At 46.0% G+C, this 71,430-nt stretch overlaps 3 protein-coding genes across 4 annotated transcripts; 2 read left to right on the top strand and 1 right to left on the bottom strand.

Moving 5' to 3' along the window:
- Nucleotides 1–20,898: 20,898 nt before the first annotated feature.
- On the top strand, nt 20,899–24,152 carry LOC123088154 (protein sister of odd and bowel). The gene is made up of 3 exons (XM_044510327.1): nt 20,899–21,067; nt 21,203–21,323; nt 21,504–24,152. The coding sequence occupies exons 1-3, from the start codon at nt 20,930–20,932 to the stop codon at nt 23,813–23,815; spliced, it is 2,571 nt and encodes an 856-aa protein (XP_044366262.1). The 5' UTR covers nt 20,899–20,929; the 3' UTR covers nt 23,816–24,152.
- A 16,908-nt stretch (nt 24,153–41,060) lies between these two features.
- On the top strand, nt 41,061–47,158 carry LOC123088153 (zinc finger matrin-type protein 2). Its single transcript, XM_044510326.1, has 11 exons — nt 41,061–41,344; nt 41,896–41,938; nt 42,039–42,125; nt 42,245–42,266; nt 42,361–42,443; nt 45,366–45,398; nt 45,910–45,988; nt 46,080–46,132; nt 46,335–46,395; nt 46,515–46,597; nt 46,750–47,158. The coding sequence occupies exons 2-11, from the start codon at nt 41,927–41,929 to the stop codon at nt 46,843–46,845; spliced, it is 609 nt and encodes a 202-aa protein (XP_044366261.1). The 5' UTR covers nt 41,061–41,344; nt 41,896–41,926; the 3' UTR covers nt 46,846–47,158.
- A 5,728-nt stretch (nt 47,159–52,886) lies between these two features.
- Nucleotides 52,887–56,648, bottom strand: LOC123088152 (calmodulin-binding receptor-like cytoplasmic kinase 2). 2 transcript variants are annotated; one of them, XM_044510325.1, is made up of 7 exons: nt 56,262–56,549; nt 55,939–56,066; nt 55,126–55,388; nt 54,864–55,032; nt 54,677–54,766; nt 53,785–54,077; nt 52,887–53,554 (listed from the first exon to the last, which is right to left on the bottom strand). In XM_044510325.1, the coding sequence occupies exons 2-7, from the start codon at nt 55,967–55,969 to the stop codon at nt 53,336–53,338; spliced, it is 1,065 nt and encodes a 354-aa protein (XP_044366260.1). In that variant the 5' UTR covers nt 55,970–56,066; nt 56,262–56,549; the 3' UTR covers nt 52,887–53,335. The 2 variants fall into 2 exon arrangements, with proteins under 2 accessions (XP_044366260.1, XP_044366259.1); XM_044510324.1 differs by lacking the exon at nt 55,939–56,066 and having other exon boundaries at nt 52,888–53,554; nt 56,262–56,648.
- Nucleotides 56,649–71,430: the final 14,782 nt, after the last annotated feature.

Here is a 71,430-nt window from a genome sequence, read left to right as displayed (position 1 = left end):
TTTGCATGCTTCTAGTGAACCTATTGCTGAAACACCTGAGAATCCAAATGATATTTCTATTTCCGATGTTGAAACACAATCTGGTAATGAACCTGAAACTAGTGATAATGTTAATGATAATGTCCATGTTGATGCCCAACCTAGCAATGATAATGATATAGAAATTGAACCTGTTGTTGATCTTGGTAACCCACAGTCAAAGAATCAACGTTATGATAAGAGAGACTTTGTTGCTAGGAAACATGGTAAAGAAAGAGAACCGTGGGTTCAGAAACCCATGCCTTTTCCTCCCAAACCATCCAATAAAAAGGATGATGAGGATTTTGAGCGCTTCACTAAAATGATTAGACCTATCTTTTTGCGTATGTGATTAACTGATATGCTCAAAATGAATCCCTATGCTAAGTATATGAAAGATATCATTACTAATAAAAGAAAGATACCGGAAGCTGAAATTTCCACCATGCTTGCTAATTATACTTTTAAGGGTGGAATACCAAAGAAACTTGGAATCTAGGAGTACCCACTATACCATGCTCCATTAAAAGAAACTATGTTAAAACTGCTTTATGTGATCTTGGAGCCGGTGTTAGTGTTATGCCTCTCTCTTTATATCATAGACTTGATTTGAATAAGTTGACACCTACTAAAATATCTTTGCAAATGGCTGATAAATCAACTACTATACCTGTCGGTGTTTGTGAGGATGTGCCTGTTGTGGTTGCAAAATTTACTATTTTAATGGACTTTGTTACTCTTGATATTCCCGAGGACGATAGTATGTATATTATTCTTGAAAGACCCTTTTTGAATACTGCAGGGGCTGTTATTGATTACAACAAAGGCAATGTCACTTTTCATGTTAATGGTAATGAGCATACGGTACACTTTCCGAGGAAACAACCTCAAGTTCATAGTATCAATTCTATTGGAAAATTTTCATCGATTATTTTTGGAGGTTTTGAATTTCCTCTTCCTACTGTCAAGAAGAAATATGATATTCTTATTGTTGGGGATGTGCATATCCCCGTTGAGGTAACCAAGTGCTATTCGAAAATTCTCCGGTCCATGTTACTCGGAATGAGTTTGTTAACAAGACTTGACCAACCTTGTTAATGGATTCCTTTTGATGATCATGAGATGGATGAAGTTAGAAAGCACAACCCCCTGTACCCTCCTTTTACTTTCTGTTATCTATATTAAATAAATTAGAAATAGTATTTTATGTCTGTTATCTGAATTATCCATGCAATATAAAAATACCACGAAAATAGAAGTTCTCCAAATGCCCTGAAATTTAAATATGATTTTTTCTGGAATATTTGAGAATATTTGGCACTAAGAACACGGCAGGGGGGCATCCACCTGGCCACGAGGGTGGAGGGTGCGCCCTACCCCCCTAGGCGCGCCCCCCTGCCTCGTGGGCCCATGGTGGCCCTCCTCCACTTATTCCTGCACCCACACACTCCTTCTTCCTCTCACAAACACCATTATCCAGCTCAAGCACGAGTTCTAGCTCATTTTGCTGCGATTTTCGATCTCCTTGCTCAAAGCACCTCTCACAAAACTGCTTTGGGGGATTGTTTCTTGCTATGTGACTCCTCCATTGGTCCAATTAGTTTTTGTTCTAGTGCTTTATTCATTGCAAATTTGTGCTGCCTAGGTGACCATGTTCTTGAGCTTACATGTCAAATTTATATGGTCAAAAGTAGTTTTGGTGCATGATAATGCCTCTAGGCACTTGTAGGAGTAGTTGCTATCAATTTTGTTGAGCTTGGTTCACTTTTATTTGAAGTTACTAAAAAATTCAGAATTTTTTAGAAAATAATGAAGAGATTTTTGAGGGGCTCATCGAGCCGAAGCTCGAAGGAAAAGCAAAATGAAGAAGCAAAGAAGCCCAAATATAATCTGCCTCGCATCGCGGAGGTTCGGCCGTGTGAATGTCCTTGTGATGATTTCTTGAGAGCAGCCGGGATTTATAATGATTTCTATGAATTGGCTGAGAATGCAGGCCTCACCACCTTCCTCCACGACCAGCGCGAACAGTATCTCTTACTCACCAATATCTTAGTGCAAAACTTTCATTTCCATGCTAGGAGCTCACCACCTACGGTGGAGTTTTATTTATACGATGAGCATAAGGAGATGTCACTTCATGATTTTTGTCGGGTTTGTTTGATCCCTTTTGAGGGCATCATAGAGGAACCACATCGCAGCGATGTGGATGGGTTTATTGATACCATCACTGTAGGGGAAACGAGCAAGGTTTCCGATGCACGAACTACTAGCATACACTTTCCTGTTCTATGTTACTGTGCTATATTTGCTAGTAGATGCTTAATTGGGCGCGGAAACTGTGGAAACCTGAGTGCCCCTAATATTGTTATTTTGTGCCACGCCTTATTTCGTGATGATACATTCAGCATGGATGCTATTATTGCAAAGCGGTTAAATCTTAACCATACTAGGGGCCCAGTCTTTGGAGGCATCTTCGCCTCGTGCCTAGCTGCACATTTTAACATACCTATTAGGCATTATGAGAAGGAAGAAAAATTGTTGCCTCCTGTTTATTTAGATTATAAGAGTATGGTAGCACATGATTTTATTGTTAAGAATAGGGGAAATGAGCTCAAATACAAATTGTTCTTTGATAAACATTGTCCTGAGACTATTACCCTGCCTACTCCTTCCTTGTTTGATTTATCTGCAGGCAGGTACCTGGTTCCGTTGGAGGCTATTCACGCCTACCGGAACCCTACATCAGCCATAGAGCCAGAGTCAGAACCACAAGTTGATCCTCCACGACAGTCTAATTACCAATGGGATCCGGAGATGATTGCCAACCAGTGGCAATCAGAGTCTTCTTCTTCGCAGTACGACCCCAACTATTACTATGGATATCCGCCAGGCCAACCGTGGCCATAGACCAACTTAGGCCAAAATCCTAAGCTTGGGGGAGTACGTATTTCCCATCGACATTACATTTATGTTCACACACTCGTTGCTAGATGTCGGTGCTCATACTTTTTCATTGTATCGTCCATGCTGGTTTATTTTCTCTTTTTATGCTTTCTTCTTATGTGCTTAATAAACCTTAAGAAAAACCAAAAAAATTAGTTGTAGCTTTTAGCTAGTTTTAATTCCCATGCTTGTAGTAGTAATTAAAAAGAAAACCCAAAAAGATTTCCTGTTCTTCTTTTTCTTGTTGGGAGCTTTCCCTTGTAAATAGTTTTATTCCTTTTATTTTCTTTGGGGGTCGATAGGAGAAGATCATGATTAAATTGTTGAAGTGGCTCTTATATGCATTATTGTTGATCTGACAAAAGAGCCCATATTGCCTTGTCTTCTCTCTTGAATTTAATGTTTGCAAATTCCAGCTTAGTCCAATGCACGTGCACTATTATTATTATCCACACTATTCGGTCGTGCAAGTGAAAGGCAATAATGATGACTATATGGTGAACTTATTGAGATGAGAAAAGCTGGTATGAACTCGACCTCTCTTGTTTTTGTAAATATGATTAGTTCATCATTCCTAATTCATCCTATTATGAATAAACATGTTTGCGATGACAATTAGAGATCATAGTTTCTTATGCCATGCTTAATTAGCTAGGAGCTTATAATGGTTTACCTTGCGTGTCAACATGCTATTAAAATGGTTGTGATGTGGTATGATAGGGTGGTATCCTCTTTTGAACGATTTGAATGGCTTGACTTTGCACAAGTGCACGCATGTAGTTGAAACAAAATCAACATAGCCTCTACGATATTTATGTTCATGGTGCATTATATCCTATTCATGCTTGCATTCGGTGTTGATTAATTTTAATGCATGTTCATGACTATTATCGCTCTCTAGCTGGTCGCTTCCCAGTCTTTTTCTAGCCTTCACCTGTACTAAGCGGGAATACTGCTTGTGCATCCAACTCCATAAACCCCAAAGTTATTCCATATGAGTCCATTATACCTTCCTATATGCGGTAGCTACCTACCGTTCCAAGTAAATTTGTATGTGCCAAACTCTAAACCTTCAAATAAATATCCTGTTTTGTATGCTCAAATAGCTCATGTATCAACTAGGGCTGTCCGTATCTTCCATGTTAGGCAGGTTATTCTCAAGAGGAGTGGACTCCGCTCCTCACTCACGAGAAAATGGCTGGTCACCGGGATGCCCAGTCCCATGCTTTATGCAAATCAAATCAAAATAATTGCAAACAAAACTCCCCCTGGGACTCTTGTTAGTTGGAGGCACTCGTTGTTTCGAGCAAGCCATGGATTGATGCTTGTTGGTGGAGGGGGAGTATAAACTTTACCATTCTGTTTGGGAACCGCCTATAATGTGTGTAGCATGGAAGATATCACCATCTCTTGGTTGTTATGTTGACAATGAAAGTATACCGCTCAAAATATTATTCATCTCTATTTTAAAATCGAGCTCTGGCGCCTCTACAAATCCATGCTTCCTCTGCGAAGGGCCTATCTATTTACTTTTATGCTGAGTCATCATCCTCTTATTAAAGAGCACCGATTGGAGAGCACCACTGTCATTTGCATTCATTACTGTTAGTTTACATTGAGTATGACTTGACTGGATCTCTTTTACCATGAATGACAATGTCTAGTCAGTCCTTGATCTTTAAAGGTGCTCTGCATTTATGTTTTGCGGTCTCAGAAAGGGCTAGCGAGATACCATCTTGTTATATCATATTATGATTGTTTTGAGAAAGTGTTGTCATCCGAGATTTATTATTATTGCTCGCTAGTTGATTATGCCATTGATATGAATAAACATGAGACCTATGCATTATTGTGAATATGGTTAGTCTATAATCTTTGCTGAAAACATGAATGTTGGCTTTACATATTTACAAGAGCAAACAGAGTTTGTAAAAGTTTTTCTTTATCACTTTCAGTTTGTCAACTAAATTGCTTGAGGACAAGCAAAGGTTTAAGCTTGGGGGAGTTGATACATCTCCGTCGTATCTACTTTTCCAAACACTTTTACCCTTGTTTTGGACTCTAACTTGCATGATTTGAATGGAACTAACCCGGACTGATGCTGTTTTCAGTAGAATTGCCATGGTGTTATTTATGTGCAAAAACAAAAGTTCTCGGAATGACCTGAAACTCCATGGAGCGTATTTTTGGAAATAATAAAAAATACTGGCAAAAGATCAAGGCCAGGGGGCCCACACCCTAGCCACGAGGGTGGGGGCGCGCCTGCCCCCTGGGCGTGCCCCCTACCTCGTGGGTCCCCTGGAGCTCCTCCGACCTCAACTCCAACTCTATATATTCACTTTCGGGGAGAAAAAATAAGGGAGAATGTCGGTGTCAAAATCGGCGGATCTCGGGTAGGGGGTCCCGAACTGTGCGTCTAAGGCGGATGATAACAGGAGGCAGGGGACACGATGTTTACCCAGGTTCGGGCCCTCTCGATGGAGGTAATACCCTACGTCCTGCTTGATTGTTCTTGATGATGTGAGTATTACAAGAGTTGATCTACCACAAGATCGTAGAGGCTAAACCCTAGAAGCTAGCCTATGGTATGATTGTATGTTATCCTACGGACTAAACCCTCCGGTTTATATAGACACCGGAGGGGGCTAGGGTTACACAGAGTCGGTTACAAGGGAGGAGATCTACATATCCGTATTGCCTAGCTCGCCTTCCACGCCAAGGAGAGTCCCATCCGGACACGGGACGAAGTCTTCAATCTTATATCTTCATAGTCCAACAGTCTGGCCAAAGGATATAGTTCGGCTGTCCGGATACCCCCTAATCCAGGACTCCCTTAGTAGCCCCTGAACTAGGCTTTAATGACGATGAGTCCGGCGCGCAGTATTGTCTTCGGCATTGCAAGGCGGGTTCTTCTCCAAATCCTGAATATCTGCTAAGTAGTGTTCGGCTCCCATAAATGTTGGACTTCTTGGCTTCTGCGCCCAAGCCAAGGAGTTTTTAAATTCGCCCCCCTAGCTAGGTAAATAAATCATCTATTAAAGGGATGGGGATTCTTAAATCCAATCCATGCCATCCTCCCATGGCGAGAATCCATTGGAGCGCGCTCGAAAAAATCCATTCCATCATGGCCGGCCACCGCAGCTCCTCCTCTTGCTCCCGTAGCCCTAAGCCCGGTGATTGGGAGAAGTGTTCCATCCCGTACAGCCGATTAGTAGAGTTACAGACCCAAGGATTTCTCCCTCTAGCGTATATGGTCCCCGTCCGAGCCGGGCTCGCCACTTATAATGGCGGGGAGCAAGCGGAGAGCTTCCCCAATCCCTCTAAGGGGGAGCGGGTATGCCTCGTCCCTTACTTACTAAGGGGACTCGGATTTCCAATTCATCCGTTCCTCCGTGGGCTCCTGGAGTTTTACGGCCTCCAGTAGCATAATTTCACCCCCGCTTCCATATTACACATCGTCGGTTATGTTGCCCTTTGTGAGCTGTTTCTGGGCTGTGAGGCTCATTTCGAGCTGTGGAAAAGGCTATTCTGCCTTGTGCCCCACACACAGAAGGGGTCACTTTATCAAGTGGGCGGAGCCGAAATATGGCGCATCACCAAGACCGGATACCTGTCCGATACTCTGAAGAAGACGTCCGAAGACTGGCCTTCAGAGTGGTTTTACATGGAGGACGTCCCCCTTCCAGACCCTGTTCGGTGGGGTCTTCCTGAGTTCAACAATGCTCCTTTGAAGAAACGCCGAAGTTGGCACCCACAGAGCCCCCAGGAGGAAGACAACGGAGAAGTCCTTTACCTGATGAACCGGATTAAAGCGCTGGCTCAATCAGGATTGACAATAATCAAGGTTATGTCAATATGCATAATGCGGGGGTGCAGCCACTTCAATATCGAGGGCACCCCCTATGGTGTTTTAACAGGGAAGATGATGCCACCCGTTGCAGGCGCAAGGGACCGGACTCCGCTGCTGCTTTAGCAAAAATTCTGTCAGAGTTGTTCAAGGGAGAGGAAGAGGAGTTCATCCGTATTAAACCACGGGATGGATTCTCCATGTACAACCCTCCAAGCTGGGTGAGTTGTACCTCTTTACTCCCAACCTTCCCGCATTCTTCGTCGCAGGTACTCACCTTGCCATTACACGGAAGGAACTGCGAAAAGCTGTAAGGGAGGTTAACAACCCACCTCCACAACCGGAGGACCCTGGTCGGGCCCTCGATCCCGGACTCGAAGAGGATCCGGACATATTCGTGGAGCTGATAGACAGGCAATTCTATCAATTGAGCTGCGACGACGCCATGATGGCCATAATGGCCGACTATCCTGGACTACTCCCTGCGTCGCACGTAAGAAAAACCAAGGTCCCAACTCCTAAAAAGGATCCCCTTTTATGCACTTCACCTATCGTACACATACGGTGTTTTACAGGGAAGGCCTTCAGGACGCCATGCCGAACCCGTAGCAACTCGCCAACAAGAGGCACCAAAGTCGGGTAGGCCAAAACGGAAGGCGGTCAGGACGGAGACGCCGGCGCAGAGGTATGACACAAAACCTCACTCCGTGGTTGTCGTCTTTCTTAAAATATAATGACGTCCGTGTTTCCTAGCAGAAAAAACGCTCGCTGGACTATATCCGGAGAGGTTTTCGATCACGCCTCCACCAGTCGGGCTCCAGGGCCAGACATAGAGGCAGAAGCTAATGTGGGGTAGACGCCGGATGTTCCTCCTATAGAGGATGCGGACAGACTATCCGCTGCAAATTCCTAAGTGGAGAACGCCATGAATCATAGGCGTCGCCGGGCCGTACTCCGTGACGCTTGTTTCTCACCAGAGGCATTTGATGCCTTCAATTCTAGAGACACATACATACGTGCTGCTCAAAAAGGTCTAGCCAGAGCCACGGACCAGTATGTAAGGGATATACGGTAAGCAAATCTGACGATTATATGTATCAGTAGCCCCTGAGACTTGAAACAGTTGACGCAACTGATTTCAGGATCATTATTTGTGTAGGTTCTTACAAAGAAGAATTCCCAATTGTCTCAAGAGCTGGAAGAGTGCAAGGCCCAGCTAGGGGTCGCTGTTGCCGCGTTGAAGGAGTCCGAGAAGGATCCCTCTAGTAACACTTGTTTCCATTGCAAAGAATACGGGTACCAAGTAGTATGCGGCATGTATGCAAATCTAAAAATAGATGTTGCAGGTGGCCCCGGAGTGAATCCAGAGGCCGTGGCGGTGAATGCGGCACGTGATGATCGACAGCAAAATGCTGGCGAGCGCGTGCTTACGCGAGTCAGGCAGGAGAAAAATAATCTCCAAGACGCCAATATCCGGCTGGGCGTGGAACTGAAAGATGTCTGAGCCCAGCTTGCGGACTCTGTGAAGGAGAATAAGCGGCTTCGGTGCGGCATTTTTAGTAAGTGCTTGAACGAACTTTTAAAGGAGTTCGGCGAAGAAGCCGGCTAACAGAGTTATCTCTGCAGGTATGCTGACGGGTCGTCCCGCGAAAGAGATGCCCGGGTCTTCGGGTGATCTTCTACCAGAGCTCTCACAACTGCATGAGCAAGTTCGGCGGGTGATGCAGGGTATTGCCCAAGCCTTGTGGCCATCCACGTCCCTGCCAAGAGGCATGGGGGAGCTTATAGAGAAGATCAAGGGAGCGCGGCGACGCTTCCGATTATGGAAAATATCAGCCTACCGACAAGGTGCAAGGGAAGCCTGGGCGATGGTGAAGACGAGATATACCAAAGTGGACCCAAACCACATGGCTGAGGTCGGACCTGTGGGGCCCGATGGGAGAGAGATCCCCGTCAGTTTAGTGTATGATCAAGTAGAATTAGCCGCGAAGTATTCCCAACAGGATTGTAGGCTAGACAGCCTGTTGGATGGTATAGAAGAAGAATTTAATCAGTCTTACTGATTGTGTACTTCAAGTGACATATGTAATGTCCCTAGCAGGATTGTAAATCATTTGTCATGGCGGACCTTTTCGCTTCGACCTTTGGAGCCGATAGTCCGGAGTGTATCCGAATACCCGCTCGATTATGTAAAAACCGGGTATGCATGGAAACCAGGCGTAGGGGTCATAAGTGCTTGAACAGACAAGTACCCAACTAGCTATGTTATATTACATGGGTAGTAAGAAACATCTTCCAGGGAGAATAGTTCCGTTAAGGGTTCCTTTCCCTGGGTACGCATGCCCTAATGTGCATGTCTGGACTGCGAGAAGAGACACAGGCTATAAACCTCTGGGGGCATGTGTCAAATTTAGATAAAAGTCATCTTTTATTCACCGACTGAATATTCTCTTAAGAACGCTAGCTTTCGTCTTCACCCAGTCTGAGGTACATATCCGGCTGACCCGGCAGTAACAATCGCAGAGGTGCTCCCCTTATGCCCTAGCCGAATTAACAGGAACGTAGGGCATAAATACAAGAGCCAGGCAACCCAGCTTGGCCAAAACTTAAGTCATATCGATGCATATAATGGCGAAAAAAGGTACATGCAGAAGAATAACACATGTGCGGGGCATAAAGCCCGGAAAATAATTAGATTAAGCTTCTGTATAAGAAGCCCCCAGGTATAATGAGCACGGCTAGCGCGTCAAGATTGTGTAACCAAGACACAAGTTTAGCCCTTTAGGGCCTCGAAGAGAATAAAAAAAGAGAAAGAGAGAAAAGACAGATATGCAAAAAATGGACCGAGGTGAGGATACGAACATAGAATCCGGTGCTAGGCATAGAATCTTCGGAGTCTAGCTGCGTTCCATGGGTTTGGCTCGAGTCGATTATCCAATGCATCCCGCAGATGGTACGCTCCACCGGTCAGAACCTGGTCAATAATGAAGTGACCTTCCCATTTGGGCTTGAGCTTGTTCTTTTTCCTCTCCGGCAGGCGTAGAACTAGTTCGCCAACGTTATAGGTTTTGGCCCGTACTTCTCGGCTTTGATACCTTCGAGCCTATTGTTGATAGAATGCGGAACGGGCTTTTGCCACGTCGCGCTCCTCCTCCAGGGCGTCCAAACTGTCATGCCGATCAAGCTCGGCCTCTTTTTCTTCGTACATGCGCACTCGAGGTGAGTCATGAATTATGTCGCATGGCAGAACCGCCTCAGCGCCGTACACCATAAAAAAGGGTGTGTATCCGGTAGTGCGATTCGGCGTGGTCCGTAGCCCCCATAGTATGGAGTCGAGCTCCTCTACCCAGTGCGTGTTTGATTCCTTCAAGGACCGCACTAATCTGGGTTTAATGCCACTCATGATAAGACCATTCGCTCGCTCGACTTGACTGTTAGTTTGCGGGTGATAGACAAAAGCATAATCGAGCTTGATGCCCATGTTGCTACACCAACGTTTCACTCCGTGGGCTGTAAAGTTCGTGCCGTTGTCAGTGATGATGCTGTGGGGGACGCCATAATGGTGTACGACCCCGGATATGAAGTCTATCACTGGTCCGGATTCAGCCGTTTTGACAGGTTTGGCTTCTATCAATTTGGTGAATTTATCCACCATGACCAGTAAGTATTTTTTCTTATGGGTTCCCCCTTTAAGGGGTCCGACCATATCAAGCCCCCAGACTGCAAAGGGCCAAGTAATGGGGATTGTTTGGAGAGCGGTAGGCGGCATATGGCTTTGGTTTGCAAAGAGCTCGCAACCGACGCAATGCTGGACCAGGTGCTGCACATCTGCCCGGGCCATCGGCCAATAGAAACCTGTATGGAAGGCCTTGCTTATAAGGGCCCGGGCTGCGGCGTGATGGCCGCCGAGTCCGGCATGGATTTCTGCCAAAAGCTTCCGCCCTTCCTCTTCGGAGATGCACCTTTGAAGGACTCCGGTAGTGCTTTTCTTATAAAGCTCTCCCTCGTGGACCTTGTAGGCTTTAGATCGCCGCACTATGCAGCGTGCCTCATTTTGGTCCTCGGGTAGTTCCTGCCTGGTTAGGTAGGCCAGGAATGGTTCTGTCCACGGGGCGGTGGCGGCCATTATTACGTGGGCTGAAGGTGTTATTTCAATGGCAGAGCCTCCGATTGTGTCAGAGTGTTCGATATCTGGGGTTGTGGCCGGGTCCGGACTATTGTTGCCGGTGTCCCCTTCCCATACCACGGATGGTTTAAACAGTTTTTCTAGGAAGATGTTAGGTGGGACAGGGTCGCGTTTAGCGCCGATATGGGCGAGGATGTCTGCCGCCTGGTTGTTTTCCCGAGCCACATGATGGAATTCAAGCCCCTCGAACCGATCTGACATTTTGAGGACGGCGTTGTGATATGCCGCCATTTTCGGATCCTTGGCATCGAAGTCTCCATTTATTTGGGATATTGCGAGGTTCAAGTCCCCACGCACCTCCAGGCGTTGAATGCCCATGGAAACTGCCATCCGGAGACCGTGTAACAGGGCCTCGTATTCGGCTGCGTTGTTGGAGTCTGTATATAGTATTTGGAGTACGTATCGCACTGTATCTCCGGTGGGGGATGTCACGACGACGCCAGCCCCCAGACCAGCCAGCATTTTAGAGCCGTCGAAGTGCATGATCCAATTGGAGTATGCACCGTACTCTTTAGGGAGTTCGGCTTCTGTCCATTCGGCTACGAAATCGGCTAGTACTTGTGACTTAATGGCTCGTCGTGGTTTATATGTTATGTCGAACGGGAGGAGCTCAATAGCCCATTTGGAAATCCGGCCCGTGGCATCGCGGTTGTTTATTATGTCGTTGAGTGGTACTTCGGAGGCCACCGTAATTGAACACACTTGAGAGTAGTGTCATAATTTCCGGGATGCCATGAATACCGCGTATGCTATCTTTTGATAATGTGGGTACCGTGATTTGCATGGAGTGAGGATGGTGGATACATAATATACCGGCTTTTGAAGTGGGAATTTATGTCCGTCCATCTCTCGTTCAACGACGAGCACTGCGCTTACAACTTGGTGAGTTGCCGCTATATATAATAGCATTGGTTCGCCAACATTTGGCGCAGCCAAGATTGGGTTGGTGGCCAGGATGGCTTTTATTTCTTCCAGTCTGGCAGTGGCTGCGTCCGTCGACTCGAAGTGTTCAGTGCGCCGAAGAAGGCGATAAAGGGGAGTGCCTTTTCTCCTAGTCGGAAGATAAAGCGGCTTAAAGCCGCCACACATCCAGTTAACTTCTGGATTTGCTTGAGGTCAGTTGGGATAGCCAACTGTGACAGAGCCCGGATTTTGGCCGGATTTGCTTCAATTCCTTTGCTGGAGACGACAAAGCCCAGGAGCTTTCCGGCGGGTACGCTGAAAACGCATTTTTCCGGATTGAGCTTAATGTTGTATGTTCGGAGATTGTCGAACGTGAGCCTCGAGTCGTCTATTAAGGAGTCGACGTGTCTGGTTTTAACCACCAGATCGTCGACGTATGCCTCCACTGTTTTGCCGATATGCTTTTCCAGACATGTCTGAATCATGCGCTGATACGTTGCGCCGGTGTTTTTGAGCCCGAAGGGCATTGTGTTAAAACAGAAGGGGCCGTATGGAGTGATAAATGTCGTTGCGGCTTGGTCGGACTCCGCCATCTTAATTTGGTGGTAGCCAGAGTATGCGTCAAGGAAGCACAATGAGTCATGTCCTGCGGTAGCGTCGATAATTTGATCGATGCGAGGGAGGGGGAAGGGATCCTTTGGGCAAGCCTTATTAAGGTCCTTGAAGTCGACGCATAGGCGCCAGGATTTGTGCTTCTTTGGCACCATCACCAGGTTTGCTAGCCAGTCTGGATGCTTTATCTCTCTAATGAATCCGGCCTCCAGTAATTTGGCTAGCTCCTCCCCTATGGCTAGTCGTTTAGGTTCGGAGAAACACCGAAGAGTCTGCTTGACCGGCTTAAATCCTTTTAAAATGTTAAGGCTATGCTCGGCCAGCCTGCGTGCAATTCCTGGCATGTCTGAAGGATGCAAGGCGAATATGTCCCAGTTCTCGCACAGGAACTCCTGTAGTGCAGCGTCTGCGGCGGGGTTTAACTGTGCCCCAATGGATGCTGTTTTTGTGGGGTCCGTTGGATGGACTTGGAATTTGACTATTTCATCCGTTGGTTTAAAGGAGGTGGACTTGGATCTTTTGTCTAGTATCACGTCATCCCTGTCCACTGTGGAGTGCAGTGCGGTTAACTCCTCCGCCACAAGGGCTTCGGATAATGCCTCAAGGGCCAGTGCGGCTGTTTTGTTCTCGGCGCGGAGTGCTATGTCCGGATCACTAGCTAGAGTGATGATTCCATTGGGTCCAGGCATTTTGAGCTTCATGTACCCGTAATGGGGTATGGCTTGAAAAATCGTGAATGCCTCCCGCCCTAGAAGGGCATGGTATCCGCTACTAAACGGGGCCACTTGGAATGTAATTTCTTCGGACCTGTAATTCTCCGGAGTGCCGAATACCACATCTAGTGTGATATTCCCAGCGCAACGTGCCTCCTGACTGGGGATGATTCCTCGGAAGGTCGTGCTGCTTTGCTCAATACGGTTGCTGTCTATTTCCATTTTTGGAGAGTCTCCTCATAAATGAGGTTTAATCCGCTGCCGCCGTCCATGAGTACTTTAGTGAGCCAAAAGTCGTCCACAATTGGACTGAGGACCAAAGCGGCTGGTGCTCGGGCTGTTCGGAATTTAGGTTCGTCACCGGCATTGAAAGTGATAGCCGTGTTGCTCCATGGATTTATTGCTGCCACGTGGTAGGCTTCGGCCAGGCTGCGGAGCGTTCGCTTACGCCTATTATTTGAGGCGAAGGTCTCGAAGACTGTCAATATTGTATTGTTATCCACGGGAAGGTGCTCTGGGGTGTTTTGGATGAGGAGATCCTCACCGCTCTTGGCCACCTGCCGGAGTACCCAACATGCTCTAAGGCTATGTGTTGATGGTATCCGATGTACTATGAATTTTGCAGGGCCCGTTAAGCCATCCCTCCAATACGGTTCCACGCCCTGTAGTGGGCTTTTGCTTCTTTGTAATTGAGTCGGGCGACTTATGAGAGTGCACCCATTTGGTTCGGACTGGGGGTTTTGTCAGGGCCGGATTGTCCCAAAATTGTGTTTGGGTTTTCCAGGCACTTTCCATCGCACAGTTTTTCTGTACTATGGCCGCCAAGTCAGTGAAGTGTGTTATGTCACGATGACTTATGGCATTGAGGATTCCCTTGTCCATGCAATTGTTGCAAAAGAACTAAATTGCATCTTCCTCGCGACAGTCCTTGACCTTGTTCATTACAAGGAGGAATCTGGCCCAAAAGTGATGTACTGTCTCTTGGGGCGCTTGCCTAATGTGGGAAAGATCGTTTGTATCTGGGTGGGTGGGTGGATTTAAGTCCAGACCTTGACCCAATCTGAGATCCCGGGGCAGGGGAGTTTCCGATCTTGGAAGTTCGGGCTCCGGGATGTTGCTCCGCGGGTTCGGTATGCGACCTGATTCTAGGTTCAGGGTTAGGGCGATGTCCTCCCGTGAGTGGGTATCCGGCTCAGAGAGCTCGGGAATCCAGACATAGTTTGTCCTCGGGATAGAGGAATAACAGCCGCATTGCTCCTCCACCACCGCTATTTGATGGGTGACAGGCGGAGAGTTAATCTCCCTTTGGTCGGGTTTAAGCCCGATCCGATCATAGTCCGTAGCGACTCCCAGAGCGGCGATGCGATCCAAGAGCTCGTTCAAAGAGGATAGCTCCATTGGATCCATATGCTCGGCGAATTTTGAGCCGATGTGGAGGCTATTTTCGATGACCCGAGAAGTCATCGTCGGCGGAGCGGCCAAGCGGGCGGTCATGACGAAGCCGCCTAGTCGGAGAGTTTGGCCTATAGCCAGGGCTCCCCCAGAAGTGATGTTGTCCTTGACAACGAGGTGAGCCATCCCCCCTTATGATGACGACACAGTGGAACTCTCAATGAAAGCACCAATGTCGGTGTCAACATCGGCGGATCTCGGGTAGGGGGTCTCGAACTGTGCGTCTAAGGCAGATGGTAACAGGAGGCAAGGAACACGATGTTTACCCAGGTTCGGGCCCTCTCGATGGAGGTAATACCCTATGTCCTGCTTGATTGTTCTTGATGATATGAGTATTACAAGAATTGATCTACCACGAGATCGTAGAGGCTAAACCCTAGAAGCTAGCCTATGGTATGATTGTATGTTGTCCTATGGACTAAACCCTTCGGTTTATATAGACACCGGAGGGGGCTAGGGTTACACAGAGTCGGTTACAAGGGAGGAGATCTACATATCCGTATTGCCTAGCTTGCCTTCCACGCCAAGGAGAGTCTCATCCGGACACGGGACGAAGTCTTCAATCTTATATCTTCATAGTCCAACAGTCCGGCCAAAGGATATAGTCCGGCTGTCCGGATACCCCCTAATCCAGGACTCCCTCAGAGAAGGATTCATCGTGTTTTACGATACGGAGCCGCCACCAAGCCCTAAAACCTCTCGGGAGGGCTGATCTGGAGTCCGTTCGGGGCTCCGGAGAGGGGAATCCGTCGCCATCGTCATCATCAACCATCCTCCATCACCAATTTCATGATGCTCACCGCCGTGCGTGAGTAATTCCATCGTAGGCTTGCTGGACGGTGATGGGTTGGATGGGATTTATCATGTAATCGAGTTAGTTTTGTTAGGGTTTGATCCCTAGTATCCACTATGTTCTGAGATTGATGTTGCTATGACTTTGCTATGCTTAATGCTTGTCACTAGGGCCCGAGTGCCGTGATTTCAGATCTAAACCTATTATGTTTTCATGAATATATGTGAGTACTTGATCCTATCTTGCAAGTCTATATTCACCTACTATGTGTTATGATCCGGCAACCCCGAAGTGACAATAATCGGGACCACTCCCGGTGATGACCATAGTTGGAGGAGTTCATGTATTCACCATGTGTTAATGCTTTGGTCCGGTACTCTATTAAAAGGAGGCCTTAATATCCCTTAGTTTCCGCTAGGACCCCGCTGCTACGGGCGGGTAGGACAAAAGATGTCATGCAAGTTCTTTTCCATAACCACGTATGACTATATTCGGAATACATGCCTACATTACATTGATGAATTGGAGCTAGTTCTGTGTCACCCTAGGTTATGACTGTTACATGATGAACCGCATCCGGCATAATTCTCTATCACCGATCCATTGCCTACGAGCTTTCCATATATTGTTCTTCGCTTATTTACTTTTTCGTTGCTATTGTTAGAATCACTACAAAACACCAAAAACATTACCTTTTGCTACCGTTACCACTACTATCATATTACTTTGCTACTAAATACTTTGCTGTAGATATTAAGTTTCCAGGTGTGGTTGAATTGACAACTCAGCTGCTAATACTTGAGAATAATCTTTGGCTCCTCTTGTGTCGAATCAATAAATTTGGGTTGAATACTCTACCCTCAAAAACTGTTGCGATCCCCTATACTTGTGGGTTATCACTCATTTGCGGGTTTTGACCCACCAGGTTCTATCCGTTTCTTCAAACAAGAGCCGCCCCGGTTTAAAGTCTCCTTGAGAGAGTGATTAAAGCGCCACGAAACTACCGTGGGTTATTCATGGACGCTATATATACAGATCATCCATCATCCGGACAAGTCAGGTGATGTTTATCTACGTCTATTTTATTGGTACATATTGTTTTTTGTCAAAGAATAATTACTCTTGTCCGCGACATATTTTGTGTAGGACAATGATTACAAAAAAAAGGGGTGGTGACATGCTATGCCTATGGAGTGTGTGTTAGCATCATCATGCGCTCGCATCCGCACTCGCTTGTTGTTGAATGGGCGTGTGCAAGCCGCCGCCCATGCAGCTCGATCCACCTCAACTCATTCGGACCGCGACCGCGATTGACTCGCCGTCCACGCGGTATACCGCGCCTGTGATTGACTCGCCTGTCTGCAGCGGTTTACAACGTCGCAGCCGGCTCATTTGTCTGCTCCTGCGGTCGACTCACCCGTGATAGATCTCAGTGATTATCAACTCCGCAGTGAATAGTTTCTGGCCTAACATATCAGGTGAAATCAATCCAGTACATTTTTATATTACATATTGCTTTCTTTAAAAAGAATAATTACTCTGGTTTGCAAGCTCTCTAATGCATGACAAGTTGTCTACTGCACAAGGGACTATTATATCACTAAGTTGTTGAATGATTCATGTCGGTTTATATCACGGTCAAATATAAAGAATCTCAAGCCAACTCCTCAAATCGTCTTGACACTCAGGGGCTACAATAATATGACTCGGCAGAATTGGCCGGTTTTAGTGAATTCAAGAACTCGGGTCATTGGAGGGAAAAATAACCCGGCCCCGGAGGCTATTACCTTATTAGCAAATGTTTAAAGGCCGTCAGAAAATTTCCGGCTTAAAAAGAAGAATTCCAGTTTAAAATCCACTTCAAGGTAAATTGGTCTCTCACAAAGCTTTGAAACTTTCAATATCCGGTTTGAAATTCCGGTTTAAAAGAATTAATCTCTCGCAAGTTCGAGTTCTCGGAAAAATTACACGGACCAAAGAGAGTTGGATGCACAACACAACTCAAACATAGGTACCCGGCAAGCACAGCTCACGAATATGTCACTTGGGGGCTTCCTGTTCAAACATAGGTGTATTCACCAAAGAGAACATAGCATTACTACCCTCTTGACTGGCTTGGAACACTAGGTGTATTCACCAAAGTTTCCAGGTTATCTTGTTCAAACATAGGTGTATTCATCAAAGAGGACATAACCTTTCTGGGTCATCCTACCTGTATACCAGCTGCTTCTTCATCAGGTAATCCTGATTGACCCGCCAAACTCTTAACAATCAATCTTTTACGGTGTATTCACCGAAGATCATGAGCTTGTTAAGGTTAAAACGTCGGCTGTTATGTGAGAGCACGGCTTACAGATAGTCGGGATAGATCCAGGCTACTAAGTCGCCTTCATTGAAACTTGGTTAAACTTGCCTGTTTGCTTGATGCTACTCCGACCTTGTGTACTCTCGATAAGTCATATCTGAACTTATCCAGGTTAAAACATCGATTGGGTCATGTGAGAGCCGGCTTACAAAAAGCGAGGATACTCCAGTGGCTATCATGCTAGTTTCATTGAAGTATTTTGTTATCATACATATACATCATCATATATTGCATCATACATTGCATCATCATTACATCATCATATCATGCATCATATGTGCATGGATATACTTGTTTATACGGCAGGAATCGGTTTTTCAAGCCGGGCTATATTATTCAAATCTTTAATAGCCAACATGGCTGGATTTTTATTATGGTTATCAATAACCAGTATTATGATTAAGGTTTTAAAAGTCGCTTCAGTACAATGGCTATTATTTATCAATGGATATGATTTATTCTACAATGAAAGGAATAGTCCCGAGTCGCTGCAGGCTTACGACCCGGCACTTGGCGGCTACATTATTCAAGTTGAGATTACATCAAATATGCAAGTCCCATGTCACTGTCAGCATGCACCATAGCACTTGGGGGCTAATGCAAGGTCATTTTTTACTTGCCTTATTGAAGACTCGACTCGTCACATCAGAATGAGCTGGCCCTTGGGGGCTACCAATTGCTCCTGTCAAAAATCCAAGGTACACAGGCCTTAATCCATTATATTGAAAGGTCCACTACCCGGTTGGTAGAGTATAAAGCTTTTAACCTTATGGGCGTGGGTTCAAGCCCATGGTGAGGGTTACATCATATGATATTATTTTCAATGAAGTGTATATAAAGTCCCAACTTAGTATTATCTTACTAAGCAGGCCCTTGGGGGCTACACATTGCTGCTTGAAATCTATATGATCATACATACAAAGTCCCTGCTCATTATTGCATAATGACCCGACCCTTGGGAGCTACACTGGTTGAAGTTTTCATGAGTATAAGGCAAGTACAAGTCCCAGGCTGCTGCAAAGCATGACAATCCGCCACTTGGGGGCTACATATATGGAATATTCAGTTTTTTACTAGCGACTGAGATGAACAACACGGATTTCTTCAAAGTGGTTATTTATATTGAAGTAAGTCTTAAGTCATCACTTTGCTCTGCTCAAGACTTGGGGGCTACAGGTAACACGGATATAAGGGAGATATATTTTCAAATTCTCAGTTTTGAGCAAACCAGATTGACCCGACGTCACCAATCATTATGACCCGGTGTCTGCAACGATCCTAACCCGGTGTCATCAACAATCATGAACCGTCGTTGGCAACAGTCATGACCTGGTGCCTATAACAGTCATGACCCAGAATCATCAGTTTTTATAACCTGGCAATGTTGGTAATCATAAACCGGCAAGTTCTACATCTTCAAGCCGGCTGAATATCAGTTGAATATTTGAAGACCAATATTTTTGTCAAGTCAGAGCATTGAAGGCCGACTCAAATGGATTCTTTATTTACAATATTTTCTTCTACAAGCAAATTGATTATGAAGCTGGTCTATTCACCCGGATTTTCTAGAAGAAGGAAATGATAAGGACTTAAGGATGTTCAGGTGCCGACTTACAAGAATATTTAACCCGGAGCACAACCTGTTAAATTTGTTTTTGAGTTTTGTTTACAGGATCAGTTTAACATGGATAAATCCAAATTAAATTGGGGGCTAATGTCGGGGATATACCCCGCGGTATGACCCGACCGGATATATGACCCGACCGGACTTGGTGTTTCATTGGTGACCCGCCAGAGGATTGGCGACTCACGTGTCTGGCGGTTCACTGGTGTGAGGACTCACGAGTCTGAAGACTCATTGGTGACCCGACGGGTGTTTCAGATGGATGACAAGGCCTAATGCCCAGAAGGCCGGCTCATGATATGGTGGGCCGGCTTAAAGAGGAAAGGCGTGAGGAATATTTCCCTTACAAGAAATCAAGACCCGGATTTGTATCTGGCTTGTAATAGAAGATAGACTAATCCTAGTCCTACTGGGACTCCTCATGTAATCCGCCCCTTCAACTTATATAAGGAGGGGCAGGGCACCCCAAGAGGGAGAGGATCTTTAGGGCTAGACATAACTAGGAGAGCCGGTTTACGGCAACTCCCTCGTGATGATAATAAGACATAGCCACAAACAGCACGTGGGGTTGTTACCGGATGATGTTTCCCGGGGCCCGAAGCTGTCTAAACCCTTGTCTTGTGTTGCATCTCTCGATTCCGCTCAACCCCTCTCAAGCTACCACATAGATGCGTTGGCCTCACGACTAAGTCCTCACACTAGGACATCTGTCGTGACAATTTCACAACAGAATCCTTGTAAGCTTCTTGTCATCCGCTTATTTATATGCTTAAACTCAGCAGGTAGTCTCGTTTGGCCTGGGGTCATAGTCGAAGCGAAATGCGCTTCGTTTGCTGGGTCGTTTTGAGGCCATCATACCGGCTACGTGCCGGATCCCGATCTTCCGCCCACCGCCTCTTGCGAGACGAGGGACCATATGCCGCGTCCCGATTCCCGATGAGAGGGGCTGCGAGCATGTTTTGGCGCGATGCTCAGCTGGCATGCTTGAAACGCGTAATTTGCCATATAAAAAATATTCGATTTGCCATGCTTAAAATCCGACGTCAGATTTTTTAGCATTTACGTAATCAAATGGGCAGAGTAATTTCAGCGGCACCCGGTTTTGACGGCGGTTGGGCTTCCCAAGAGGACCAAGGAGGAGAAGAGCACTTCGTTCTCCGCGGAGGCCACCCGCACCCACACCACACCCACTGGAGGAGGCAGACGGCGCCCCGTCAATTTGGTCGGGTCACGGCAGCAACCCTAGCTGACGCCGCGGTGAGAGCGAGCCCAGCCCCCACCCCCCACCCCCCACAGCAAGCAGGAGCTCGGGCCCGAGAGGAGGAGCCACCGCACCACACCACGCCACGCCACCAGAAAATTCCCTCCCCCCTTCCCCTCCCCCTCCCCACGCGGTGCTGCTCCCCCCAAAATTCCCCACCCCTCCGCCCCGCCGTCTCGCCCCCGCCCCCGCCCCCGCCCCCGGCCACCGCCATGCGCATCCGGCGCTACGCCGCGCGCCTGCTCGCCTCCTCGGCCCCCGCCGCGCCCCCGCCGCAGCCCGCGCCCTGGCTCCACGCCGCCGCCGACGACTGCGCCATCTGCGAGCTCACCCGCGGCTCCGACCCGCAGGTACCCACTCCCCCCTCCCCCTCCCCCATCCGCATTACATCGCCCTGCCTGCCCTCTGGGGAAAGCGGCGATTTTGGCTCGGCTGGAACGGGGGTCCGGTCCTCACGCTCGCTTGTGCGTTCCGCGGAATCGCAGGTTGCTCCGGACGGGGTTAAGCACAAGGGGCACATTGCCGGCCTGGAGCCGGAGGGCGAGCTGCTCAAGGGCGACCAGGACCACCGCGCCCGCCTACCTCAGCAACCTCCCGTCCTTGAAGGTGCGTGCCTTCTACGCTGCCACACCCTACTACTGTTTTTTTCGGTCACTTCAGTGCTTAAAAACGTGTGGCTTCTTCTATTCTCCAAACAAAAATGCTTGGCTTTTTATTCAAAAAATGATTGGCTTGCTACTAATGTTTGAAATATTTGTTCTCTTGGTGTTTGACAAATGATTCCAGCTCAAGAATGTGAGGTGGGCCATGAGCACTCTGTGATTAAAGGTTCTGTGAGGCCAGAATCTATGGAGGAGACTACTCTGGTCAGCGAAGCTGCTACTGAGCCGCTAGTCATGGAAGGAGTCCATGTTGTTGATGAAGCTACTGCTGAGCAGGAGGTTGGAGTGGCAACTCCTCTTGTGAATGGCTCTGTCACTGACCCGGAGGTTATCGGGGGAGCTTCTCTTGTGAGTGGATCGATCACTGAGACAGAAGTTATGAGTGGAGTTTCTCTCGCTGATGAAGCTGCTGGGGAGCGAGACGTTTCAGTGGGAGTTTCCCTTGTGAGTGGATCGATCGCTGGGCCAGAGGTTATAAGTGGAGCTTCTCTCGCCGATGAAGCTGTTGCTGAGACAGAAGTTTCAGGGGGACTTTGTCTTGTGAGTGAAGCTGCAACTGAGGCAGCAGATGTAGCCACCTCATCGGGAATTACAACCGGGGCTCCCCTTGACAACAAAGGCGTTGCAGATCCAGATACTGAAATGGGAGCTCCTACCATCCATAAATCTGCTTCCGAAGCTGCAACTGAGGCAGCAGACGCAGCCATCAGGTCGGAAGTTACAACTGGAGCTCCCCTTGACAACAAAGGTGTCGCAGAGCACGATATTAAAATGGGCGCTTCTCCTGTCGACGAATCTGCTTCTGAAGCTGCAACTGAGGCAGCAGATTTAGTCACCACACCAGGAGCTCCCCTCGACAACCAAGGTGTTGCAGAGCCAGATATTAAAATGGGAGCTTCTCCTGTCAATGAATGTGCTGCTAAAACTGCAACTGAGGCTGCAGATGTAGTCGCCGCTCTGAGAGTTACAACTGTAGCTTCCTTCGACAACAAAGGTGTTGCAGAGCCAGATACTAAAATGGAAGCTTCTCCTGCCAATGAATCTGCTGCTGAAATGGATTTTCTACACTCAGGTTCCCTTGTTACTGAAGCTGCAACTCATCCAGGACTACCAGAAAGAGTTTCTCTTGCTAATGGAGCTGCTACTGAGCGAGAGGTTTCAGAGGCAGGTTCACTTGTGAGTGAACCTGCAGCTGAGGCAGCAGACGTAGTCACCGCGTTGGAAGTTACAACTGGAGCTCCCCTTGACAATGAAGGCACTGCAGAACCGGAAATTAAAATTGGACCTTCTTTTGCGAATGAATCTACTGCTGAAATGGATTCAGTACTGTTAGGTTCACTTGTTACTGAAGCTACAACTCATCCTGGACTTATAGGAAGAGTTTCTCTTGTCACTGAGACAGGAGTTACAGGAGGTGCTAACCTCGACACTGAAGTTTCCATAGAACCAGAAGATACAGGTCGACCTTCTCTTGTAAATGAATCTACCGAATTGGAAATTACACGGGGGGTTTCTATTGCTACCGATGCTGCTTCAGAACCAGAAGTTACTGGCCAAGCTTCCGCTTGTAGTGGAGATAGTGATGCTGCTTTAAATGAGCCAGAAACTCTTGACTGCGATTTGGATAGTGCCAATGTGCAGATTGAAAATGCAGGAGAGTCTGTTGCCACCAAAGTGCAACCTTCTAGAGACGACAGGGGAGATGTTTGTTCTATGAATGCCATGAGCACTTGTCCTGTTACGGACAAGAGTCTAGCTTTTGATGAAGTAATACCACAGGATGATGCACCCAGTGTTTCATGTGCATCAGGCGTAGTTGTTAGAAGTGTTGGTCAATCAGAGAGAACTGATGTCATATGTTATGCCAGGCGCAGAGGTAAAAGAAAGCTGGATATGGAAGAAACAAAGACAGACCAACTTGAAATGGGTGATGGTGACATCTATGGTCAGTGTGAGGAAAAGGCGACATTTGACATAACTGTTCCTTGTGAGAGTACGATGTCAAACGCTGAATCTGCAGACATTAAACTCGCCGACATAAAGAGAGGTCTTGTGGACAATTCAGCCTCAAGCAAGGGTAAAAAGAGGAAGGGACGATTTGAATGTGACATTGACTACTGCCACATGACATTCAAGAAAAGAGCCGAACTTTCTGTCCACAAGAAGAACATGTGCACGATCAAGTCATGTGGCAAACATTTTAGATCCCACAAGTATCTGAGACGCCACCAGAGCATTCACAACGAGGAGACACCTTACAAGTGTCCGTGGGAAGGTTGCAGTATGGCTTTCAAGTGGACATGGGCTCTGGCTGATCATTTCCAAGTTCATACAGGGGAAAAGCCCTATAAATGCAGGACGCCGGGGTGTAGCAAGATATATAAGTATGTTTCGGACTTTACCCGGCATAGGATGAGGTGCAAACCGCAGAGGTAAAATCTTGCTCAACATTGCAGAGTTAGGATAGGAGTAAAGCCTGCGCTTGCCACTGTAGATGGTTTTATTATTTGTTGGAAGTTCCTTGGCCCAATTGTTCTGAGTTCTGACAACTTACAGCGGGATTGTTGTTTCTTTATTGAAGAAAAAATGTCACAATCTTTAGTTTAGAAGCTTTAACTATGCTGTTCTCGAACATCGGTGTACATTTCCAAAAGCTGTTTGATAAGATCCGCAGTGTTTGTTTCTTACAGTGGTGATGTCTGTTCTTCACAGGGGTGATATATGAAATCCGAGAGTTGTAAATAAGTTGTTTTTATTCTGTTTCAGGATACTACTGCAATGCCTATGCATTTACAGATTTGCATGCTTGAACATTTGCTGCAAAATACAAGATGGCCTGTTTATTTTGCTTAGTTATTCACCTATACTAGAAGGGTTGGGCGCGCTTTGCTGCGCCATTGATGTTGTTGGGTTTTCATATTTTGGTACTCCCTCTGTTTTAAACTTTACGGTGATTAGTTTTTTGAAAAGTCAAACCTCTTTAAGTTTTGACCGAATTTGTAGAGAAATATATCGGTATCCATAATATCAAATCGGTATCATTAGATTCATCATGAAATCAATTTTTCATACTTTATATAATTAGTATTGTGGGAGTCGATAATTTTGGCTCTGAACTTGGTCAAAGTTAAAGAATTTTGACTTTTGAAAAAATGAATACAGCTTATATTTTGGAAATCGTTGATCCAGTCAAAATGTGAACCAATTCTAAAATTGAATATCTTAATCGAACGGGAGAGCTTCAAAATTAAGGAGCATAGTAAATTAAAAGAATTGCATTAGAGAACTCCTTGAGAAATTGTTGACACAGTGAAAATCAAGTGACCCAATTTTAAATTGGAGACCTCAATTGAATGTGAGGCCTTAAAAATTAGGGAGCATGGTGCTATAGAGGATTGAGCCATATAGTTATCTTCCTGGATGTCTAATAAGCCATGAAGTTGTTCAATCATTAACTGCTGCAATGCTTGCACTTCCATGAAGAGCTTTGAAAATAGATAGCGTGCACGTCTATTTATCCATTTGAAGTGCTTCTTCTGTGCATTTCTGGAAGAAAAACGATACGTAAATCATAAAGCACTGGATGGTATCAACCAAACTGGTAATGACTGCAACCTAAGAATACATGCCCTTTCATATGGTTAAGCACAGCAGCACAGGAGTAGTTTCTTAGATTATTTGTTCGTTGAAATTAGAATTTGTCCTGTTCTCTGACTGGGTGTGTCTGCTGTTAAGGCTTTGATACTCGCGGCACCTTTGATCCCACCCGATTCATTCCTTGTGTTGGGAACATGTTCTAAATTTGCTTTGACACATAAATGATTTCTTTTGCCTTGCTAGCAATGTAGTAGAAATGAACATGTACTAAATCTGTTTTTTCTGCTTTACAATTATCAGTGATCTTCCTGGCTTCTACATAAAGGTAAAATCTAGTTCATTTGGTAGATTTCAACTAGCTTGGAAAAGGCAAAACCATATGCTTATGCAGTTAAGCTTCAGCATTCTGCAGTACATAAATGCATCATGTGATATTTTTTGTATTGATTGCCAAAGAAAAACCTAACCGTATTTGAGCTTCTGGACCCTGTAGTGGTTGCCTATATGTCACTGATGGTATTATCTACCTTCCCTGCCCAGTTTGACATTTGATTTCTCATAGGCAAGTATCTCTGACAGATGTGAGCATATATTCTTGCATCTCGAGATGATCTTGGGTAGCTTGCATATGCATATTTACTCAAGGATCATTGATTTATGTTATAGGCTGCAGTCATGCTTGCATTAGCATCAGTTCGTGCTATGTGACTGTTCTTTTTGGTCGCCCCAATGTCCCTGTGTGATGTTTCATAATAATCCAGAGCTAATTAGGGCACCGGTTCATGTCCCATGATCTGTTCACTATCCACAGTAATTCAGAGCTGTAGATATAGACTGAGCGGTGAGAACTAACTTGTTCTTTACTCCTTTTTAGTATGTTGGATTGAACACTTGACCTCAAAATAATATCGCTTTGATTAACATATCATGTGATAGTTTTTTGTATTGATTGCAAAAGAAAAAACAAATGCCATTCGGGCTTCTGGGGGATGGAGTAGAGTTACCTCTATACCACTGATGATATTAACCACCTTCCCTGCCCAGTTTGATATTTGGTTTCTCATACAGGGAGTCGTTAGTAAGTTCATGTTATGTGCCTGTTCTTTTCGTTGGCCCAACTTTGCGTGTGACGTGACAATAATTCAGAGCTAATTAGGGGCCAGTTCATCTCTCAGTATTTATCCACTATCCACAGTACTTGAAGGGCAGTAGATAGAGATGGAGCAGTGAGAGCTGTAGATAGAGACAGGAAGGAGAAACAGAGACGGGAGGACGGAAATAGAACAAAGAGGTTGAGAGGAGGGATAAATGTTAATGACATTTTGGTTATTTTCAGAGACCACTTGTAAGTAATGTCACAAAAATATTATTTTTTTTGCTTTACTGTGTGGCCAAATGCCAAAACGTGTCTGCAATTTACTTGCGACGGTTGTGTGAGCAAATATGTCAGCAATTTACGTGTGATGGTTGATCGTAAGTTCTCTGTCTCGAAATGGATTGATAAGTCTATAGCTTTCAAATGACAATTGACAAACATGGATTTTCTCCCAAGCTGGAATTCTTGCCAAAACAACCAAATCCAATTCCCTGTATGTAAAAACAGATATACAATACAACACACTCAGAGTTCACATGATCATTGCAAGTAAATGCTGCAAACAAGCAAACATGAATGATCAATGGAACCTCTAGTTAGGTTGGCATCATAGCACCTGGGTTTTAATCATCTGTTTTGTTCTTCACTCAGACTAGGCGCTCCTTCTTGCGGATGGGCCGAACAGTGTGTAGTAGTGGTAATCTGTTGGAAATATGCCCTAGAGGCAATAATAAAAGCATTATTATTATATTTCCTTGTTCATGATAATTGTCTTTATTCATGCTATAATTGTGTTATCCGGAAATCGTAATACATGTGTGAATAATAGACACCAACATGTCCCTAGTAAGCCTCTAGTTGACTAGCTCGTTGATCAACAGATAGTCATGGTTTCCTGACTATGAACATAGGATGTCATTGATAACGAGATCACATCATTAGGAGAATGATGTGATGGACAAGACTCAATCCTAAACATAGCACAAGATCGTATAGTTCGTTTGCTAGAGTTTTCCAATGTCAAGTATCTTTTCCTTAGACCATGAGATCGTGTAACTCCCGGATACCGTAGGAGTGCTTTGGGTGTACCAAATGTCACAACGTAACTGGGTGACTATAAAGGTATACTACGGGTATCTCCGAAAGTGTCTGTTGGGTTGACACGTATCAAGACTGGGATTTGTCACTCCGTATGACGGAGAGGTATCACTGGGCCCACTCGGTAATACATCATCATTATGAGCTCAAAGTGACCAAGTGTCTGGTCACGGGATCATGCATTACGGTACGAGTAAAGTGACTTGCCGGTAACGAGATTGAACAAGGTATTGGGATACCGACGATCGAATCTCGGGCAAGTAGCATACCGATTGACAAAGGGAATTGTATACGGGGTTGCTTGAATCCTCGACATCGTGGTTCATCCGATGAGATCATCGAGGAGCATGTGGGAGCCAACATGGGTATCCAGATCCCGCTGTTGGTTATTGACCGGAGAGCGATCTCGGTCATGTCTACATGTCTCCCGAACCCGTAGGGTCTACACACTTAAGGTTCGGTGATGCTAGGGCTGTAGGGATATGTATATGCAGTAACCCAAATGTTGTTCGGAGTCCCGGATGAGATCCCGGACGTCACGAGGAGTTCCGGAATGGTCCGGAGGTAAAGAATTATATATAGGAAGTGCTATTTCGGCCGTCGGGACAAGTTTCGGGGTCACCGGTATTGTACGGGGACCACCGGAAGGGTCCCGGGGGTCCACCGGGTGGGGCCACCTGCCCCGGGGGGCCACATGGGATGTAGAGGTGTGCGCCTTGGCCTATATGGGCCAAGGGCACCAGCCCCAAGAGGCCCATGCGCCAAGAGATAAGGGAGGAAAGAGTCCTAAAGGGGGAAGGCACCTCCTAGGTGCCTTGGGGAGGAGGGATTCCTCCCTTGGCCGCCGCCCCCCTAGGAGATTGCATCTCCTAGGGCCGCCCCCCCTAGGCTCCCTATATATAGTGGGGGGAGGAGGGCCTCTCAAACCACGCCTTTGGTGCCTCCCTCTCCCTCTCCAACACATCCTCCTCCTCCATAGAGCTTGGCGAAGCCCTGCCAGAGTACTGCAGCTCCATCACCACCACGCCGTCGTGCTGCTGCTGGAGCCATCTTCCTCAACCTCTCCTTCCCCCTTGCTGGATCAAGAAGGAGGAGACGTTACGCTGACCGTACGTGTGTTGAACGCGGAGGTGCCGTCCATTCGGCGCTAGGATCTCCGGTGATTTGGATCACGTCGAGTACGCCTTCCTCATCCCCGTTCTTTGAACGCTTCCGCGCGTGATCTACAAAGGTATGTAGATGCAATCCGATCACTCGTTGCTAGATGAACTCCTAGATGGATCTTGGTGAAACCGTAGGAAAATTTTTGTTTTCTGCAACGTTCCCCAATAGTGGCATCATGAGCTAGGTCTATGCGTAGTTCTCTTGCACGAGTAGAACATAATTTTTTGTGGGCGTTGATGTTGTCAACTTTCTTGCCGCTACTAGTCTTATCTTGCTTCAACGGTATTGTGGGATGAAGCGGCCCGGACCAACCTTACACGTACGCTTACGTGAGACCGGTTCCACCGACTAACATGCACAAGTTGCATAAGGTGGCTGGCGGGTGTCTGTCTCTCCCACTTTAGTTGGAGCGGATTCGATGAAAAGGGTCCTTATGAAGGGTAAATAGAAGTTGACAAATCACGTTGTGGCTTTAACGTAGGTAAAAAAACGTTCTTGCTAGAGCCCTTTTTCAGCCACGTAAAACTTGCAACAACAATTAGAGGACGTCTAACTTGTTTTTGCAGCAAGTGCTTTGTGATATGATATGGCCAAAGTTGTGATGAATGATGAATGAAATATATGTGATGTATGAAATGTTCATGCTATTGTAATAGGAATCACGACTTGCATGTCGATGAGTATGACAACCGGCAGGAGCCATAGGAGTTGTCTTTATTTTTGTATGACCTGCGTGTCATTGAGAAACGCTATGTAAATTACTTTACTTTATTGCTAAACGCGTTAGCCGTAGTAGTAGAAGTAATAGTTGGCGAGCAACTTCATGGAGACATGATGATGGAGACACGATGATGGAGATCATGGTGTCATGCCGGTGACAAGATGATCATGGAGCCCCAAGATGGAGATCAAAGGAGCTATGTGATATTGGCCATATCATGTCACTGTTATTATTTAATTGCATGTGATGTTTATCATGTTTTATACATCTTGTTTGCTTAGAACGACGTAAATAAGATGATCCCTCATAATAATTTCAAGAAAGTGTTCCCCCTAACTGTGCACCGTTGCGACAGTTTGTTGTTTCGAAGCACCACGTGATGATCGGGTGTGATAGATTCCAACGTTCACATACAACGGGTGTAAGACAGATTTACACATGCAAACAGTTAGGTTGACTTGACGAGCCTAGCATGTACAGACATGGCCTCGAAACACAGAAGACCGAAAGGTTGAGCATGAGTCGTATAGAAGAAACGATCAACATGAAGATGTTCACCGATGTTGACTAGTCCGTCTCACGTGATGATCGGACACGGCCTAGTTAACTCGGATCATGTTATACTTAGATTACAGGAGGGATGTCTATCTAAGTGGGAGTTCATTGAATAATTTGATTAGATGAACTTAATTATCATGAACTTAGTCTAAAATCTTTACAATATGTCTTGTAGATCAAATGGCCAACGTAGTCCTCAACTTCAACGCGTTCCTAGAGAAAACCAAGCTGAAAGACGATGGCAGCAACTACACGGACTGGGTCCGGAACCTGAGGATCATCCTCATAGCTGCCAAGAAAGATTATATCCTACAAGCACCGCTGGGTGACGCACCTGTTCTCCCTGCAGAACAAGACGTTATGAACGCTTGGCAGGCACGTACCGATGACTACTCCCTCGTTCAGTGCGGCATGCTTTACAGCTTAGAGCCGGGGCTCCAAAAGCGTTTTGAGAGACACGAAGCATATGAGATGTTCGAAGAGCTGAAAATGATTTTCCAAGCTCATGCCCGGGTCGAGAGATATGAAGTCTCCGACAAATTCTTCAGCTGTAAGATGGAGGAAAATAGTTCTGTCAGTGAGCACATACTCACAATGTCTGGGTTACATAACCGCTTTACTCAGCTGGGAGTTAATCTCCCGAATGACGCGGTCATTGACAGAATCCTTCAGTCGCTTCCACCGAGCTACAAGAGCTTTGTGATGAACTTCAATATGCAGGGGATGGAAAAGACCATTCCTGAAGTATTTGAAATGCTGAAATCAGCAGAGGTAGAAGTCAAAGAGGAACATCAAGTGTTGATGGTGAATAAAACCACTAAGTTCAAGAAAGGCAAGGGTAAGAAAACCTTCAAGAAGGACGGCAAGGGAGTTGCCGCGCCCGGCAAGCAAGCTGCTGGGAAGAAGCCAAAGAATGGACCCAAGCCCGAGACTGAGTGCTTTTATTGCAAGGAAAGTGGTCACTGAAAGCGGAACTGTCCCAAATACTTAGCAGACAAGAAGGCCGGCAAAACGAAAGGTATATGTGATATACATGTAATTGATGTGTACCTTACCAGTACTCGTAGTAGCTCCTGGGTATTTGATACCGGTGCAGTTGCTCACATTTGTAACTCAAAGCAGGAGCTGCGGACTAAGCGGAGACTGGCGAAGGACGAGGTGACGATGCGCGTCGGGAATGGTTCCAAGGTCGATGTGATCGCCGTCGGCACGCTACCTCTACATTTACCTACGGGATTAGTTTTGAACCTCAATAATTGTTATTTAGTGCCAAGTTTGAGCATGAACATTGTATCAGGATCTCGTTTAATACGAGATGGCTACTCATTTAAATCCGAGAATAATGGTTGTTCTATTTATATGAGAGATATATTTTATGGTCATGCTCCGATGGTGAATGGTTTATTCTTAATGAATCTCGAGCGTAATGCTACACATATTCATAGTGTGAATACCAAAAGATGTAAGATTGATAATGATAGTCCCACCTACTTGTGGCACTGCCGCCTTGGTCACATAGGTGTCAAACGCATGAAGAAGCTCCATGCAGATGGACTTTTAGAGTCTCTTGATTACGAATCATTTGACACGTGCGAACCATGCCTCATGGGTAAAATGACCAAGACTCCGTTCTCAGGAACAATGGAGCGAGCAACCAACTTATTGAAAATCATACATACTGATGTGTGCGGTCCAATGAGCGTCGAGGCTCGCGGTGGCTATCGTTATGTTCTCACCCTCACTGATGACTTGAGTAGATATGGGTATGTCTACTTAATGAAACACAAGTCTGAAACTTTTGAAAAGTTCAAGGAATTTTAGAGTGAGGTTGAGAATCAACGTGACAGGAAAATCAAGTTCCTGCGATCGGATCGTGGAGGAGAATACTTGAGTCATGAGTTTGGCACACACTTAAGAAAATGTGGAATAGTTTCACAGCTCACGCCGCCTGGAACACCTCAGCGTAATGGTGTGTCCGAACGTCGTAATCGCACTCTATTAGATATGGTGCGATCTATGATGTCTCTTGTCGATTTACCGCTATCTTTTTGGGGGTATGCTTTAGAGACTGCCGCATTCACTTTAAATAGGGCTCCGTCGAAATCTGTTGAGACGACACCGTATGAATTATGGTTTGGGAAGAAACATAAGCTGTTGTTTCTGAAAGTTTGGGGATGCGATGCTTATGTCAAGAAACTTCAACCTGAAAAGCTCGAACCCAAGTCGAAAAAATGCGTCTTCATAGGATACCCTAAAGAAACTATTTGGTATACCTTCTACCTCAGATCTGAAGGCAAGATCTTTGTTGCCAAGAATGGATCCTTTCTAGAGAAGGAGTTTCTCTTGAAAGAAGTAAGTGGGAGGAAAGTAGAACTTGATGAAGTATTACCTCTTGAACCGGAAAATGGCGCAACTCAAGAAAATGTTCCTAAGGTGCCTGCACCGACTAGAGAGGAAGTTAATGATGATGATCATGAAACTTCAGATCAAGTTGCTACTGAACTTCGTAGGTCCACAAGGACACGTTCCGCACCAGAGTGGTACGGCAACCCTGTCTTGGAAATCATGTTGTTAGACAACGGTGAACCTTCGAACTATGAAGAAGCGATGGCGGGCCCGGATTCCGACAAATGGCTAAAAGCCATGAAATCCGAGATAGGATCCATGTATGAAAACGAAGTATGGACTTTGACTGACTTGCCTGTTGAGCGGCGAGCCATAGAAAATAAATGGATCAAGACGCCTCATAGGTCTTTCACAAAGCACATACCTTGATAAGATATTGAAGAAGTTCAATATGGATCAGTCTAAGAAGGGGTTCTTGCCTGTGTTGCAAGGTGTGAAATTGAGCTCAGCTCAATGTCCGACCACGGCAGAAGATATAGAAGAGATGAGTGTCATCCCCTATGCCTCAGCCATAGGTTCTATTATGTATGCCATGCTGTGTACCAGACCTGATGTAAACCTTGCCGTAAGTTTGGTAGGTAGGTACCAAAGTAATCCCGGCAAGGAACACTGGACAGCGGTCAAGAATATCCTGAAGTACCTGAAAAGGACTAAGGAAATGTTTCTCATCTATGGAGGTGACGAAGAGCTTGTTGTAAAGGGTTACGTCGACGCTAGCTTCGACACAGATCTGGATGACTCAAAGTCACAAACCGGATACGTGTATATTTTGAATGGTGGGGCAGTAAGCTGGTGCAGTTGCAAGCAGAGCGTCGTGGCGGGATCTACATGTGAAGCGGAGTACATGGCAGCCTTGGAGGCAGCACATGAAGCAATTTGGGTGAAGGAATTCATCACCGACCTAGGAGTCATACCCAATGCGTCGGGGCCAATCAAACTCTTCTGTGACAACACTGGAGCTATTGCACTTGCCAAGGAGCCCAGGTTTCACAAGAAGACCAGGCACATCAAGCATCGCTTCAACTCCATTCGTGAAAATGTTCAAGATGGAGACATAGATATTTGTAAAGTACATACGGACCTGAATGTAGCAGATCCATTGACTAAACCTCTCCCTAGAGCAAAACATGATCAACACCAGAATTCCATGGGTGTTCGATTCATCACAATGTAACTAGATTATTGACTCTAGTGCAAGTGGGAGACTGTTGGAAATATGCCCTAGAGGCAATAATAAAAGCATTATTATTATATTTCCTTGTTCATGATAATTGTCTTTATTCATGCTATAATTGTGTTATCCGGAAATCGTAATACATGTGTGAATAATAGACACCAATATGTCCCTAGTAAGCCTCTAGTTGACTAGCTCGTTGATCAACAGATAGTCATGGTTTCCTGACTATGGACATAGGATGTCATTGATAACAAGATCACATCATTAGGAGAATGATGTGATGGATAAGACCCACTCCTAAACATAGCACAAGATCGTATAGTTCGTTTGCTAGAGTTTTCCAATGTCAAGTATCTTTTCCTTAGACCATGAGATCGTGTAACTCCCGGATACCGTAGGAGTGCTTTGGGTGTACCAAACGTCACAACGTAACTGGGTGACTATAAAGGTATACTACGGGTATCTCTGAAAGTGTCTGTTGGGTTGACACGGATCAAGACTGGGATTTGTCACTCCGTATGACGGAGAGGTATCACTGGGCCCACTCGGTAATACATCATCATTATGAGCTCAAAGTGACCAAGTGTCTGGTCACGGGATCGTGCATTACGGTACGAGTAAAGTGACTTGCCGGTAACGAGATTGAACAAGGTATTGGGATACCGACGATCGAATCTCGGGCAAGTAGCATACCGATTGACAAAGGGAATTGTATACGGGGTTGCTTGAATCCTCGACATCGTGGTTCAACCGATGAGATCATCGAGGAGCATGTGGGAGCCAACATGGGTATCCAGATCCCGCTGTTGGTTATTGACCGGAGAGCAATCTCGGTCATGTCTACATGTCTCCCGAACCCGTAGGGTCTACACACTTAAGGTTCGGTGACGCTAGGGTTGTAGGGATATGTATATGCAGTAACCCGAATGTTGTTCAGAGTCCCGGATGAGATCCCGGACGTCACGAGGAGTTCCGGAATGGTCCGGAGGTAAAGAATTATATATAGGAAGTGCTATTTTGGCCGTCGGGACAAGTTTCGGGGTCACCGGTATTATACCGGGACCACCGGAAGAGTCCCGGGGGTCCACCGGGTGGGGCCACCTGCCCCGGGGGCCACATGGGCTGTAGGGGTGTGCGCCTTGGCCTATATGGGCCAAGGGCACCAGCCCCAAGAGGCCCATGCGCCAAGAGATAAGGGAGGGAAGAGTCCTAAAGGGGGAAGGCACCTCCTAGGTGCCTTGGGGAGGAGGGATTCCTCCCTTGGCCGCCGCCCCCCTAGGAGATTGCATCTCCTAGGGCCGGCGCCCCCCCCCCCCCCCCCTTAGGCTCCCTATATATAGTGGGGGAAGGAGGGCCTCTCAAACCACGCCTTTGGTGCCTCCCTCTCCCTCTCCAACACATCCTCCTCCATAGAGCTTGGCGAAGCCTTGCCGGAGTACTGCAGCTCCATCACCACCACGCCGTCGTGCTGCTGCTGGAGCTATCTTCCTCAACCTCTCCTTCCCCTTGCTGGATCAAGAAGGAGGAGACGTTACGCTGACCGTACGTGTGTTGAACGCGGAGGTGCCGTCCGTTCGGCGCTAGGATCTCCGGTGATTTGGATCACGTCGAGTATGCCTTCCTCATCCCCGTTCTTTGAACGCTTCTGCGCGTGATCTACAAAGATATGTAGATGCAATCCGATCACTCGTTGCTAGATGAACTCCTAGATGGATCTTGGTGAAACCGTAGGAAAATTTTTGTTTTCTGCAATGTTCCCCAACATAATCCTCTCCCCAGCCATAACACACATTCTTCTTGCATCTATTGGACGCTTTGGAGAAGCTGCACACCATGGAGCTAGATGCCATGCTCAATTGAGCTAGCTCACAGGAGACATCCCGGTCCATCTGTGCGACAACCTCATCTTTCTTGAGCTTTTCCTTCATGAAACACCTATTAGACCTAGCTCTCCTAGATATGAATTGCCTAAGATACCTGAGGGTTATGTTATGGACGGAGAAATAGCTTGGGACTTTCTTGCTTGTAAGGATAGAGATGATCTTAAGAAATTACTATGTAAATTGAAAGAAACATCACATTTGCATAGGTCGGCTTTGCATGCAATAGGCACAATGTAGTTTTAGAAAGGCGTCCTCCTGAAATTCCACCCTTATAAAATTCATTATGTGTGCGTGAACTTGAGCATAAATGTTCAAAGTATAAACAAATTCAATTGCAAGAAAGTAACCACTTAAGCGTTAAAAGTGTAAATCACGTTAAATTGCAGCAACTGTCTTTTCTATGCTCCCTAAATTTAAAGAGCCCGCATTCAATTGAGGACAACGTTGCTAACTTTGGCATACGATTTTGACCCAGTTGCACCCCTGGGCTTGCACTGTTTTGTGAGGTCATCATGTAAGTGGCCTAGTGTCGTGGGTTTCGTGGGTTTTCCTGGAAGACGCAATTTGCGGCGTGGCGGTTGGGGGTTTCTTTTGTTGGCCACGTGTCGATTGTGGTTAGTGATCCATCTGCCCATTCATGTGCGGTCAAATTTGGTGTTTTGACCCTTTGGTCAAAGTTCAGCAGGATCTGACCCTGGTTCGGAAACAATTCAGGATCTGGCTCTTTTCCTACTGCTGGGGTCGATGTCACCAGGGTTGCACTGCCTACCGCCGAGGCCCTTGGCGGTAGGGTTGACAGTAGAGGCTGATAGACGTCGGTTGTTGCTGACGTGGCTAGAGTGCACCTACCATCAGAGAAGGCCACAACAGGTTGAAGTACCCTACCGCCAATGTATCCGGTGGTAGGATTCAAACCCCCCACCCCCAAAACCCCGAGCTCTAGGTCGTTCTGTTCCAGAAACTGTTTTTTTTTTTGCAGTCAGGTATGCAACCCTACCGCCAGAGTGCCCGGCGGTAGCCTGTAGTACCCTACCTCCAGCTACCTCAGCAATAGGTGTCGAAGAGGGGAAATCTGTATTGTTCTCGGAAGTGGGTTATATTTTACGGTAGGTGTGCAACCCTACCGCCGGAGACCCTGGTATGTGTCCCCTTTGAATTTTAGTTCCTTTCCTCCAAAACTTGATAATTTCAATTAAAAAATTTCACCACAATAATATAGTTTGTGAATCAAAATATTAGGATATCACACATCATAATATGCATCACACACCGATAAAAAGGATAGTTCAACATATCAAACATAGCAAATAGGTTTACATGTCCAAGATAACAAATAGTTTAGCAATTCAACGATAACAAGTAGCTCAACCTAGCTAACAATTTCTCATTCAGCTCACATAAAGCAAGTACTTCTACATGGTCATATCACTTGGTCTTCCTCCCCCTCTTGCCGGTGCACTCGTCATTCCTCTTGGAGCGAATCTCTTGCGTTGTTTTTTTCGTAGTTTGTGCCACGGGAGGTGTCACGCAAAGAAGAAGCAAGGCTGTCCTGGCGGCGAGCAAAAGCTATTTGTTAAACGTTGGATTTGGGGATCTTAAGAACAATTAGATGACCCCTTGCGCCAATGGCACAAAGGGTGAGAGCAAACCAAGTATTCAAACCATAAACATAAGATTTGTTTAAAGACTGATAAAGAAATAGATACTTAGATAGCATGTTAATACATAGTGATATATGAACAGATTAACATTATCGACATAGGAAATAAGTATCTTAAAAGTGGACAGATATAAAAAATAGACAACACTATTATGCCTCAAAAGTAATTGAGGCTGTGATTTTTAATTCCAACAATCCATGTATCTTGTATATAGGGCACTATGGGAGTACAATTTTGTTTAATATCAAAGCAGACTTGAAGAGCCTCACGGATGCTGATACTAGTTCATAATACTCATGTATCAACCGTACTTCTGCAGCATCTATGGAAAAAAGAAAAGATAAGCTAAATCCTTAGCATTACAATACTCCCAGGTCTGTATATTGTTAAAACAGGGACTGCCTTAGTAAGTAGGATACAAACTAAACATGGACAATGAAGGCTTGATTTTGAAAAATACTGCTAGAATTCATATGCATGATCCAGAAAAGTACATCATAGGATGACATATATTTTGTCATCAAGCAATAGTAATAGAAAGAAAAATTACATTACATAATTGGAATGAGTACGATCTCGCTGTCTCATCAAATCAAGAAATAAATACATTGTTAAAGTGCAATGATTACCACACACTTATGCAAGATCACGATGAAAGGGGAATGCTATCTTTAACACTCCCGGTAAAGAAGTTTAACTTTTATTACATGAAATGGAACAAATGTACTGGTAACTAAGCATGATTGCAAGGATAGAACACAACCACTCTAGTAAACAGGATTAGAAGGAAATGATGCCTACTTTCATATGCTTGCCTATGTGGCTTACATGAATACTGTACAGGTTGAGGCCAGTATGTGCCGTTCCATGCATATGCAGATGATTTACCTGCATAAAGTAAGACATATCTTCAATCAAGATCAACAGAAGAAAAAGTACACTAAATATCTTTAACTCTTGAAGCTTAGACCATTCAGGAGGCCTCTCATCAATATCCTGAGTAAAGCGTGTCAGGCAGATGAAGGCAGACAAATGGATCTTGGTTCTAAATTTGTGGAAGCTATCCTATTGCATCATATTTTCTCTCTTCAGCTAAAGCTCAGTAAAGGCATCCATGTCCTCATTTGATAAAATAATCTGGTGTTTTTTACCTCTCTGTTCTCTCAAGGATATTTCTCTGCATATAAGAAACAACATGTACCTACAGAATCGCTTAGATAAGAACGGCTTGATAAGAATGCATTGCAGCAAACGTAGAACGCCAACTTCCAATAAGCGAAAACTGAACTTGCGACTCTCTGTTATCTGTTTTCAGTTAACTATAAACTCTGTACCTAGACGCAAAGAGCTTACAAGCTGAAAGAATTAAGCCTACTGGCCATAAAGGTACATGCACAGACTGGAACAACTAGTTGAAACTCTTTTGTTCATTACTTCATAACTGAAACCGAAGAAGAAAATAAGTTGTCATTTTTTTTACTTATAACACTCCCTCTCAGCGAATCCCCTGGTTTAGAGGTTATTTTTCTTTTTTCAGAATTTGATGGCAAACTTGAACTGTACCAAGAAAGGATTAGCATTGGTAGCAACCTTGCAATGCAATGAAGGAAAAAATCAAATTAGTAGAAAACCTATAGAAGCTTCAGTGAGCCTTCGTACAAACAAAATGGTTTAATTTGGCACCCCTTAGATTATTGGAGTACTAAACAATACAAAGTAGGACACTAAGAATTGCATAGACTCGAAAACTGAAACTCATAACAAGCTAACAACAGACGTGCACTTGCATAATACTCCCTCCGTAAACTAATGTAAGAGCGTTTAATCACTACTTTAGTAATCTAAACGTTCTTATATTAGTTTACAAAGGGGGTATGTCTCAAGTGGCACCTGACTCTGAATCTTCTAGAGATTTAAGCCTTAGCCAGTGTGCATAAAAGAAATGAAGATAAGGCAGAAGAAATAATCAGTTATGTGCTTCTTAGTAATTGCTTGATTCCAAGAAGACCAAATATGTAGAAGGAGGACTCTAGGTCAAGGTTCTGGATAATGGGTGAACATAAGTCTACAGTACTATGTGCTTCTTGTAAACAATATGTTTTCTGCTTTAATGGTTTAGAACTCGCCTAAACAAAATAAAAGCAACACATAAAACCTGGCTATAAAATGCAGTTCAAACAAAGCAAACAACATGAAGCAATAAGAATAAAACAAAACCAATATGGCAATATATTGGAACAGCTAGGATCGCATTTGCAAAGTTTTATTGTTGTCTGTCTTCTTAATGAAGTTTCAATGACAGAGAGATTCAACCTGGAGTCAACTATCTGAAATAAATTAATACAACAAGTCAAATAATAGTCCTGATGGGATGCACCTTGGATTAACTTAACAGGGACCATCTAGCACCGTGCAATGGACTAGCAGACATGTGGAATTGATGAGAGAATGAAAAATAGGTATACGAGACAGTGAAGATCGATGTGAGATGTCGCAGTAAATCGGTCAGAGAAACAAGCCCAAGCACCTTCTAGAGCAGCGAGTGAGCTCGTCGATGAAGCTGGAGTTGCAACCTGGTGTTCCTGTAGAAAAAGAGAACGACGGTGTTATCTCTGTGTGCATATTTTAGATGAAATTGCTCCGGAAGAACCTAATTTCAGTGAAGGAAAACTGTAGCCATAGATCTGGATATGAATTTTGTGTTCAATACTCTGTAATTTGATTCTCTGTTTATGGAATATATGAATTTAGAAATGGCAGCTGCAGCTATGTTGCCACTATTTCCCGGCGGTTCTGAGGATGATATGGACATGCACAAATGAAAAGAGAAATGAGGTCTCCGAAGGTAAACAAACGATGGAAACACACATATGGATAATTATATTCCTTTTTAGCAACTGGTGAACTAACAACAAGTCAAGTCACCAAATAAATCTACAATCCATACTTATTTGCTTGATGTAGGCATAAACTGCTGCCCATCAAGCTTCATGTTGAATACTTCTTTCGATCCATATTACTTGTCGCTCAAACATATAGATGGACCATATTAAGATAGCACCTTGTATGCATAGAATGGACCATATTTTGAGTATATGAACAGTCAGTTCATTTAGTTTTCCTGCTATCAGAATAAGACCATGAAATAAAATCAACTTTGAAGACCTGAGAGCATCTCTAGCCGCGCCCTCAATAGGTCCTCCCCAGGCGTTTTTGTCGCGCCGGCGCCCAAAAAACGGCCCAGTCGCGTCCTCAGAAGCTCGTTTTTCGCCGGCTCGGGTCGAAACTGGTGCCGACGGACCCAGGCCGAACCCGGCGCCCTGGGGGGCGCCTGGGGCGCCGGCACAAGCGAAAAGGGCGCGTGGGTCCGCCCTGTCGGCGAGTCGAGCGCCTCTTGCCGCCGTTTTTTTCCGCTTTTCCCCCACTTCCCTCCCATACTCTTCCTTCCTCCCGCCAATCTCCCTCCCGCTCGCCTCCCAGCCGGCCGCCATGCCCCCGAAGAAGTACGTCGTCCCCCGCGCGGCGGCAACCGCGACCGCCTCCGTCGCCCAGCCGAAGCAGAGGAAGCCGAGGGCGCTGCCGACCAAGCCACCAGGCATGTCAAACGCCGAGTGGAGGACGGAAGTTCAGCGACGGGAGGCTGTCACCGCCGACCGGCAGAACAAGGCCATCGCCAAGAAGGCCCGCGACAACGCGGCGCGCGCGGCTGCGGCTGCCTCATCGGCGGACCAAGCCGAGGCCGAGGCGACTCGCGCGGGGATGATGAATCCACCCGGAAGCCACGCCCAGTACGCGCCCTGGGGCCAGCAAGGCGTCGGCTCTCCGCAGCCATGGGGATCGCCCTCGCCGGGCTACGCCGACGGGGACGCGCACGGTGGGTTCAACCCAAACGTCACCTTCCCCCATGGATACTCGGCCCAGCGCACGCCCTCTCCCGCCTTCGCCGGCGTGCAGTACCCTCCATACAACTACTCGCCACCCGCCTACGCTTCCTCCCCGACGCTCCTGCTACGCCGTGACCCGCTGCCTTTTGTGAGCAGGAACGACCAAGTTTAAATTTTTCGCGTTCTGGAGGCGGCGCCTGGGGGCATGACTATGAGCTAGGTCGCCCTCAGGGGCCGAATTAGCGCCGGTTCACCCTCAGACCTTTTTTTTTAGCGCCCTGGGGGGCGAACGGCTGGAGATGCTCTGAGGCTGCTGCCGCCCGCTGGCCGGCGTCTCTCACTCGCCGGTGTCCGTGGCGTTGACACCATGGGCATCCGGGCCACTTTACCGCCTCAAGGCTTGATTTGAGAAAACCAAACTTGGGCCCCTGCCTTATCTGGCCCAGCCCAACCACGAGCCTCTCGGTCCATCCATCCCAGGCCACATCTGGTTGCTTCGGCTCTCCCTCCCACCACCGTCCTCGGCTCCCCGGAGATCCCGCCGTCGCCGTCTCCGTCGCCGTCGCCGCCACCGGCCCGTGTTGGTGCCGCCTCGGCTGGCTCTTGCAACTTGGAAGGGCTGGTAACACCGCCCCTGCCGCCTCCTCCCTCCCCGCCAGTCCCCGCGCCCGCGGCAAGCGCTCCTCGGCGCCCCTCCTCCTGCCGTCGGATCCCCTCGCCGTGAGTTCCGTGCTCCCTTCATTCTGATCTCCTAGCGTCCTCATAATCCGTTTGTCCCTGATGGAGGCTAGGGTTAACTAATCCTTCGACGTTTGGTTAGTTTGATTGGTGGAACGCTCTGCTGTTTATGCTGCCGTGCCCCGTCGTATTAGGGTTCAATTCGATGTCCAGTTCATTCGGTTCAGTTTCATGCAATGCTAAATATTACAAGATGGACATTCTACCATGCTGTGTTGTTATGCCATGCTCTATCTGTTTTGATTTGATGTGTGGTTCGAATTTCATATCAACGGCACCTCTGTCCCATACTTCTTTTTATGTCGAAAACAATGCAGTCTTCTGTGGATAGTTTGCTGCGCTGGTTAATTTTCAGCCCAAGGATGCATATTGTTTCAATGAGTCAAGTCCCGCTGCCATCATGAGCAGCTTCTCTGATGGTTGTTGAGCAGGGGCATGTTTTGTTCGCTTTGTCCGTTGTCATGTGGCAACAATTCTTCGTTCTAGATTATTGTTTTGTTTCTTATGTTTCTTGTACATGTGATGATTCGTAGGTAGCAGCTGCTTGGCGGTGGACAGGGCAAGATGTCTGGCAATGTGAGTTGCTCCTACTCGTAATTCTTTTTTTGTCTGTAGAGAACCCAGTGTGGTGCATTTGAGGATTTTGAGCTGATCTTCTGCTTGTTATGATGCGTAGCCTGCAGGTGTGGATAACACTTTCCGTAGGAAATTTGATAAGGAGGAGTACTTGGAGCGAGCTCGACAGAGAGAGCGGGATGAGAAGGTCCTCCACGATCTCCTACTGTTTTTTGAAAAGTAAACATAATCATATTCATATTCATATGTCTCTCTTGTTCAATACAGTGCTAACATTTGTTCTGTCTTTGTCCCTTGGTTATGCAGGATGAAGCCCGGAGAGGCAAGGGTATGCACTCCGTCTAAAGTTATTAATTCTATTAATTCTGCAGCCTTACTGTTATGATCATGCAATACTGAATTATTTCCTCTACAAACGTCAGACAGGGGCCCTCCTGTGCAAAGACAGCCTTTGAAGCATAGGGATTATGAAGTTGATCTTGAGTCTCGTCTTGGTAAAACCCAGGTTTGTCAGATCATATAGGTTTCAAATAATGTTTCTTATTATGTTTTTCCATGTTTCGTCATTGTTGTATAACCTGTGAACCCAATTGGGTGTGATTCCTCGATTTCTTCTTATGTATATCTGTAATGCCTCGCGTGGTGCATTTTGAAGTTCCTTATTTAGGTTAATTTGCAACCTAGTATCTGAGACTTCATGTTTATGCTTGATTTGAATTATTGGATGTTGATTTGTGGGTATTGGGTGTTTTAGTATGTCATGGCATTGTGTGTTCTTTATGCTGCTATTTTCCCAGAGTCTGTCAAACAGCCGTATATGCTTACTGTTGTGTTTGGCAGTTGTAGACAGACACCATACTAAATTAACTTAAAATCATCTATGCCAGTATATATATTGAAAGAAAGTAGCGAGTCCCCCTTCAGCTAAGCTCGTTAAGAATTGGATGCTTTATTTGCATAACATTTTAATTATGGTACAGTTTACCATGTTCATGATGTTTGTTTATCTTGTCCTCATGAAATTTGAATTTTAGTCGATCAAGGGCCAAAAAGGATACAAATGTCATCATGGCATTTCATTGTTCATCCGACCTTACCAGTCAAGTAGATGCGCCCTTGTATATATAGTCAGAATACAGAAAATGTACTCAAGAATATATATGCAGTTTCTGTGCATGTACTATAATCTTGCCATGGCTAGTCTTAATTTGATGCTTTCTGCAATTCATGGAAAGACCAACAGGCCAGCCATGTTTCAGGTTCAACTGCATCTGCATCCATGCTCTCTGGTGACATATAATTTGGCCTGTAATGAACCTGCTGAAATGAAAGCGGGGAGGGTTCCCTGACTTTTCTTGTAAATTTGGGGAAGCTGAACTGAGACCTTGTCAGTATCCTGCTCCCTGTTTCATTTGTGTTGGATGTCCAATCATTCCATGACGTCCACTTTGGAAAGCAAAAAGGATTAATTGCATCTTGCATTGCTTGGATACATATATATTGAATTCGAACCACAAACACAATCCAAACATCTTGCATTGCTAGCATGGTTATGATTGGAGTGCTGAGCGAGCAACTAGCTTGTAGTTTTGGTCGGATGGATTCAGAGCCTCAGGTGCTGGAGCAGAGAGTTGCTGTCAAGGCCCTTGGCCCTGTAGCGCCGGACCAGTTCCGCCATGGTGGTGCTCCTGTACCGCGCCTCGCCGTTGGTGACAATTGGCTGTAGCACTCTTGTGGACGTGGCCGCACCCTGCCGCCGGAAGAAGCAGGCCACGAAGACGCGAGGCCTGACACTCTTGGCCACCATGCGGTGCTCCACGCTCCTGAACTTGCTGTTGGAGACGAGCTGCAGGAAGTCCCCGACGTTCACCACCAGCACGCCTGCCACTGCCGGCACGTCCACCCAGACGACATCCGACATCTTCTTGTCATCTTCCTGTAGTCCGTCGACGAGCACCTGGAAGCCGCCCACAGCGTCCTGGAGGACCACGGTCAGGAAGCAGGGGTCGGAGTGGGCGGTAGTGCCCAACGTCAGGTGCGGCTCTGGGCAGGATGGGTAGTAGTGGCTAGCGAGCCCCTCCAGGCACGCAGCGTCCTCCTCCAGGTGCTCACGGCGGAGGCCCAGTGCCTTCGACAACAGCTCGAGCAGGGTGCGGCCCAGCTGCTGCACCAACCTCATGTACTTGGGCGCTATGGTCCTGCACGCGGGCGGTATCTCCTCGGACGGTGTCGACTCCGGCGCTGTCTCCATGAAAAGGGTGTCGTGCCAGTTGGCCGCTGGCGACCGGAACAGGTCGAAGTTGCTCTGGTACCTCACGCGCCGGCGAGAGTCCCGGCTGTAGTAGGGCGCCTTGGCCTTCACCGGCTCCTCGTGAAAGCCCCGCAACGCTGCAAGCATCTCTGACATGGCCGCCTTGGGCACGCCATGGTTCACCACCTGGAAGAAGCCCACCATCTCCGCAGCCACCTTCACCGCGGTGACCAGCTCAGCTCGCTCGGATGGTGTAGTAGTAGTAGTAGCACCCATGGCAGCCGCGAGACTGATGACCGGGATGGTAAAGTGGTGCTCATGATCTGCATGCAAATGGTGGAGGGGGAGGGGGTGGTGGAAGATGGAGGTGATGGTGGTGACGCCCGTGTCGACGAGGCCCTTGACGCCGGCCTTGGTGTTGTCGAAGGCCTTAAGGGCACGAAGGCGATCGGAGTCGGAGGCCATCAATTGTTGCACTACTCCACTGGATGAGGATTGCTGCTCCTTTAAAGGAACTCTGGGCCGGTGCAAATTGTGCGAGATTGAAAAGCTCGATCCACTATATATTAATTCTCTTCATTACCTATCTCTTCTCAACTGCTATGCAAGAGACTACCTAACTTGCAGTTCTTTATGTAATCATTGCGGTGGTTGATCCATTATTGTTTCTTTATCATTTTCCGAAAAGAAAAAGAAAACATGGTTCCCTGTCAAAGACCAGGCTCGAATGGTAAATTCACTAGTTCGAGTTAGCCAAATAAGAAGAATATAATAGCCAAGGCCTTACGAAGAGCGGACTTTTATAGTGTTCTGTAAGGGTGTCGCTAGATTGACTCTACTGGAGAACTCCTTTCAGTAGTACTGCCGTTGTGCTGTATTAGGAGTCTAGGACAATGATTAACAGTTTGATATTACCAGCACATGACTAGGACAATGATTAACAGTTTGATATTACCAGCACATGATAAGAAGAAGTATGAATGAGCATTGCAAAAGATGAGTAACTTAAGTCCACGTATGAATGTTTTATTTGTATAGGTGGCTCGGTTTGGTCATTTACTCATTTATCATCGATAAGCTGTTTTTTTAGTTCGCTATAAAACAATCTGTATAGATAAAATAGACGCTCTATTACGTAAATGTATTACTAACCATATTATTTTGCCTCCTTTTCAGGTGGTAACCCCAATCGCACCTTTGAGTCAGCAGGTTTGTCCCAAAATCTCACAGGGCTTGTTATTTTAGATAAGAAATGGCAATGTTTGTAAAATACTAAAATTTCCAGTTTGTCTTACTTGATAGACATTCTGCCAGAGTATGTGATTCCTTGTTGTTTGTTCGTTGTACTCCCTCCGTAAACAAATATAAGAGCGTTTAGATCACTACTTTGGTGATCTAAATGCTCTTATATTTCTTTACAGAGGGAGTACTTGAGAACTCTGTGGGGTCTTGATTCAGAAGACCTGTTGTATGTGTTGTTCTTTAGATTTTGGTCTCATGTTTCCACAATCAGTCATTACTCACTAGTGTCCGATTCATCACTTGCTTGATCTTCTTTAACATACCAATGCATGATATTTAGAACAATACTATTGCTACATAATTTATCTTGCTTGCCATTGGATTGGAGAACGATGCAAATATTAATGATTAACTAGATATTGTTCATGCTCAGTTTATCGCACAAAAGCTTGTTCTCAGTTTACCAACTTTCTGGCAGGCTGGATACTACTGTTCAGTATGTGAGTGTGTTGTTAAAGATTCAGCCAACTATTTGGATCATATAAATGGCAAGAAGCGTAAGTACCTGCAAACTCTATTTTAAGTTCAGTTGGTCTAGCAAACTTGCCTATCATCAGTTTCATGTTTTATGGTTTGAACATTTGACAGATCAGCGAGCATTGGGCATGTCTATGCGTGTTGAAAGGGCATCACTCGAACAGGTAAAAAAATGAAGCTTGTCCTTTGGACCCGAGTCCATCTAATAATTAAAATCATTATTCATCATGCGCTGGTTATTTCGTTGGTTTATCATCTCATCTCGAATTGAAAATGAAAATCTTCGAGTTATCTAAGCCAAGTGGACAGCTGCTTGCGTGGTTACCTTCCATATGTTTCAATGTTAGTAACTCTTTCTGCCCGCAGGTTCAAAAACGGTTTGAGGCACTTAAGAAGAGGAAGGACCCAGCCAGCTTCAGTGAACAAGGTGATGCAATGCGAAAACATCATCTAGGATGTCATTTCTCCTCTCTATTCATTGTCCACGGAATTGTCTACCACATTGCTGTCTGAAATTTAAAATTGGCTTCTTGGCCTTTTCTTCAGATTTGGATGAGAGAATATGGAAACAGCAGCAAGAGGAGGAGGAGAAGAAGCGTCAACGCAGAGAAAAGAAGAAAGAAAAGAAGGTATAAGTACAATCTTTTATGTGTGCCTATGTGTATGTAATTTCCTGTTTCTACTAGGTACGTGTTTTCCATTGAACACGAGACTTGACTTGCAGTCTGTCAGTTTATTGAGCTGTTGAGAATTGTAATGACATGGTATGATTTGGTTTCAGAAAGAGCAGGCTGGCCAGAATGAACCTGAGGACATTGATCCTGATGTTGCTGCTATGATGGGCTTTGGCGGGTTCGGCACCTCATCAAAGAAGTGAAAATTGGTTCTTCATTCCGTTGGTCTGTGGCTGGTGAAGACGTCGCCGTGACCCTGTGCACCTGGATCTCAGCGTAGGTCAGGCACAGCTCTGATGCAGAGCCGCAGTGCTGTGATTAGTGTAGTACTGGAGCCTTGTTTGCAACCGCTACCTGATAATGTCAGCGAAAGGATACTTGATGCTGGAACAATTCAGCTTCTGTAATTTGTGACCGTGATCATTTGTGAGAAATGAGACGACTATTTCGTCTAGATGCTGCTGTATCATTTGAGAGGCATTTTATCTTTGAGAAATGAGATAACTAATTCGTTTACACGCTGTTGTTGTATCAGCTTGCGAGAAAAGCAAATGCTCTGTTTGCAGGCTGTTTGTTGTCTTATTCTCCCATATTCTCCGTTTTGGAAAAGAAAGAGAAAAAATAAGTTTGCATGCTGATGGGCTAAAAGATACACTAGAAAAGATATATATTTGTGCCAATTTCTAGTTCAAACAAAGTGATTCATGGTCTAGTCCTCTAAATCAACTCGGGAACAAGATAACAACGTGAAGTTAGCGCGTAAACGCTACATTCAGGGCACGCGGACTGCTGGTTGGCGACTTAGAAGAAAGGCCAATTCGAAAACATGTCTCTCGTTCAGGTTCAGGGTCACAGCTGACAGCTTTACTCGCTGAATCGTCAAACGAGATCACCTTCAGGAGCTGTCCAACAAGTGGGCGCATCCATCCTACTGTTCCACGAGTGTCGGGCAGATGGCGACCTCGCCTCGCCTGGTTCTACTAGTGGTCTAGTACTAGTCTGCATCCTTGACATTTCTCTTGTGCACCTACTTAGATACTCCCTTCCCTCCATAATGTAGTATGCCCACGTTTTCTGAGATTCAAATTTAACCAGCTAGATCGACTGCGGTGGAAGCAAAAATTATATCACTGGATTCATATTTTAACTTAGATCTCAGGAGGCGCAGACCCACTACATTGTCAAATGAAGGGAGTAGATACTAGTGAGTCGTAATCAAGCCTCCCCTTGGCTGACAGGACCGCCTCACCAGATAAACACGTACTACAGTAGTAGTATTGCGATACGACCGGAGCACAGCAGCACGCTCTTGCTGCACGCCGCGTGCGGTTCGAGCCAATCCAGTTAATCCAACCGGATGTACTACTACCTCTGTGTCTACATATAAGAGGGAGCAGGCGAGCGCGAGTGTGAAGCTAGTTTCAGTTCCCCGGTTTATATCTCAAGGTCCGGCTGGGATTTCAGACTCTTTTTTTTTGAAACGGAGGCAAAAGATTTGCCTTGTATATTGATTAAGAAGAGTATAGAATTTTTGTTACAAGCCCCAAACTACTTAGGACTCACACTCCTGGTACAATAGTGCCCATTTTTTTTGCTCTGGTTAAAACCCAAAGTTTGATCTCACATCTAATGTTGTTGAGCAGGATTGTTGTTGGTGCATTCTTGTGTGTTCCAACCATTCCAAATGGTCCAACCGACAAGCATTGTAAGGGACGCCATGGCCTTCCCGTTTCGTCGGATCTCTTCGACCACCAATCACACTAACAGAGTCCTCTAGATGCCAATACTAAGTATCGAATTCAATCAATTGCAGCCAGTCGTCCACCATGTTCCAAAGACGGAGCGTGAACCAACATTTGTAGAAGAGGTGCGGACCGGATTCTTGGACTTGCTTGCAGAGTGGGCAAAGGTCGCAGTTAGGCAATCCTCCCTTGGCCAGTTGGTCGGCGGCCCAAATACGGTCTTGGTTAGCCAACCAAGAGAAGAACTTGACTTTGGGAGGGGCCCAAGCTTTCCATATCATGTGATCCATTGGAGAGAGGCGGAGGCTGTGGAGTAGTGCCCATTGTTTGCGTATTTCCACAAAATATTGTCTTCAACATGCTCATCAAGGTGGAAGCCTTGAATGGTCGCCCAGAGGGCCACAAATTGGTGGATGTGGTCCATGGTGAAGTTGGCCGAAACTTTGACTTTGGCAACCCAAGGCCCATTGTTGAGCGCCTCTCTTACCTTTCAATTTTTTGGCAATGAAGCCTTGAAAATGAGTGGAGCTATCTCCTTGGGCTTCCGGTTGTTAATCCATGAAGCCTGTCAGAAGGAGATTCTTGCTCCATTCCCTACGGTGATGGTGGTGGATGTGTAGAAGAGATTGAGGTCATGTTCATCGCAGGGGTTGCCCATGCCAACCCACAGTTTGGAAGGCTCTTTCCATTTAAACCATGGACATTTGAGTCTCAAAGCTCACGCAAACTTGTCTGTGTTGAGCACCCCAAGGCCTCCACACTCGTACGCACTACATACCAGTTCCCATTTTACTCTGCATTTCACTCCTGTTATCTTGTCCGAGCCAACCCAAAGGAAAGCTCTCTCCAATTTGTTGGTCCTGTGTAGGGTGCTCGAGGGAACGATGAGAGGCATAATGTAGTATGACACTTGGGAGGAGAGGACTGGTTTTACAAGGGCGGTGGGTCCAATGGCAGTGATGTTGCCACCATCCCAAGGAGTGAGCTTAGCTGCCACCTTGTCCTCCAAGAATTGAAAGTCCACTTTTTTCAGTTGCCATATCGAGATAGAGAGCCCCATGTATCTCATTGGGAAGGAGGATCTTTTGGTCGGCAGGTTATGAAGGATGGGTGTCAAGTTTATGTTGCCGCATCTGATGGGTACGGCTGAACTCTTCTGAAAGTTGGTTGCAAGGCCTGTGACCTTGCCAAAGCAGTGTAAAATCTGAGATAGCCGGTCAATGTCCCTCTTGATGGGCGCCATGAAAACCGCCGCGTCATCCGCATAGAGAGAGGCGAGGAAACCTCTTTTCTGCAAAAGGTCGATGATGTATTCCCATTTGATCGAATCTATAGCTTTGCAGATGTCCAGCTTGAAAAGGAGTGATGGGGTTTTTGCTCTTTTGAAGCCTCCGAGCAAGGTTTCTGATGTACATGAAGTTGTTGTGGATGCACCTTCTCTTGATGAATGCACTTTGCGCGTTCGAGGCAAGGGCGTTCATGTGATGGTGCAGTCTGTTCGCTAGGACTTCTGCAATGATCTTTGCAATGATGTGGATGAGGCTAATTGACCTATAATCCGGTATCCCCTCCGCGCCCTCCTTCTTGGCAAAAGTACCACATTGGCCAAATTAAGCCAATGAAGGTTGGCACTATGTGGATCCTCAAACAGACGGACCACTGCCATCATCTCCCCCTTCATCATTTGTCAACAAATCTGAAGAAAAGCCCGGTGAAACCCTGGGGCCTTGTCAGTGAGCATGTCATTGATCACCGTTTTAAGCTCCTCCTCAGAGATGGGGTCCTCATGATCTGACAGGACATGAGTCTCCATGTTGAGCTCGCCCCAGTTTAGGTCAAGGGACCTTAGTTCCCTCTCCCCAAAACCTCACTGAAATGATAACAAATGAGCTCCTCTTTTTTCTCATGTTTGGTGATCCACCCATGGTTGTGTTTGAGTCTGTGTATGTGATTTTGCGTCTTCGCGCATCAACCTTCCGGTGGAAGTATTTGGTGTTTGCATCACCCTCCTTCAGATTGGTCATTTTAGCACATTGATGCTTTCAAGCTCTCCCGATGACTAATAAGGAGATGACCCTCCTTTTTAACCTCTTGCAGAGGTCCATTTCTTTCAAGGATAATGCTCTGCTTTCCTGGGCTATGTCTAGGTGGAGGATGACCAGCGGAGCGCCATGAAGATGGACTTTTGATTTGAAAAAAGGTGTCCTACTCCACTCAGTGAGCCTGGTGCCCATTTTTTCAGATTGTGGTGTAGCACCTGGCAAGACTCAGAGTGTGAAGTTAGCTTCGCCCATGCCTTTTGAACCATGTCAGTGAGGCCCGGCATCGTGGTCCAAAAATTCTCAAACTTGAAGGAGCGAGGTCTCTGAGGGCCCTTGTCATCCGCGAGCAGGAGAGGACAATGGTGCGAAAGGGACAAAGAAAGTGGATGGAGGATGTGAGTGTTGAAGTGCATGTCCCAATCGGCGTTGCGGAATAAAGAGTTCAGTTTGTTCATCATAGTATTGGTCCTTTCGTTGCTCCAAGTGAATCACCGGTTCCGGAGGTGTATTTCTTTGAGATCACGACTGTGAATAGTGGCACATAAATGATTTATGCAGCTTCAGTTGACAGTTCTCTTGTTCTTATCTTGAGCGCATCACTCCGTCGATATTTGTCTTTGAAAAAAAATTGGCTTCTAGGAAGGGCAAGAGTTTGTGTCACAACTTTTGATGAACAGCCAGTCATGAAAAAAAAACTAACCATGTAGTTTTCCTCGGCATCACAATGATTAGCTTATTGCCGCGGCGTCACAACCTCTAGGAAACTAACCATGTAAATGTTGAAAGTGTAAATGACGTTCAATTGCGACAAACTAGCCACTTAAGTGTTAAAAGTGTAAACTATATGTTCAATTGCAACATACTAACAACATAAGTGTTAAAAGTGTAAACGACGTTCATTTGCAACAAACTAACCCTTAAAGTATTAAAATTGTAAACGATTGTCAATTGCAAGAAACTAAACATAAATATGGAAAATGTAAACCATGTTAAATTGCAAGAACTAACCACATAAATGTTCAAGTGTAAATGATGCTAAACTGCAATAAGTTAACCACAAAAATGTTAAAATCGCAAAGGATGCTAAACTGCAAGAAACTAACCATGGCAAATACACATGGGCTAGGAGCTATGCATATAATGAAGAGAACACATAGATCTACTAGGGTTCTGGTCCAGGCGCAGAGCTAGCACAAGACCTGGTCTGGCGAACTGGTCACCTCAGTCTTGCCCGGTCTAAATTCATTGTAGGGCTACACACCCGAATCATGATTTTTAGTTCTAGAAATGTCATGTCGCGTTCTAGAAAAGTAGTAGGTTGATGCTAACATGTAGATTGCTGGCATCAAGTCCGCATCCCATCGCATGCTGACATGCTCAACCCGCAGACCATCTCTGAGGCAGGCTTTGGGTTGATCGTCTTGTTAATGGCCAACGTTCGCATTTGTTGGTGGCATCATGGCCGGCATTCTTAAGGTTTGGCCATGTGGGCTAATGCAGAGGCAGCGTTGTGTGGTGCTCATCAAAGTTGGTTAACTTGAGTAGCCTTGAAGGATTCTTGGGAATTCGCATGGCTCGAATCAAGGTGTTGTATTCGGCAGAGCAACAAACTTTGGGATTATGACAAAGCAACAAACGGTGGGGTCCAATAGGCTAATATTTGGGATTGCGACGGAGCGACAGTGGGGGTCTGATAGGCGCTATGGAAACATATGCGGTTACAAACTTTTGTGAAAACATATGCCCATTTGAAATTTGCGAAAAAGAAAGGTATGTACTTATAGTTGCTAGCCTTTCATTCCGTTTATATGTGTATAGAACACAAACAAACATGATTTTCTCAGGAAATGGCAAGTACACACGTCATTCAGCAATCTATGTCTGGATTTGCATTTTGCATCATCACGATGAGAAGCCATAGTCATAAGCACATGCACGGTCAAAAAAAAATCCAATGGAACATGATGGACTATGGTGGCCCACCTCAGTTGAGTTGACACTGTCATAGGTATCAAGCGTAAGTATTATAGCAAATAGATGCTGTGATGTGTGTTGAAGTAGGGAGACCCAACAGCCAAAAAACCACCTCTCGGAATGAGCATCGAACCAGGTCACAGACAAGTAGTGGAGCGGTGAGGGGCAATGATCTTAGATGTCAGGATTTGGGATTTCAGCATAAGAGAGACAAAGCAGCAGAGAGAATGTGACATGGGCTCTTTCTTGTTCTATTTCGAGATCCGCATGTATATTTATTAAGGAGAAAGTTTACGACACGAAAGAATATGCATGCGGTCCATATAACACCAGAGAAGGCAGAGAGATGGAGACATGGGGTTTTGCTATTTTGTCCAGTGGAGATGCACCACCACACACATGAGCGAACACAGACAGGTTTGAATACGAATATACATCTGTAATTTCTTATGCGGTATTTTTCTTGCAGCTGTAGTTTTCTTGTAATTTTCTGCACTACTATGCCAAAAACATTGACGATGACGCACACAAACACCCAAAAAGTAAGATATGCCACTGCTGTTGAATTTTGTTCATCATATACAGGAGAACGCATCTAATACATGGGAAATGCATGCTCTCCTCAGAAATCATCTTTCTTCTACAACATACAGACACCATCGTATATTCAAGTCATATTTGAAATTGCTTGTGCTTGCTAAGGCGACTATCTACGTGTACAGCTGTGTAGGAGGAACTTCAATGTAACTCTTCCTAGCTGATACCTAATAAGCACACAATTTCTAGGAAGGCCACAGGTCCCATTGACAGTTTGGCAGCCCGTAGCTCAGCGGTCGGTTGATCCACACCTCCATGCTAGCTTTGAATTGAAGTGAGGCAAACTGGGATGTTGTTGCATTCTGTTTTCTTGATTGCTCCGTATGAGCTGCTTTGGTTCAAGAGGAGGTTGGTCGAGCCAGCTCCCTGTAATCTTTACGTATACTCCACAGGATCTCTGCGCACCGCCTCATGCTCGGCCGGTTCCTCTTCTTGGGAGCTAAGCATTGCAAGGCCAGCTCGTACATCTTCTCGATCGCCAGGTTGGTCGCGTCGTTCACTTCCAGATTCGGATCCAGTGTTAGTATCGCATCGCCCTTCGAGAATTTTTCCATTGCCTGTGCCCACCATAAATGGAGCACACTTATAATTAGCAAAACCAGATATATGGACAAGTCGTCGATCTTTATGAACTACTCCCTCTGTCCCAGAATATAAGAACATTTTTGACATTATGCTAGTGTCAAAAACGTTCTTATATTCTGGGACAGAGGGAGTATTGTACATATTTCATTTCATATTGACCATTAAAGGTACAAAGATAATGATAAGAATGGCACAAACTAACCCATTTTGCTGTGACACGTTCGACGATCGCCCTCTTTGGTTCGATCGGGCGCCTCCCAGTAACCAACTCCACTAGCAGCACTCCGAAGGAGTAGACATCACTCTTCTCAGTGAGCTGGTATGTTCTGAGATACTCTGGGTCAAGGTACCCTGCTGTTCCTTTGACTTGAGTAGAGACATGGGTGGCGTCAGTCGGAGCCAGTTTCGCAAATCCAAAGTCAGCGACCTTAGCTCGGCAGTTGTTTGTGAGAAGAATGTTTGAGGATTTGATGTCCCTGTGGATGACCGGCTGATCTGCATCGGTGAAATATATGGGTCAGAGTCTAACTGATTTGGTGGTTCTTCACAGGTCGTATATGTTTGTTTTTGGGGCATCTGCACGTCAGGCCCTAATAGTGCAACAAGTCATGGTTTTTCCCTTTTTGAATTGAGATATTTGACATAAAACCTCTGTGGTCATCTCCTATCACCAGTAATAGTTTTGGTCTAAATTTGGTTCGGAGAGTTGAATCTCAGTTTAAATAGAGGCTTTAATTCCTATTGGTACTAGGAAAATATCCTAGGCACTGGTTGTTGTGATGCAGCTATATCTTCCTTGTGAAGTTAAGCAAAAGCAGACCAAGTGCTCTGTTTTCTACTAAAGGATTCTGCAGCGTCATCATATCTGAACTAAATCAAGTTAGTGCTAGATTAAATTCTTAATGACCTTGCTTTAACTTCTTCTCGGGGTATCATTTCTGATCCAAACAAGTATTGGCCACCCAGTGTCCCAATATCATTTGCAAACCTTTCAGATGCAAGAACAAAACAACCAAAATAGGAAAAAAAATCCAAATAACCTGACAAACATGAAACCAAAATGCAAAGAAACATTAATAATTACTCTGCATTACCAGAGTAGGTGTGAAGATAGGTGATAGCGTGGGCCACATCGATCGCGATTTCCAACCTCACAGAGAACTCCAGGACTTTTCCATTCAGACCTGCACACGTCTAAACTCGGTAAGACGATAGAATTAGCAAAAACCATGGCACTTGTCATCCCCATAGGAGGAAAGGGCAGGATCCTATGATTGTTACCTTCAAGGTGCTCTCGAAGATTGCCATTGGGAACATACTCCACAATGATCAACTGCTCACCACCAAACTCAAGGAACCCATGGAACCGTACCAGATTCAGGTGCTCGATGCATCGCAGCGTCTCTATCTCGTTCCGGAACTCGTGGCCCATGTGCTTGTCATACATATTCTGGAACGAAAAGAAAACGAACATAGACATGTTATGCAACTGTCGCCAGGTTTTGAGAACTGATCGTATGTATAAGAAGTAAATGGTGCAAACCTTCTTGGCCCGTTTGACGGCGACGAGGGTGCCATCGCTGAGCTGACCCTTGTACACTGTCCCAGAACCACCCTGCCCAATCTTGAGGTTGGGCGAGAAGTTCTTCGTTGCTTTCTGAATCTCTGGTAAGGTGAACTTTCTGTCTCCAGGTATCTCCCTTTCTGAAGAATTCCTGAGGGTGGAGCCATACAGCCCTCTGGCTGATCTCCTGCTCTCGAAAGTGCTCCCGCTGGTAGAACCTTGAGAGCTCAGCGACTGCGAGTCTGCAGATTCATTCATAGGAAAGAACCGTCACATCTCAAGTTTACAGAGAGCCTAACGATGGTTCTTGTAAGCAAAGTGTTATTTGCATAGTGTCATGAATTTAACAGTATCCATTAATTCCAGGATGCATATATCGTAACGAATGTGAGTGGCACGCAGGAGGCTATCCTTGAAAGAGGGAAGGAATTCGCTAATGGTACTTTACGATGGGGTTTGCTTACTCTGTGAGTCGGAGAAAGAATTAGCAAATGATACGAACACTTTGAGCAAGATGGGTTCCGGTCATGATCAAATCACGACAAATCAAATGGAACAAGTGGAAAATAATACGTACTACTCTCTTTGTTCACAAATATAAGATACTTTAATATTTCAATATGGACTAAGTAGGGACCGAAATGAGTGAACACATGCTAAAACGTATCTATATACACCCGATTCACAAAAAAGTTAATCAGAGAGAGTAGTAATTAGAAAAGTACTCCATCTATCCGGAAATACTTGTTCTATAAATGATTGACAAGTATTTTCGGACGGAGGAAGTACAACCTGATGGTGATGGAGAGTGTGTTGTAGACATCTGATTAAACTAAGGCTCAAGAGGAGAATGCTGCATCTTGTGCTGTTATTGCCGTACACATCAGTACACAAAACAGTGCACCTGCAAAGATCCGATCCTAGAAAGACGTAGTACGTACAACCGAGTTATAAAAAGCAAAGCTGAAGTACAATCGTACGCGTTGACCAGGCACGGTTGACAAATAACATGTCACAATTAGAAGACGAAGAAGAAGAGAAAAATGGCATCGTGGGATCAGAAGGGCAGAGAGGCCACCGGAGAAGAGGTCGAGGGAAGGCGCGTGCGCACGTACGTTGGTGGGAGGCGTCGGAGTCGACGTCGGAGAGGGAGGTCTCCGGCGAGCGCGCGTCCCCGGGGGCGAAGCAGGAGCGGAAGGCGTCGAGGAAGGCGGCGGCCCCGCGGCCGCTGCTGCCGGACGAACGCTCGGACGAGGCCGTGGTGGTGGCGACCGAGTAGCGGGAGAGGTCGTCGCTGGCGCTGGCGCTGGCGCCGGCGCCGATGAGGTCGCTCATCGGCCTCCTCCTGGGCGCCGAGCCGGCGTTGCTGCTGCTGCTACCGCTCCTCATCGAGGTGGCGTGGCGAGGCGGCAGCCGCGGAGAGGAGAGGGGAGGAGCGGGACGACGCGCTCGCTCGCTACTGCCGCGGAAAGCGGCGGGTTTGATGGACGAGGATTGATTAGTTGGGCGCGTCAAGGTGGACTAATTCAGGACTTGCGAGGGAGAGAAGACCCGTAGACGTGGACCACGGCTGCATGTAGGACTAGTCCCCCGCTAGAAAGGGTTTTTTTTTTCTAAAGAGAATCTCAACAAGTCGATTGCATCCATGCGGAAAACCGGGCCAAAAACCGAACAAATAACAAGGATAAAAGAAGAAGAGACAAAGAAATGGGTACCCATGACAAAGCACGGCGTAGCTAGCAGACAAAACAGACTCCATCATGAATGGCGCAAATAGATCACGGGTGTCGTTGAAAGATCACAATACCAAGACTTTGCAAACAGACGATGGCACGGCGTGCGTATCCGAACCCCAAGGTGCAACACAGGAGTATCCATAGTCGACGAGTGTCATAGCATGACCATATGCTCCAGCCTCCAGAACAATTGGAGCAATGCAAGTCAGGAGAGCAGCGATGAACACGAACCTTAAATGGGAACTCCGCCACGGGAAATCAAAACTATTAGCAAGTCCGGGAGGCATCTTGTGCCATCATTGAGAAAAAGATGAACAGAGTCAACACCAAGAGCACGAAGCTTGTCATCTTGAGCAAGCATCAGCAGGGACTAGACAACACACAATAGGTAGGGTGGATGGATGACGGCAAAGGGCTCCGAGATGACGCCTTCAAGAAGGTAAATGATGTCCATGGACAACGTCGTCAATGAAATATCGTCCGGAGCCCATACCGAGTGGATCAGGTACAACTCAAGGACCATGCCCCTAGGAAGATAAGCAACGCGAGATTGGAGTTGTCGTGACCGTCTAACGCCGGAATCAACGAGGATTTCTCCCGGAGCAAGTACCAGATGCAGGCCTGCGTCGAGGCACCAGGTTAGAGCAGCCACAGAGGTTGCAAATGATGACCGGCGAGCTGCCATCCAATGGGAGTCGACGAGATGGTGGACGTGTGTCGATGGAGGGAGCATGGCAAGAGGAGGCGAGGGGTGACCAGAGGTGCTTGTCGAGGCAGTGATGTACATGGAGACGGTAGGTGGAGAGCCGAGGCGTGGATAACCGCCGAGAACGAGGCTCCCGGGAGGAGATCCAACATTGAGCTGAATACGACGAGATCCTAGTGAAGTTGCGTTGTCGGAGAGCCATAACCCTACGGTAGATGGTAGGAGGGGTTGGCGACCACATGGAGGACCCGTGGGTGCGGAGGAGGTCGTCGTGGGTGTGGGCTTGTTAAGTGACTAGATGCCTGGTTTGGTCGGTTCGCTTCGCTTCGGTGCAAGTAAATCAAGAGAAAAAATCAAAAGCGAATCGCCTACATGGCACATGCAGTAGAAAAAACAAGAAAACACCTAAAAACAAGGAAAAAAAATGGGGTAACTTATGACACAAATTTGTTTAAACAGTTTTTTTAAAAGGGGCTACACCGGCCTTTGCATCAAGCAATGCACACACCCTTCCCTCAAAAAGTGATGCACACACCCACTTGATTAAACTGGGTAAAGTGTAAAAAAACTGCTAAATGAGGTGAACGATGTCACAAATGTGAAATTAAAGGGTAAAAAATGGAATTCACTGCGATAGTAGAGACGAAAGTGATTGGCCGGAAAAACTAATTTACAGCACATATATGACTAGTGATGGGGAACCTAAAATCGTGCTAGAGGTGCAGCATGGGTCACCGGTCGTGGATGAGCTAGCGGGACAAGCTAGCGTTGCCGTGTGGAGCAGGAAACGTAGGTACTACGTGTGGAGTGGAGCCAAAGCGAGTCGGTCGGTCAGTCAGTCCAATTTGGTTGGAACTTGGAAGTCGACGGTGTGCCGGCACCTAGTATTAGTGGCGGAAGTACTGTAGAAGAAAGCGTGACTTGAGAGCTTGGACACCGCATGCAGCGACCGGTCAACAGTCAGCAGCAGGCTGGGCTCTGGCTGGTAGGCAATGTTGCCCGCTGGCTGCAGTGCGGTTGTGCGTGAGTTAGAGCATCTGCGGCCGAACGTCTCAAACCATCTTTCATACATTTGTGGACGCGTCCGATCAGAAAAGAAAAAAAAAACGTGATTCAACCAGACCCCTCATATATATCATCCTTATACATTCTGACTATCCGCAAACTTTGATATCCATATCAAATATGAAAAGGATATGAAGGCTCGCGGACGCGCCTGGCCGGCCGATGGCGTGCGCACAAGGCGCAGGTAAAGTCGTGCCGGCGCCGCGTGCTCCTGACGTAAACGTAGCTACAGATCGATCGCCTATTCGCCTTTGGTTTGGTCTGGTTTGGAGCTGGGAGTTGGAGCTACACGGACGGACGGAAGCACGGAGCGAAGCATGCGTCCATCCGCACTTGACCCTGTTGCACGAGGTTGCAACTTGCAAAGCACGCGGCCGGCCGGCCGGGCGGTCGATGCATGCAGGCCTGGCCGGCGTACGGCAGGACGCACCGCGGCGCTAAAAAAGTCGTGGCGGAGCCGGGTGTTGTTGAATCAGTCGAAAAGAGATCCGACGTCTAGAAGACGTAAAGGGACAAGCCACCGACTTGCCTTCCAATCACTCCCCATTGTGAAGAACTAGGAGCGCCACAGTCGCCGCGAAGGGCATCCAACCGCCAAGGGAACGTTGTGATGAAAGTGAGCTGCTGGTCGCACCCAAGGGCAATGTTCCCCTGCACAAGACATCACACAACCAACAACGAAGTAATGGCCACAAGACGACGGCCCCTATGAGGTACCGACTTCAATGGCCCCGTCGCCGTTCGATTGAAAGATGGTTCTAGGGCTATCACCCGAAGCACGTTGGAGGACAAGGTGTGGAAGCTTCACTATCACACTCCACAAAGAAAAAATGATGACCAAAGGCGACGCCGTCATCAACGTGGACAACCCAACACAAGGCCTTTGCTTGAAGTATCACAACCCTGACCTTGTGTTGCTACACCTACCACGAATCCGTCAAACGCATGAGTGCGGAACCCGCCAACCCTCCGACCACACCATTGCTTGCGAATTCACCAAATCCAGACTGAGGCGACCTTGTAAGGAGGTCAAAACCCCAGCCTCTGCATTATTGTGAAGCACCCGATCATTCTTATCAGAACATACCACAATCCACAAATGAGCAATTAAAAGATATGAAATTAACACCTACGACTAAGTCAATTTTTTCACATCAAAAGCTTCCAAAAGGGGTAGACGTGAATTGTCACCCAGCACCACATGTTGTTGACGTACTCCACCAGAGTAGGAAGCATTTTTTTAATCGAAATGGAGGCAAAAGTTTTGCCTTATCTCACTAATAAAGAAGAAGAGAATTGCCCGGTTATTTATGAAAAACTAGGGCCTCGGCCCCCTCAGCCCCTCCCGCGTCGCTCTCGCGAGGCGACGGGGAGGGAATCCTAGCGTGCCGCCGCCGGGTCGTTCCCCTCTTCCTTCCCCATCCCTTTTCGCCGCCTGGTGGCTCAGTTGGGCAAAGCTTGGCCGGAGCCGGCAGCAGCGGGGCGGCTTCTTCCCCTCTCGTGCGGGGGGCGGCGCGGGAGAAAATGCTACAACCCACGAAGGGGCACCACCAGCCAACCTGGCTACCCACACATGCCACCGAGAGAGGAGCACCGTCGAGGCAGACTACAGGTGTGATCATCATCACTCCTCTGTGAGATAGCGACTTCGAGTTCACCGCAAACCCCCATCGGCATGGCACACACCGCAACAACCTACACAAAGTCTGCATCGACCTATGTCAAACATTTGTCCACCAGGAGCAGCGACGAGACATCTCCCGCTTTGAAGACGGACAAATGCAGAAAAGATATGCAAGACTCACACCGACGAAGACCTCCTCCGAAGACCACCGAACAACCATCATCGTTGCCTCCTAGGCCGTTCGGAGGCAGCTCCGACTCCGCAAAGCCAGTACACCACAATGAGACCAAGAGAAAACCCCATAAAGAGACGGCTACGGAAGGCCTACCGCGACTCTGCACCACGCACCACCAGCATCGTTGCCAGACAGGACACTACCATGAAGCTCCACATGGTCAATTGACCGCTGTCAATCACGATCTCATGTGAGTGCAGCCCCAGGAAAGCACCCAGGGAATCACCATCTCCAAGGCCACATCATCAGAAGGGGAAGCGACGTGGATCGACGCAGTCGTCCGACCTTGCACCACAGGGTCAAGGTCTTCACCTGAAGATGAGATCCGAGACTGGGGAGAGAGGAGAGCTCCATGATGACCCCAAGGGGGGAGGCGACATCCATGGATGTCGCGTCATCAGGATTTCGCCCGGAGCAACCCAGACTCCGCACCCCCACGCAATCAGACAACTACATCGTCGACCTAGAACCCCGCTGGTCCAAACACCTCCAACGCGCCGGCGACGCCACCGCCACATGAGGGCCACCTTCCTTGCCAGCCAACAGGCCAGATCGGGGCACAGACCAGATCTGGAGCCCAAGTACCAACACCCCGACGTGGCGAAGCAGCGGCCTAGATTCCAGACCATGCCCCCAAACCACCAGGAAGCAGGGTGGGGGTTGGTGCCCCACTCCGAAGTGCCGAGCAAGGGGGACTTGTCGGCGCCGCCGAACCGGACGGAAGGCCGAAAAACCGCCAACCAAGGAGGCATTTGCGGGGCTGACAACAGGGAACGCGAGGCGGGGCAGAGGACCAATGGGAAGCGTCGCGATGGCCTCCACGTTGGAGGTCGAGCCTCCCCCACCTAGAGCTTGCGCTGCCGAGATCATCCCGCGCGGACGAGACGAAAGCTTCGCCGCCATCCGCCGCGCGGGATTCGCCTGGCGATTTCCTCTGACATTGGCGCAGCGGGTCAGGGTTTCCCCGAGTCGCCTTGGAGGCGACGCGAGGGTCGGGATGATTCAAGTTTTTCAATTATCCAGAGTAGGAAGCATTTGGTTTGATCTGGTTTGGATTGGCTGGAGCTAGGGCTGCAAGAAAAGCTCGAGGCTCGTGAGCCGCTCGAGATCGACTCGTATTTTGACTCGACTCGAGATCGACTCGAAAAGAAATGAGCTGAGTATGAACACTTTATGTAGCTCGATAGAGAAACGAGTTAATCTTGAGCTAACACTGGCTCGCTCGATTTTAGCTCGATAGCTCAATGTCATATAATTATATTAAATAATCTTGATGTATATTTAAAGAAAATAGTACAATTTATTGCCATATATGTTGTGTCCAAGTTTTCTCATTTTTACCTAGTAGGAAACATGGAGGCCTATTAAGCAGGAGAAATTTAGCCTCAATATGGTGTGTGGCCAGTCATGTGTCAAATATCCTATTATTCTCAGCCAAAGTTTAAGAGCAGTTGCGCCTTCATTTTTTATCTTTCTAGATCATTGATCCCTATTTGTCAAGTGCTAGTCTTTAGTTGAGAGAGAATAGGTCAAATTTTATAGTGGTTTTCTATGATGTGTTGTTGGCTATAATGTTTGAAAAATTGCCTTAGATTATTCATAAAATCATCTGATTATTTAGCTTGAAACTAGCTCGAGATCGATATAAGCTGAGCACGAGCCACTTTTTACGGCTCGACCTTAATCTTCACTCAGTTTGAGCTCGCTCGAATTTTAGTATAATTTAAGTTGAGCCTAATCCAACTCGCTCGAACTCGACTCGTTTGCAGCCCTAGCTGGAGCCATGGAAGCGCGTGCGAATGGAAAGGAGAAGCATGATCTAGATCCGGTATGACTTTTCGAACCGATGAGTTAATGATCAACGGCCCGGGGAGCTTGAGAGTATGGTTAATAATATAGCCAGCTGCAAGCTATATGATGTTGCCACGTCATATATAGTCAAGTTTATAGCCGGTGAGTACAATAGGTGGATATAAATATGTACTATTTTATTGATACATGACCCACCTCACTCTAGCACGTGCTGCAGATGGCTGTTAACTAGTAGCCCGCTTCTCTTCTCTCTCCTATTCTCTCTTTTCTAACTAAAAAAATATTTAATGTCTTACAACCCGCTTACACCACCTTATTATACTTGCTCTGATCCAACATATTCCCTTCGTCCGAAAAAACTTGTTTCTCAAATGGATGTATCCAGCACAAAATTAGTATTAGATACACCCATTTGAGAAATAAGTTAGGGACAAGTTTTTCTGGACGGAAGGAGTACTACGTAAACAATTTGTTGGAGGAGAGGTTGTCAGCTCCAAAATTAATCAAGTGGTCCATTTCTTGGAGATCAATTAATTCCTGCAACCGCAACCACATTTCCTGGAGGCTGGAGTAGGTCGGAGCGAGACAAAATCACCGTATGCGTGTGTGCGTAGGGACACCACGTAGTACGTACGTACGAACGTACGTACGCACGGACGCACGCACGCAGATCGAGTCTAACTGATGATGATGTAACTTATCTAGTTATCTTTTGATCTGATGAGCCTCGCACACATCTTAGACACCACATGTGGACTTTGCTAAAAAGAATAAAACCTATGCTTGATGCTCCTTGGCTAATGGCAGGAAATTTTAATGAAGCTTTGTACCAAAATGAACATTTTTCTGAAACAAAAAGAGGAGAACGGCAAATGATGGATTTTCGAGAAATTCTATCACATTGTGACCTTCATGACCTTGGTTTCTCCGGAACGCCGTGGACTTACGATAACAAACAATCTGCGGTGGCTTGCCCAGCGTGGTCGAACATATTTCCGAACTGTCAGGTAAGACATCTTGTGTCCTCGCGTTCAGATCATACACCCCTGTTAATTAGTATTACATAGAAATCGTCGGGGAGAAGCTTAGGTCGCCGGTGCTGTAGATATGAAATTTTTTGGGGAAAAGAAAAAACATTAGCAGATGAAGTAGAGGTTGCTTGGGCCATGCATAGGCAGGCAACGAACCTAGGAGACGTAACATCCAAACTGGAGGGGGTGATGGACGCACTCCATTCATGGAGTAATAAGTGCTGGAATTTAGTCTATATTGGGAGCAGCCCAATAACTATTTCAGAAATCTTTTATATCTAAATAGCTAGCTCTCACTAATATATTTCTCTCAACATGCAAGCATGCCACCTCATTATTCAACTTGCATAGAAAAGGCCCACCTCATCATGCAATTATGCATATTAAAAATCCACTTCAACATGCAAACATGCATGCATGTAAAATTCCATTCTATTATGGAATTAGATTTAATTTTTATATAATTTTAAAAACTATTATTTGAAATATTCATGTTCCATATAACCAAAATCTTACTAAAATACTGTAAAATATTTCCTCAACAACGTGCGGGGCATCATCTAGTTCGTAATAAATCCTAAAGGCTCATTTAACCCATTTGTGCAAAGTAAGGGATACTACTAAAGTTAGTCTCACGTTGCTAGTTTAGTGGGAGTTGGACCTCCTTATAAGGAAGGTTCTTTCCCCACTTGTATGAGCATGAGAACAAGAGGGACATCCACGCGTGCTCCTCCTTTGCCGCCCGCCACGCCGCGCCGCGGGTTGCGAGAATGAGCCGAGCCGATGTCTAAATTTTTGCCACGCACTACGGGCACCAGAACTTCTCCTTCCTCTCGCCACCGGTTCCAATCTCTGAGCTACTGTTGTCTTCCTCATCCCGGCTTGCGGCGTGCACCGCAAGTCGGGACAGTAGGCCTCCGAAACCGCACCTCTTTGAGTCTTGTACGGGAGAAGGGTGATAAGGTTTTTGGGGAGCGCTCTGCGCGACTACTGACTGACTCCTTCGTCATGGACGCCCCGGACTCCGACGACTACTTCCCCGACGTCGACAACCTCCTCGACGACATGGCTGGCGAGGACACCAACCCCAAGTCCAGTGCTACTGCTGTTGCTGTCCCGTATGTGTTCTTCTTTCTGTTAGATATCCTGCTGCAATTTCTCGTACTAGTACTTGCCCTAAATATGTTAGGTTCTACCTCATATATGCAACTAGTTCTACTGTCTGCTATAGATATGATAGGATACGGTTCATATATGCGAAAGCTATTTACCTTCTCTCTGTCAGAACGCATGACTTGTTTTATCTCTACTATATTAGTCATGATTTATCTAGTATTTCTGTTAATAAAATAATTTGGTAAATTGCTCATATTTCCAACAATCCAAAAACCTTATCATAGGCAATTTACCCCAAGTGGTTTTGTTGCTTCCATGAGACCTCCTATGTTTGAGGGTATCCACTATAAGAGATGGCGCGTGAGAGCAGTATTATGGTTTCAAACCATGAGTTGCTATAACGCCACTCTCGGCAAACCTGAAGGGAAGCTTGATGCTCAACAGGCACAAGCCTTTCAGAAAATGGATACCTTAAGGCTGCTCTCTTGAGTGTTCTTGGTGAGAACATAGTTGATGCTTATGCGTCAATTGATAATGGAAAAGATATGTGGGATGCACTCGAGACCAAGTTTGGGGTCTCGGATGCTGGCACTGAGCTGTACATCATGGAGCAATTCTATGACTACAGGATGACTGAAGAGCGCTCCGTGGTTGAGCAAGCTCATGAGATACAATCATTTGCTAGAGAACTTGAGCACTTCGGTTGTATGTTACCAGACAAGTTTGTTGCCGGAGGTATCATCATTAAGCTTCCTCCTTCATGAAGGAACTTTGCTACCTTGCTGAAGCATAAGAGACAAGAGTTTTCCGTCCCGGATCTCATTGGCACTCTTGATGTGGAAGAAAAGGCGAGAGCAAAGGACACACGTACTCGAGGTATTGAGGGAGGATCTAGTGCCAATCTGGTACAGAAGAAGAACTTTCAGCCCCACAAGTTCAAGAACAAGGGCAAGTTTGATGATAAAGCAAAGTTTGATGGGAAGAACAAGGTTGTGGAACACACGAACTTCAAGAAGAAGAATGACAAGAAGAAAGGTGTTTGTCATGTGTGTGGGGATCCTGATCATTGGGCTCCTAGTTGCCCTAATCCCTATGACAAGCGTCACCCTGGGAAAGGCAGCAAGACCGCTAATGTTGTCATTGGAGACACTGACATGAAGGATGATGGGTATGGTATATTTCCCACTATTCTTTCAGTATGTCATTCTCCTGATTGGTTGATTGACACGAGTGCTAATGTGCATGTATGCGGTGATATTTCCATGTTTTCGTCTTATCAGACCGCAGGGACTTCAACCGTGCTGATGGGCAACGGTTCAAGTGCTTCTGTTCGTGGTGTTGGCACGGTCGATCTGAAGTTTACTTCGGGGAAGATTGTGCGGCTGAAGAACGTGCATTATGTCCCCTCCGTCAATAAAAATCTTGTTAGCGGATCTCTTATGTGTAGAGATTGCTACAAGCTTGTCTTTAAGTCGAATAAATTTGTAATATCCAAGTATGGAATCTTTGTTGGTAAAGGCTATGAGTCAGGAGGTCTGTTTCGTTTATCCTTATCAGACGTTTGCAATAAAGTTGTTAATCATATTTGCAACAATAGTGAATCCAATGTGTGGCATTCACGTCTGTGTCATGTTAATTTTGGTTGCATGTCGCGACTAGCGAAGTTGAACTTAATCCCTAGTTTCACCACTGTCAAGGGATCTAAGTGTCAAGTTGTGTGCAAGCTAAGCAACCTCGTAAGTCTCACACGACTGCGGAAACGAGAAATCTTACACCACTAGAGCTCATACATTCAGATCTATGTGAAATGAATGGTGTTTTGACAAAAGGTGGAAAGAAATATTTCATGACGTTAATTGACGACTCCACTAGATATTGTCGTGTGTATCTTCTAAAATCTAAGGGTGAGGCTTTGAACTTTTTCAAGATCTATAAAGCTGAAGTGGAAAACTAACTTGATCGAAAAATCAAGAGACTTAGGTCCGACCGTGGTGGAGAGTATTTTTCCAATGAATTTGATGCTTTTTGTGCGGAACATGGTATAATCCATGAGAGGACGCCTCCCTACTCACCTTAGTCAAATGGGGTGGCCGAAAGAAAGAATCGTACTCTAACTGGTTTGGTTAACGTCATGTTAGACACATTGGGTCTCTCCAAGGCATGGTGGGGGGAGGCGATATTGACAGCATGTCATGTCCTGAAGTGAGTCTCCACAAAGAACAAAGAGATAACTACATTCGAGGAATGGAAGAAGAAAAGGTTAAAACTCTCTTATCTACGAACATGGGGTTGTTTGGCGAAAGTCAATGTTCCAATTCCAAAGAAGCGGAAGCTTGGACCAAAGACTGTGGATTGTGTTTTCCTGGAATATGTTTTTCATAGCATTGGCTATAGATTCTTGGTTGTAAAATCTGAGGTACCTGACATGCATGTCGGTACGATCATGGAGTCGAATGATGTGACTTTCTTTGAAGATATCTTTCCCATGAAGGATATGGCTACCTCATCTAATCAGGAGATGCCTAGTTCATCGAATCAGGAACCAGTTACAATTACCAAACCTGCCATTTCGATAGAACACTTTGAAAGTCATGTGGAGGAAAACAATGAAGTTCCTACTAGGAGCAAGAGACAGAGGACTGCAAAGTCCTTTGGTGATGATTTTCTTGTGTATCTCATAGATGACACTCCCAGTTCTATTTCAGAGGCTTATGCATCTGAAGATGCTGACTACTAGAAGGAAGCGGTTCGTAGTGAGATGGATTCCATCTTAGCAAATGAAACTTGGGAGATAACTGGTCGTCCTTATGGGTGCAAACCTATAGGATGCAAATGGGTATTCAAGAAGAAGCTTAGGCCTGATGGTACTATTGAAAAGTAAAAGGCTCGGCTCGTGGCTAAGGGTTATACCCAAAAGGAAGGTGAAGACTTCTTTGATACTTACTCACCTGTAGCTCGACTGACCACTATTCGAGTTCTACTTTCACTAGCTGCCTCACATGGTCTTCTTGTTCATCAAATGGATGTTAAGACTGCTTTCCTAAATGGAGAGTTGGACGAGGAAATTTATATGGAACAACCAGATGGGTTTGAACTAGATGGTCAGGAAGGAAAAGTGTGCAAGTTGCTGAAGTCTTTGTATGGACTCAAGCAAGCACCCAAACAGTGGCATGAGAAGTTTGAAAGAACTTTAACAGATGCAGGCTTTGTTGTAAACGAAGCTGACAAATGTGTGTACTATCGCCATGGTGGGGGCGAGGGAGTTATCCTTTGCTTGTATGTTGATGACATACTGATTTTCGGAACAAATCTGAATGTTATTAAGGAGGTCAAAAATTTCATATCTCGTTGTTTTGAGATGAAAGATTTAGGAGTGGTTGATGTCATTCTGAACATCAAGTTGTTGAGAGACGATGATGGTGGGATTACATTGCTTCAATCTCACTATGTGGAAAAGATCTTGAGTCGCTTTGGCTACAGTGACAGCAAGCCCTCTCCAACACCATATGATGCTAGTGTGTTGTTTCGAAAGAATCGAAGAATTGCTAGAGACCAATTGAAGTATTCTTAGATTATTGGCTCGCTTATGTACTTAGCCAGTGCTACAAGACCTGACATCTCTTTTGCTGTTAGCAAACTGAGTCGGTTTGTTTCAAAACCAGGAGATGTGCATTGGAAAGCTCTAGAGAGAGTTTTGCGTTATTTGAAAGGCACTGCAAATTATGAAATCCACTACACCGGGCACCCAAAGGTGCTTGAAGGGTATAGTGACTCAAACTGGATCTCAAATGCTGATGAGATAAAGGCCACGAGCGGTTATGTATTCACTCATGGAGGTGGCGCTGTTTCTTGGAAGTCTTGCAAGCAGACCATCTTAACGAGGTCAACAATGGAAGCATAACTCACATCACTAGATACAACTACGGTTGAAGCAGATTGGCTTCGCCGGCTCTTGAATGACTTGCCGGTTGTTGAGAAACCTGTACCGGGTGTCCTTATGAACTGCGACAATCAAACAGTGATCACGAAAGTGAGCAGCTCAAAGGATAACATGAAGTCATCAAGACACGTTCAGAGAAGGTTAAAGTCTGTCAGGAAAATGAAAAACTTCGGAGTTATTGCGTTGGATTATATCCAAACGTCTAAAAATCTGGCAGATCCTTTTACTAAGGGTCTATCACATAATATGATAGATAATGCATCGAGGGAGATGGGTATGAGACCCACAATATGAGTTGTTCACAGTGGTAACCTATTCTTTGTGATCGGAGATCCCGTGAATTAGATGTGGAAGACAAGTTGTTGGTCAACTGAGAGGAGAGTATCCTTACTATTCACAATACCACTCCATGAAGATGCAATACTCTCCTAATCTGCATGGCAGATTGATGTATATCTTAATGTGTTCTAAGTGGCTCTTTGAAGCAGAGATGTTGTCCTGTAGAGCATCTTTTGAAGAACGCACATATATGAGTCTGATTGTTAAACGTCGCAATCTATGAGAGTAGGGTTCTCTTTAGTAAACTCATGAAAGGTCTCGGAGTATGACGCATAAGCTCCACCCGCAGGGAAGACCCACGATAGCCACGTATCGGTCAAGGCTTTATGTGAAGCTAGATTCGCAGAAAACTTGCAGTTCAAGGCCCAGTCCACTGTTCAAGTTGCTTACTAGTGTAGCATAGAGTTCTAGGTGGAAGTTCAACTTAACAATCTTCACTGCAGTACCAGTATATAAAACAGTGTTTTGGAACCAAAGGCAAATTTATGTGTGCCTTCGGGATCTGGTGGGGGATTGCTGGAATTTAGTCTATATTGGGAGCAACCCAATAACTATTTCAGAAATTCCTAATAAATCCTAGAGGCCCACTTAGCCCATTTGTGCAAAGCAAGGGATACTACTAAAGTTTAGTCCCACATTGCTAGTTTAGTGGGAGTTGGACCTCCTTATAAGGGAGGTTCTTTCCCCACTTGTATAAGCATGAGAACAAGAGGGACATCCACGTGCGCTCCTCCTCCGCGCCCGCCTCGCCACGCCTCGTCACGACGCGCTGCGGGTTGCGGGAATGAGCCGAGCCGATGTTTAAATTTTTGCCACGCACTACGGGTATACGAAAGGTCACTCGGGAGCTGGAAAGTTTTGTTGTAGTGGATATTGAATACGAACGCTGCACCCTTCGGCGGCTGTCTGTTAGTTTCATCTCCCACATTCCCTTTAGCTCTCGGCGCAGTCTCTCGCCTCCTTCTCTTGCGCCTATAAAAGGGAGGTCGCTCCTCTTAGAGAGATGCACCAGAACTTCTCCTTCCTCTCGCCACCAGTTCCAATCTCTGAGCTGTTGCTGTCTTCCTCATCCCGGCTTGCGGCATGCACCGCAAGTCGGGACAGTAGGCCCCCGAAACCGCACATCTTTGAGTCCTGTATGGGAGAAGGGTTATAAGGTTTTTGGGGAGCGCTCTGCGCGACTACTGACTGACTCCTTCATCACAGACGCCCCGGACTCCGACGACTACTTCCCCGACGTCGACAACCTCCTCGACGACATGGCTGGCGAGGACACCGACCCCAAGTCCGGTGCTACTGCTGCTGCTATCCCGTATGTGTTCTTCTTTCTATTAGATATCCTGCCGCAATTTCTCGTACTAGTACTTGCCCTAAATATGTTAGGTTCTACCTCATATATGCAACTAGTTCTACTGTCTGCTATGGATATGATAGGCTACGGTTCATATATGCGGAAGCTATTTACCTTCTCTTTGTCAGAACGCATGACTTGTTTTATCTCTACTATATTAGTCATGCTTTATCTAGTATTTCTGTTAATAAAATCATTTGATAAATTGCTCATATTTCCAACAATAAGAGAGTGGGCTCGGTCCCAAGGAAGATAGAAAAGACAAGGAAGGAACTGGAAGCTACAATACATAGCAATAATCCGAATAAACAAGCGATTCAAAAAAGACTAGAAAAGGAGCTAGATAGTCTGCTAGAGAAGGAAGAGCTTTTCTGGAAACAAAGATCGAGGATGGATTATCTCCGTGATGGTGATAGAAATACAGATTTTTTTTCACCGCAAGGCGACTTGGAGGAAAAAGAAAAATAAAATTAGTCAGCTGGAGAAGGATGATGGTACCATGATGGATAATATTCAGGAGATGGAGGTGCTTGCTACATCCTTTTTTCAGAATTTATACACAGCCAATCAGGGAGTACAACCTGATATTATTTTAGATAAGATTGAACCATTAATCACAGAGCAGTTAAATGAAATATTGTGTAGTGAATTTTTCGATGAAGAGATCAGTAATGCATTGTTCCAAATAGGCCCTCTGAAGGCTCTGGGCGCAGATGGTTCCCTGCGAGATTTTATCAAAAGGCATTGGGGTACTCTGAAAAATGAGGTGATCAAGGCAGTAAAATAGTTCTTCAGTTCGGGCGTCATGCCGGAAGGAGTTAATAATACTGTTATAGTGCTAATACCGAAGAAGGAAAACCCGAGCTCCCTAAAAGACTATAGGCCTACCAGCCTATGCAATGTAGTGTACAATTTTTTTTAAATGTTTGGTAAATAGATTGAGACCACTGCTCCATGATTTGATAGCCCCAACGCAAAGTGCCTTCATTCCAGGGCGAATGATTACGGACAATGCTCTGATTGCATTTGAATGTATCTATAGCATTTAAAAAAGTTTTGACGCAAAAGGAAAATATTGCGCATACAAATTAGACCTCGCAAAGGCCTATGACAGAGTTGACTGAAATTACCTTGAAGGGGTGATGAGAAGATTGGGTTTTGCAGAAAAATGGATACGATGGATCATGACTTGTGTGAAAACAATAAAAATACTCTGTTCATTTCAACGGGAACCTATTGCAAAGCTTCACTCCTACGTGTGGTTTGAGACAGGGAGATTCAATTTCCCCTTATCTCTTTCTCTTTGTCGCTAATTGGCTCTCACGGCTA

The sequence above is a fragment of the Triticum aestivum genome, chromosome 4A (assembly GCF_018294505.1).
Source record: "Triticum aestivum cultivar Chinese Spring chromosome 4A, IWGSC CS RefSeq v2.1, whole genome shotgun sequence".
Lineage (NCBI taxonomy): Eukaryota > Viridiplantae > Streptophyta > Magnoliopsida > Poales > Poaceae > Triticum > Triticum aestivum.
The sequence above is the reverse complement of the archived record's forward strand: the minus strand, read 5'-3'. Positions and strand labels throughout refer to the sequence as shown.

Bases quoted from the DNA above. Each gene is read 5' to 3' on its own strand.
- LOC123088154 (XM_044510327.1), top strand. From the start codon at position 20,930: ATGCGCATCCGGCGCTACGCCGCGCGCCTGCTCGCCTCCTCGGCCCCC. The intron at 21,068-21,202 runs GTACCCACTCCC...GCGGAATCGCAG, and splicing joins CCCGCGGCTCCGACCCGCAG to GTTGCTCCGGACGGGGTTAA. The intron at 21,324-21,503 runs GTGCGTGCCTTC...AAATGATTCCAG, and splicing joins GCAACCTCCCGTCCTTGAAG to CTCAAGAATGTGAGGTGGGC.
- LOC123088153 (XM_044510326.1), top strand. The intron at 46,133-46,334 runs GTAAAAAAATGA...TTCTGCCCGCAG, and splicing joins AAAGGGCATCACTCGAACAG to GTTCAAAAACGGTTTGAGGC. The intron at 46,396-46,514 runs GTGATGCAATGC...CCTTTTCTTCAG, and splicing joins AGCCAGCTTCAGTGAACAAG to ATTTGGATGAGAGAATATGG.
- LOC123088152 (XM_044510324.1), bottom strand. From the start codon at position 56,535: ATGAGGAGCGGTAGCAGCAGCAGCAACGCCGGCTCGGCGCCCAGGAGG. The intron at 55,033-55,125 runs GTTTGCACCATT...TTTTCGTTCCAG, and splicing joins CCGTCAAACGGGCCAAGAAG to AATATGTATGACAAGCACAT. The intron at 54,767-54,863 runs GTAACAATCATA...AGACGTGTGCAG, and splicing joins TCTTCGAGAGCACCTTGAAG to GTCTGAATGGAAAAGTCCTG.